The sequence below is a fragment of the Mercenaria mercenaria genome, unplaced genomic scaffold (genome assembly GCF_021730395.1).
Source record: "Mercenaria mercenaria strain notata unplaced genomic scaffold, MADL_Memer_1 contig_1727, whole genome shotgun sequence".
NCBI classification, from domain to species: domain Eukaryota; kingdom Metazoa; phylum Mollusca; class Bivalvia; order Venerida; family Veneridae; genus Mercenaria; species Mercenaria mercenaria.
The window spans coordinates 2,275-74,363 of NW_026459727.1; the positions used below are offsets into that span (position 1 = coordinate 2,275).

The 72,089-nt window shown below is 35.0% G+C and overlaps 1 protein-coding gene across 1 annotated transcript; it reads left to right on the forward strand.

Annotated features, from left to right (window-relative positions):
* The first annotated feature begins 15,498 nt into the window (after positions 1-15,498).
* Positions 15,499-58,668, forward strand: LOC128551810 (synaptogenesis protein syg-2-like). Its single transcript, XM_053532727.1, has 4 exons — positions 15,499-15,582; positions 46,662-47,000; positions 54,611-54,940; positions 58,366-58,668. The coding sequence occupies exons 1-4, from the start codon at positions 15,522-15,524 to the stop codon at positions 58,659-58,661; spliced, it is 1,026 nt and encodes a 341-aa protein (XP_053388702.1). The 5' UTR covers positions 15,499-15,521; the 3' UTR covers positions 58,662-58,668.
* The last annotated feature ends 13,421 nt before the right edge of the window (positions 58,669-72,089 follow it).

Sequence of the window (72,089 nt, forward strand, 5' to 3'; positions counted from 1 at the left end):
AGAGTTCAGTTTATATTTACTTTTTTTTTTTTTAAATGTCACGAGTTTGTTAAATTGTATGTATGTACGTTAATACATGTCACACAAAGTAATATTGTACCTCGTAGTATGTCCTAAATCCGATATATTTCACTATTTATTAATTAAAACATGATTTATTTTGATCAGCCAAAAACACTACTGACCGCCATATTGACCGGAAGTTTCATTCCAACATGCAATATACATTGTACATGTTTCATTATTCTACTTAGCCTTTTTACTAAGGTATGATCCTTTTGCCGATTTTCAAAATGATCTAACATGCAAAGTTATATAATTAAGATCTGCAAGTCTGACGTTAAATTCATTAGGGAGATATGCCGCTTCTTTCAGCTAAAAATACTGGTTTAGCTTTGGTATGTGAGCAGGTACTTCATTTATCACTTTTAAGAAAGAAATGAAATTTCAAGCACTTGTTTACTCTAACGATCCGACATGCAGTGCACAGGCTCCAAGAATCTCCTGCTAATTTAAAGAAATTGTGGCGCTATATTGACTTAGCAAGTTATGGTTAAGTTCATGTATGTAAGCAGGTATCTTATTTAGCATCAGAAGGGTGGAAACCTTACGTCTTACCAAAATTATTGGCCCTTTTGTACTTGTTTTCAGTTAGCTTTTTTAGTAACATAGCATTTGGATAGCTAGCTGATCTTCGTTGCCCGCTATTAAACTTGATATTTGCCCTTTTTATCGATATGTTTATAACCAGTCGTGAAATTAGAACTGAAGTCAGTTTACTTGTAAACAAACAAGTGAATTATTTCCTTTTAAAAGCCCTGTTTTGAAATGTATGATCGGGAGACAGGAAACAAAGTTTTTAATGGGGTCCAACTATTTACCTAACTGTCATGCATAATTAACAAAATTACGTATTCTTGCACTTACAGCCCATCTTACGTAGTATTAGGCCTGTGCGTTTAAATTTCCAACAAAGATTAATGGTGTCGACCATTGTTTTTCGTGGCCATTCCTCTCCCACTAGTAATTTAGACTGGAAAAGCTCACTGCTTCGCTTGAGAAAAGAAATTATAAAATGGGAAAATATCCAATAGGAAAAACCACGATGTAAGATCACAACCTCTTCAAACTGAACACTACAACAGTGTATGTACGGATGTGTACAGTTTAAAAATATTCTCAAAATATAAAGACATACTTTAATGTATCAATTTTGTAAAGTAGAAGAAAAACAAACATCTGGGCATCGTCTTGGTACTGTTATTAGCAAAACCATCACGGGGTAATAAATCTGTTAGTACATATAGAAAGGTGATAAGGTGTACCGGTAGTGTGTAAACACGTATTTCTGGCAGATCATGCAGCATGACTTCCACGAGGATGTTCATTTGGACAAGTGCTTACGCAAATATTACTTGTGAGGTATGCGTCAATGTGTAGCGAACTAAAGCAATCTTCAGCATACATTGATCTTTTGCTCAGTTTTAGCACATTTTTTTCATGGCAATATGCAATGATATGTGTATACCCATTTCAAAAATTATTGATTTCAAAATTGTTAACAGTAACATCAGTTCTATTAAATACACTAGCACAATAGCCTTCTTATTGGTCAGTATATGAGTTTAATTCTTTTAAGTATGCATCCCTATTTTGTAAGAATATATATTTAAAATAATCTAAAATAGATGATTGATGGCCATGTTTGGTTTGCCGGAAGACATATTTGAATATGTACCATTGTAAAGTATGAAAACATTACTTAGAAACAAACATTATTTCAAAATTAGCAGTTAAAAGTGTTAGTCCGAACCGCAAACATCCTAGGAGATTAAGTCATCCAAACCGGTGTACACTGACTTGTTATGCAAAGCGTTACATTCATGTTTTACTACACTATACGTTTCGTGTCCTTTTGAGTCTTAGGTACTTTGTACATATCACAGTTTATGCATACATATACTAGAGATTATCATGAAGTATATTTGCATCCATTTAGTCCAAATATTTTGATTTTACATATAACAAAAATGAAATTTTAGAACATCTGACGCAAAACTGAACAATTTCCATTAGTTTATAAGATAGTTTTAAGCTAAATATGATTTCGATTGCCATGCCAGTCCAGCAGTTACTTTTTTAGACATTACCACGGTTACTGAACAGAGTTTGGTAACGAAACGTAGCAAGGCGTATTAAATATCTTCAAGAACTTACATGAAGTTCCATTGCTTTTTGTTTTGAGCGGTCATGTTGGACAGATCCAAACACACGGCTACCGTTGTAGTTACCATACAGTGAATACGTCGACATACAACTCATGCTTTTGAATATTGATTTAATCTGATTCATTTCAGGCCGCTAGAAAATAGCAACCTGGTGTCTAGAATGATTATTTTCAAAATGCCATTTTCATAAAGTTTAACACTTTGATATAGCAGTAAGTCGCTAGGCTGCTGCATATTTCTCATAAGTTCAGACATTTTTTTAATCTGACTTCATTTCAGGTCGCCACTCCACTAGACATTTTCGAGCGGCCTAGAATAATAGAAAATATTACACATGATTTCAAATATTTTTATCTTCATTTTGGGATATATATAATTTCACAGACTTCTTCGTACCATCTCAAAAAAGTAGTTATGAAGATACAGAATACAAGAAATTCATTTAAAGGCGAACATTCAAATAACAAATAATATAAGCGCATTGTGAGTTTTTCTCCATACAAACGTTATTTATATCAGTAGTGTTTTCAAAATCATAACACGGGTCTGCCATGCTGCCAGGCCGCTGGATTGAATGTTATTAAAAGAAACATGTAAATATTGAAATGCACCAATGACTTATTAATGGTGTATTGATATCGTGTGGTTAGATTTTTCAACCATTTCCCAAAATAGCAATATTTGCAGTACCTAGAAACATCTGCATTATGCAAAGAGGTAATCAAGCGAAGACATCGGCTTGGCACAATTTTTTCATCAAACTTTCGTTCGTTTTATAGCTGCAGACTTTGACTTTGGAAGATTTATCAGCCTTTTGAAACAAGACTAGCATGAACATGTTGTTGTTACTTGATAAGCTGTAAATTTGACAGAATGCCATAATCTTTGTCTTCCGGGTCGTGGTGAGGAATTATCATAGTTTGTCAAATCTGCCTAGGTTTGTGAGAAAGTTGTGAAAAAGAAAAAAACTTCCTTATAAAACGATTGACATATGAAGTATCAGCTAAGCAGACAAATCTAGTAAGCTATTAAACAATGAATGAATTTAAATACGGTGACCATATAGTCCAAAATCCTTTTCCAAAACTGAATAATATTAGCAGCCATTTTCTGTCTATATGAATGGTGTGTTTAGCAATCGATCTAACTATGCGTTAATACATGTGATACCTCTTCATAATCTGACCTGATAACGGTATTATATCATGCAGCTTTATAATGACAGTAATTTTGAAATAATCTAAATGGCTATATATATATATATATATATATATATATATATATATATATATATATATATATATATATTCACTGGCTGTAGGTATGTAAAACATCGTATTACTACTACCTTTAAAAGGACTTCCACAATGTGAAACAAGCAAATATTTAGTTTGTCCCGTGAATAAAAAGAGAAGTTATCTAAAAGTAGGACACAAACTAGGAAGTAATGTCGGGATATTTTCAAATCAATTACATGGATCATGTATTACAGGTAAAATCTTATTTTTACTTTGTACAAGATACTAAGGCAATTCGAACGCAAAATTGGATCCAACTAAATACCAGTGATGTAGTACGTTCAAATTTATTCGTCAGTTATTAGTAACTATTACACTTTACATAAAGTACAATGTATCTGTCTGAATGCAGTTTCTCATTGGTTTTACTAGAAAATTATGTAATAAATGTAATATCTCATACGTAAACGTGCTGCTTGTGGTATGGTCTGTGGGCCAGTTTCTGTAACTCCTCTAGCTTTTCGATTTCGTAACCCTGAAATTATGCACAAGTTCATCCACTTCAGCCATTTAAGACCGGATGTCGCTTTCTACCTTATGTCAAATGAAAATTATACTCATTTTAGTAAACATTGTGTATGAAAAATGCGGAATTCTCTCTTTTTGAAAGTATTGTTTGCTACACACGAATTCTTAATAGATTATTTCAATACTGACTTTCATGACTTTCAGATATTAGTGTTTTGCTTGTGTAACTGTTCTAAATCAATTAAAGGCTCACTGTAACAATGTTTTCCAAATTTTGAAGATTTCTGCCAAAACTAAGGGGTTAAAATACCCCACCAACCCGAGCTACATTTTTTTGCCATTTCAAATAACTAGTAAAATTATCAAAATTACTGTATTTTTTTTTTAATAAGACATCATCAAATAATTGTGTTCAGATTCGCAATTTTATATATTTTCATGAGAAAAAATAAAATATTGCAATCAGTTTAGGTTATAGACAACGTGCATGCAAAGGTAATACATATAAACCACATGCTGTTTCTCAATAAATCAAGCCTGTTTGTGTTTTATTCAGAAAGGTTTTGGATACCAATAGTTTTCTTCTATCTTACATGTCAAAGTGAGCTTACATGTATAATGTTGACCTTTATTTGATAAAGATACTTTAAAGTGTAACATAAGTAACAGTCGCAACTGAAAAATTTTAATTTGAAGAATTAGCAACATTGAAAATACTCCAACAATTGCATTTGTACGTTTTTAATTGATATAAACTATGTTTACGCAACATGCACACATGACCGTTATAATTTTGTTGGACTTAACCCTATACTATTCTCAATAATAGGATGTCGACAAACTACAGTAAACAACGGTGCCTCTTTCAGCATCACTGTAAAGATAGCATAGATTTCATAGCAATTTTTATGGCGTCTGCTTCAAAAAAATAGCATATTGATAATCAACAGTAGACTTGGTTATAGTATGTACGGAGTCTGAATATTTTTGACTTTCATTCAAAATAAATACAAAACGTGAGGGTATCTAGGAATCAAATATACATTACCTAGGTTTTAGTTTATACTAATTTGTTTTAGCTCGATTGTAATGAAAGTTTCAAACTGTTTGAAACAACTCTTGAGTCCGCTTCCTGGAAAAACCAATACTGGTGCCATATGAGAGGTCATGGTCGTGACCCCAGTGGGGCTCGAATCCACAAGCCTTGGACTGAGCGGCCGGCACTTGAGCTACTATACCACCTCTTCTACCTAGGTGTTAAAGGTCACCTAATCAATTTTATATGTCGTATATTATTATTCCAGGCTGATACATAAATCATGCTTACTGGCATTGCAAAGCACTTAATATTCAGTCAGTTTTTACAGCATTACAAAGATGAAATGAATCATATATTATGAAACATACGTTACCAAGATTACTCAGTACATTAAGTAACATTAAAGTTAGGATAGTTTAGGCGTTTCGATGGACTTAGGTGGTTTCAAGACAGAGTATTATATATTTTTAATGCGTTGTTTTGATATTTATGGAAGGTAAGATTGTATTCATTACTGAAATTATCGATTTATATGCATTATGTGTTCAAAGTTGCTGATGTAATTCCTGATGTAATTAAAGACGACACATTTTGAACTTATGGAGCATCATACATATACAGTTCAACATGGGTACAAATGACACTTTTGGTAAACCATGCTTTTTAAAATAGTTCCGTTTCTTTGATCATGGTGATTTTCATTTTCTATTCTACTCGATACTTTGAACCTAGCTACATAGAAATACTTTTTAAAGTATGTCTTCTAGCTTATAAACTAAGTTAAGAATAAGATTCCTATTTGTCAAAACATTATTCTACATATCTGAAAATTGTATTTTTGATTTTTGGAAGTTGACAAAAAGGCTCTTCTTAATAAGTAGCCTTATTTTTTAATATACCGATTTGTCAAGAAAATATTCACTTAAACATTATATGTACAATAAACTGGTGAACATAGAAAGTAGTATTGATTAGGTCAAGAATGTATATTATTTGTTGTTGCCTGCTGACAACTGTAGATTTGTTCTTTAGTTTTCGAAACGCTATAACATACTGTAATCCAAAGACCGACACGCAGAGGTACATCCAAGATGGTATACATGTGTAGCTTTTGAATTCTGAACCTTTCTAAAACAGTTCTCACTTATATGCCAATCCTGCTGGAACAAATCATAACTCTCGTTTAATTTATCTATTAAGCCTCACAATTTAGCAACTGTACAAACAAACAAAACTTTAAAAAAAACCTAGCAAACAGTCATGGGAGGTGAGCAAAGTTAAAATTTTGGCAATCTGATTACTTGGAGAATGATCTTGGAGTTTAACTTTTGAGGTGTTGAATGTTTGGAGTTGAACTTTTCTGTTTGTTGTACCTGCAGTAAGTGCATTCTGATACTGTACGATGTGCATTGCCTATAGTCTTTTGATTTTACAATATTATTTTCATATCTTTCTAATTTACGCTTGATAGTTCTTTTGATTTACTAATTTATCACCACAACTTAGCAATTCTTGGAAATACAAATGTATGCTTCAACTGAAATTTTATAGAAAAAAAACTTGACACATAGCACACATAAATAATATTGGAGTTGGACTATTGGAGATCTGATTACTTAGAGAATAGCGTTTGATACCCTGGTGAGCAGTAGGACCACAATGACACGTTTGTTTGTTTTATCTTTCTTGAATGATGTACACAATGAGTTTGTAGTTTCTGTTGAATAAACATTGTTTGGAAACGCAAATATGGTATAGGTAGACGGCAGGAAATACAAACTTTACTTTAACTTCGATTAACTTTTTGAAGCATATAACGTAGCTTAAAACATTAGCAGGCATTCTTCTTACAAACAAGCATAAATAATGTTGATATTTGACATGAAAATAGGTTTTACTAGTTGGGAAAAATCTATTTATATGGACTAAATTCGAGTAGACCATGGTGGCATTTCCGGCGAACAACTACTTCTATGCCTTAAATACCGGCCCCTATGAATGTGAAGGTTACATACACACTTCTTACTAGTTCTATAAATAAACGTCGGATTTCAATATTTTACGATTTTGACATTTCGTATAGTCCGCTGTTTTATCGAAGTTTTTATAAATTTCCCGGTAGACCTTTCCGCAAAATATCGTGCGGAAGTTTTACAAGTTCACGGTGGAAGTGACTAAAATGTGATAGGTAAATACCAACAACGGACAAAGAAAACCTATTTTACACATCCATTGAACATACTGTCTTACTGAAATTAGCGAAGACCTGTCCTCACTTTGAAAGTGAAATTTACATGCATTCGCTTTTGCATCACAACACGAAACTGTCCAATTTTCTTTATTATTAAAAATGATTTTAGACGCAAAGTATTCTCATGGTCGGATTTTATATAAAAAAATGCGGCCCGTTTATAAGGTATTGTCTATGTTGTGTGCATATGATTATAATTGATGGGTGTAACCAGCACTTATTGGTTGTGTTAAATTAAAATTTATTTCATATTAAGTTATGAGTTCATATAAAAGCGGTTAAAAATCTAGTCTACATGCATTCGGCGGTATAAGTGCGTTAAATAAAGGTAACTAGTGCGTTGTATTATTCATGATATTTAATTATATTACGCTAAAAATAGACTGTGCTGTGTGTAGGGGAAGTAATTCCTGGTGCAGTTTAAGTTACAGTAAACCAATATATCACGTGTTTGAGAGTTTTCCTACATTACACTTCAATAAAATAAGGTTGAAATTTTTGCTATGTAAATGACTGTCATTCAGTTAAGCTTGACAAAGGGACATGTTGAACGTCCAAATATTAAAAGGCGCCCTGTGCAAATTTAATGTTATTGAATTAACTTCTTACTAGAACCACATGTTTTTCGAAAGATTTTAACCTTCCTGTGCTTTCAGCGCTTTGATTGCAATACTTTCAACATTTCTACTGCACTAGCAAAGAATACGTCTGTCAGTATGCAATTTGCCCAGAAATGAAACACAAACCATAGGTTTAGCCAACTGACATTAAAGTGCAAATGTGTCTGAATTTGTAGTTAATTATTCATTCATTTTCTTTTCTTTACTGTAAACATTAGGATTCTGTTCCTTTATAAAGGATCAAAAGTTCTAAAGATTTCCCGCATAAGTATATGTACTAATGTGGTGGGTGGGGCACATCAGCCCCTACTTTTTACATTGTACTCAGTGTATAATACAAATCTAGCATTCTTTGACAACCAAAGTAAATAATTGATTATTTCAGGCATTAAAAGGTAAAGGCTGTTATAAGAAATGTCGCATAAATGTCTCTTTTACCATCCAAATCAGCGATATTCCTATGCAATGCTAAATTATATTTATTAGACACTAACGTTTTAAAAATCGTCATTAAATTTTACTGACATGTCGCTTAGACCGACATCCACCCTTAAAGGTTTCCTTAATGATAGTATAACATCATGGTGTTAGAAACATAAATGTAGTTTCTAATATTTGTTGTATCTGACGCTATTTATTTGACGTCTGTTTGGCGTCTTCAGCCACGTGATAATTTGCGGCGTTCATTGACGTCAACGTCATACGAGGAGTGTTCAATTGCTTATTGTCATCTAGCTCGATATCCACGTGGGGCACGATAAGAACCAATACCTACACAACGGTGTATAAATGTACATGTTAGACTAAGTGTAAGACATAAAATTTGCCATTTGAATACAATCATTGACCACTGTAGTAAAAATGGTTGGTAGAAGCGTCGACAAGAAAGATGAAATACGGGCTTACATAAAAGCTCGCTCAAAACTTGGTTGTTCTTTGAAGCAGCTGATGACTGAACTTTCTACTGCTTATGGACCTTCTTGTGTGTCTTATGACACAGTTCGGCGGTGGAAAAAGAAATTTCAGTCTGGTGTAGAGTCCATCAAAAATGCACCGAAATCAGGTAGGCCAAAATCTGCATCTCGTAAAGAAATCGTTTCCAAAATAAAGGAAATCATTGAAGGAGATGCCAGATTTACAGTTCGTGATATTGCACGAAAGGTAGGCATATCACTATCAACGGTTCACCTTATTTTGAAGAAGCATTTGAAAGTCAGAAAGATTTCTGCTAGATGGGTGCCACATCTGTTGACTGATGAGCAAAAGAGTCAACGGGTTAAAGTGGCCAAAAAGCTGCTTCAAATGTTTCCAAAATATGACAAAAAGCAGTTTGCCAATGTCGTCACAGGTGATGAAACCTGGGTCCATTATTTTGAGCCCGTCAGAAAGGTTAGCAATAAGATCTGGGCCACTAAACACAGCAAACGCCCAATAATTGCCAAACGTTCTTTGAGTGCAAAGAAGGTTTTGTATGCAATCTTCTTCTCTGGTGAAGAAGTCGCAATAAAAGTGCCGGTGAAAAAGGGCAAAAGCATCACCGGAAAGTACTTCAAAGACGTAGTACTGAAGAAACTGAAAAAGTATTATCAGAAACGACGCCCTGCCACTGGTTTTAAACATGTCCGTCTTCTACATGACTATGCCACCGCTCATACCTCCGCAATAGTTTGCCTCACCCCCCGTATTCCCCAGACCTTGCCCCATGTGATTTCTTTTTGTTTCCGAAATTGAAATCATTCCTTGCTGGGCGGAAATACCAGTCCCGACAGGCACTTGGATCTGCCATTCATCAGTACCTTATTACTGTGCCCAAATCAGCGTACCGTGACGCCTTCAAGAAGTGGATACATCAGCTGAAACTTTGCATTTCTAGCCACGGGGAGTACTTCGAGGGCATGAAATGAGCCCTTTTGGGCTAACTTAATTTCTCCATGATTGGATAGTGCAAGCTTTGTTGATGTGAAATATGTTTAAAAGTACATATGTTGTTTTATATGAACAATTCTATAATTGGTGAGCGTTGAATGAATGTTGTTTGTATTTTTGTATTTGCAGAGAATCGCTATAACTAGAGAAATAAAAGAGTAAAGGCGCATCTCTCGTTTAGTCACTGAGTTGATCCAAGTCCCAGAACAATATGACTCTCTTGAGGCGGGTTAAACGAGATTTTCCTATGACTAGAGAACATGTTACATTGTCATAGGTATCAACAAATCGAAGGTAAGCACAGGCTCCATTGGCGGTTTCGGATCCATCACTAAATATATGCAGTTCCGTAGATTTAACACAGTCACTTGGTCGGAAACAGCGGTTTACAGACACATTCTCCAGACAAGGTAAGGTTGATAACCAGGTATGCCATTCATTGTTGATGCTCTGTGGTATCTGGTCATCCCAGTCGATCTTCAGTCTGCACAGGCTCTGTATTATAGCTTTAGCTTGAAGTGTTACGGGCGAGACGAGTCCCAGTGGGTCGTATATTGAACTTACAGCTGATAGAATGCCGCGTCTCGTGAGTGGCTTATCAGACAGTTTGACTTTAATCTGGATTCTGACGTCGTTAACATTCCATTGCACACCAAGTGCTCGATTACATGGTAAAGTTTCGTCTAGACTCGGATTGACGACAGATGGTGCGAGTTCAGATTCTGGGATAGCGTTCAGTACTTAACCACTTCGTAAGTCGGAATCCGCCTAACTTCATTAGTGTTTGCAGATCTGTAGCCAGCTTGATAGCTTTATCATCCGTTTCTACAGACTTCAGACAATCATCGGCATAAAATCTCGTTCTACTGTAGAAACCACTTCCTTTACAAATAAAAGGGCATTGTCGGTTGCAGTACGTTTTAAGGCATATGCTGCACAACTGGGTGATGATGTAGCTCCAAGCAAATGTACCTTCATACGATAGCATTTCGGCTGCTGTGTGATGTCACCACCAGGCCACCATAGAAATCTTAAAGCATCACAGTCTTCTTCCATAACACGCACCTGGTGAAACATTGCTTCAATATCTGCGGCTATAGCTACCTTCTCTTTCCTAAATCGTATGAGAACTCCTACTAGACTGTTCATTAAGTCCGGCCCTTGAAATAATTGGCTGTTCAGTGAAATGCCATGGCACAATCGAAAACTACACGTATTTTGCCTGGCTTGTTCACATTTGTTACTGGGTGGTGTGGTAAGTACCATGTACGACTAGAAATATTTTCAAGGCCGTCTTTCACCTCTTCTGCGTATCCTTTTTCAATATAATCATTTAAGGATGTTGTATACATTTTATGTAAATCCGGGTCACGTGACAGTTTACGTTTCAGTTGTTGTAGGCGTACTTGGGCAAGAGCTATGTTGTTCGGCAAGGATGCATTCTCCTTCCTCTATGGTAATCCAATTTTGTAGTGACCATCTTCATGGGTAAGAGATGATTCCATAATCTGCAGAGCATGTTTGTCTTCAACAGACATAGAGTCCTTTTCATTCAATGATCTATCATTAAATTCTGTATTCCACATTCTTTCCAGTTGCTGTTGTAGTAACACGTCTCTGGATTGTTCAAAGTGGACATTAACGGTATTAGGTGCACAAGTGTCTTGAACTGGACCACGTACTGCCCGCCCTAGCCGTGATCGCACGGCGTACGGTTGATCAATGTTTCCTGAACGCACTTCGAGTGGAATATGTGCAGCTGGAGAATCTGTACCGATCAGTAGCATAACATGTATAGCTCAACCTTTGCCTAATTTCTGGGTTACGACTTTCAAATTTTTTGACCTTGGCCCACGGACCAGTAACTGTGCAAGTCGTATGGCAAGTAACTTCATATCCCAATGGCAAAACTGTTAGTTTGATGGGTGTTTTTGCGCAAGTGATATTATTTTTTCACATCTGCCGTTTGGTGATATGATACATTCGCATCAAGACTGAAACGATCAGGCGTTTATTGATATTTGTTTGTATCTGAAGACAGACTAGATTATCAACAAATTTACCTGAATTTCGAGTCGAGGATGATTTATGTCGATCTTGAAACAAGTTGTATCACTTATATTAAAGACAATCGACACCTTATTCCTGATAGTATCCGTCACCTAACGGGTATGAGCTAAGAGAACCAGGTTTCGCGCTAAGTAATAGATCTGATGGAACAATTTATCACGTCTTTGATTAATATTGATTACATTTTAATGTGAAATGACATAAAAGAAAGCTTGACATCTTACCTAGACCTGACACTTGCTAATCTATAAACATAGGTTAACAAAACTCAACTAGATAAACACACAGTGTCAACTGTGTGCTTCTAACTCGTAACATCAAGCTCAAAGATAATTAATATATCCTTTAATTGATGAACGTTGTATGTTCGAACATTTAAGTAAGAATGTAGTGTTTTATTATTATATGATAAATAGACAAATTCAGAGGAGAAGGAGGAACAACACTCAAAATAACTTTCTTTTTTTAGAAGCATGTGTGATCTTATAACATACCTTGATACTAGAGCACAAGAACGAAAAGTCGAAGTAAGAAGTATACCTTTACTCTTTAGAAATGAATCATGAGCACGAAACTGGATTTGAAGTTTTGTTTTCCATTTGTTTATATAAATGGATTAACATCTAACATGTTTACCGTTTATGTAGTGAGAACATTTCATAAAAGCCATTCTGTAACACATAGCTCGCTGGTCAGTTTTCAGTTAATTAATCATTGTATATTTATTCTATCTGTTATTGATTTTGGTAGAAAATTCTGATAATGCTTACAAATAAGATTCAATTTGTTTACGTGTAGGTCACTGTTGGTATTTCCTACGAGTAGTAGCATATTTCGTAACATTGGAATGTGATATCCATTACGATTTGACCTAAATGACTTCGTTTACTATTATTACCGGTTTCTCAACATAAACTGATTTGGTCAGCCTTAATGATTTTGTGTTTGTTTGCGATGGAATTCTTATTAATTGGTCAGAAATGTTATTTTACTTTGTTTAACTGCTCAGCACATTGTTGTTTACAATTTTAGCAAAGTGAATCACAGTCGAATGTTTGACCCTAGTTATCTTATTTGTTTCGGTACTAGTCACTTATTTACGAAAATACCCAATGGTGATTGATTCTACATCTGTTGTTTACGGTTATATGAGTACATAATGAACGTTTTCATTGACATGTTTTTGAAATTGCTATGAATATTTTGAAATACTTGTAAAATTCTTGTAAACATGTTATTGCAATGCAGTTTGTAAAAAGGCATAAACACTCAGGGAAAATGCTAAGATATTATAGAATACTGAATAGGAAGAGAGACGGGAATCAGGATAGAATTAGAAATGGTTAACAGAAATGGAATCGGTTAATTGAACAATATGAGATCGGGTTAGACAGAGGGTTAAAGAATGTGGAAGATTTAGAAAGAGTTGTTAGGTTAATGTAACAAAACTTTTCGGCTTAGAAGTATAAATTATTTTAAAGTTTGGCGTGGGACAAAAACTGTTTAAGAAGCTGATGTATTTATACCTGGGTCAATTCATCTTGTAAATTAACTCGAGACTGTTAAAAACTGCTGACTTTCTTATCCTATGAAACCTATCTAGACGTGTGTGGTGTTACAGTACTTGAATTATTCTGTCTTTCAAATCAGTTCGGAACTTCGTACGATTGTCGCAAACTTAAGAAATTTTTAAAAAACTGCTGTTTTATCGTACGAAATGCATACGAAAAAAAACTTTTGCACGAAGTTATTTTCAGTACACTTGGAATATGTATATTGTGTTCAAATATCTCTAGCACTGAGCATAAAATTAATATTTCGTAAGATTTAGGAGTGTATCATAAAAGCACAAACATATTTGGTAAACAAACAACATTTTTACCAACAATCTACCTGTCCATTACTTGTTCTACCGTGCTACTCAGAACGACTGGATACGTGAACTATTCTAAAGAGTTGTCTCCCTTTAAAGATGAATGTCTTTTGTAAAAAAGGAAACAAAAGTAAAAAATGAAGAAAACAATGTTCAATGTTCAACCTAGTTATTTGAAATTTCAGTACTGGGACATTATGCAAAGGCATCAAAATGAAGATATGTAACTGTCTTTTTTTTTTAAATGGTGAGTTTTTAAAAGGCGTTTGTCATGAACCGTCCGAAAGTGTGGCTCCTTTACGCAGTCTATTTCCGGAATTCATGATGGGATCTGACCAGTTTTGTAAATGCCAATACAAGTATATTCCAGATAACGGACAACTAATTTGTAGAGTAAAATATAATGTACATGTTTATATGCTGTTCAATTGTCATGTGAAACAACCCTTTCTTTCTATAGTTTGTGTTGTTTGAAGTTTTTTCTCAAAATATGGGTCTAAGCATTAATGCATTTTTGGGTTGTTGCAGTTCTTTCAAATCATACAAGGGTTAATGGTGGTTGAGCAGGAACGTTGACATTTCCCTGCCACTTAAATTGTTTTGTTAGCTGGCAGTTGTTGTACAACAAAAGATTTATTCGTATTATTCTAGTTAAGAACAACGTCTCCTACAGGGTTTTTAAGGAGATGTGTTAGCAGAAGCTTAAGCTTATTCTAGCTCAAGCTACAACCATCTGAATGCCAGACCTAAAGTGTCTGTAAACTTTTAAGACAAAAAAAATACACCACATTTTCCTGTCATGCTTTCAAAGTTCATTGTTATTATGTTTATTTCATTTTGTATTATTTTTAGATTCAATAAAATGCATTTGTGCAGCAACATGCCTTCATTGTCCGATTTTGGTTTCAGTCCTTTCTCTCAAATTTTGCATTTAACAAATGAGTCATATACATTATTCATTCACGTGTTTTGTCTCAAATTCAAAGTTTCTAAGTGCATGATAATCACTCGGAATTAACCTCCATAGCATTAACATTTGTCATATCAGTTTTGATATGAATTTAACAATCTCATTATTTTTGTCCATTTACCTTAAACTTTCCTTAATCATGTTAATTGTGAAATATTTTGTATTTCTTTATATCTATTTATTTTCCTCCAAGTCTCTTTCTAACCAGTTAAATTATTACAATGAAATGACAAATCATTATGATAGGGTATACATTCCCTTTGTCAGTTATTTGGCATTTTTACTATAGACTATGATATAAAGGTAGAGATAGAACCTAAAATGTTTTAAGATGGAAAGCTATTAGAAATTGAAATTTCTTCAAATAACCAAAAATGATTTCACAAATTTGTTTATATGAATAACTGAAGTTTTAACAAATTTTAAGAAATAATCCCTTAGTATGTATCAGAGCGTTAAGGATACCTAGCAATATTTCAGCACATGAACATCGTTGTGTTAAATACAATTATATAATGCCGTCAGTGACTGTATGTTTTACAATATGTCAAATGGTATTTTGTATATTTTGTTCTATGTTTTTGAGTGATAAGCTTTTCCTATTTACTACATTTATACTTACAGAAATTGTACAATTTTTGCATCGCTCAGTGAACGGACCGGAGTCTTAAACTAGAGTTAGATTAATAAATGTACTAATGAAAGTACAAACTAAGTGATTCTGTTAAATGATTGTATAAATTTATTAGCAGTTGTTGAGGGGACTTTCTGCGACCGGATGTTGAACACAATGGTTCTTTTTACACTGTTCTACTTATATGTTGGAAGTAAGACAGAAGGTAATTTTGAATTTTATCATTAACTTCATTACGTCTCCCATATTAGATATTAGCTCACTGGCTGTAAAATGTCAATTTCAACAACAATCTTTACATTTAGTCAGGTAGTCTTAGCGACAAAAGTGCCCTAGAAATCATCTAATGAGAGCCGGCATGTTAATGCCCGGAAACAATATCTATGTTGAAGCTTGAATCTTCTCGGTTACTTTGATAGCTGTCTAAAAATATAACAATGTTTTATATAAGTTAGAGGGGTCAGTTGATAAAGCCTTTGTCAAAAGGTCTCTGTAATCTACTTGCTTAAGAGATTGTTCAATTATATGAAAAACATTTCAGCAGTCACAATCAATAGGTACAGCGATTAATAATTACTGTATTATTACATATTTAAATACACAACAAATGTTCGACCTCAGCTCATTAACACTTACATTATCATCAATATATATTATGTACAGTCAAGCAAACGATCTTTGACAACTATATATTCCCTTTGTCTGCATATTTTGTAAATAATTTAACACAGATACCTTATTATATATAAGCAATGTTATAGAGAAATGGGGTTCCTAATTTATTTCAGCATACTTTCACGGTATCATATGTACCAATATTTACATTTGTACGTTATTTGCTTGTATAATTGACAAAATGTACTACATAATATAAGAGTAATTCAATTTCTTTTCATAGTCAGTTCTTGTTACATTTAACTTTCACTTCACGTACTTTTGACGAAAAAAACACCCTCTCCAACAATTTACCAAACTTTGATTTCATAATTGAGTAGTTTGAACAAAGTTGAAATGAAAACAGTAACGTCCAATGTTTTTATTAATGAAATTATCCCATTTTATCTCATTCTGAAGTAAATTTGACAGTTTAGTTCCGATTTTAAAATTTTACTGCATTTGTGCCCTTAGAAAAATAAACATTTTAAAATTCGTAACTCTTCACATTCTTAGAATAGATCGTAAAATATACTTCTTACATACAGAAAAATAAGAATTGAAATTCAAAATAACGGGACTCTATTTGCAGGGTAAATGAAAACGATGCCGAAAACGTCACTCTGAGGTGATTTTTTTCCTAAGCAACGACGTCATGCAAAAGTCAAGAACATGATTTTGACCAATATGGTATAATTAAGTCGCTTTAATATTACAAACTAAAATTTTAAATACTCGCCGTTCAAATGATAAGTAGTCAAAAGATATACTACTGAGTAATGACTACCACTTAGTATATCATGTTTTGTTTAGTTAATCATTTAATATAACAACACATACGTTACAAAAACTTGAGCATAAAGTTTCAGTGCTTAGTTAACAAGCATTTCTAAAGTAAATGACTTTTGAATAATTATTTATAGAATTTTTTTTGAAACTGTTGCATCTTTTTGCCAGATGCAAGGCTGGTAGCGCCCAAATATAAAGGCTGGTAGCGCCCGAGTTCAAAATTATTTCAAAGTTAAATGAACTGTTAAATAAACTACTGACAATGTTCCTTTCAGCTTCAAACAACTTTTTATTTTGAGGAGCCTTAACAATAATTATTAATTAAGACACAAATAAAAAAGTCAGTTATGAACTATCGGCAAAAGTCGCGAAGCAGACGGACCGAAACTGAAACTCTAGAATTTACAGAGTTTTTCTAAGAGAAAAACAGCCAAATACAGCTAATAAATATAACTGTATAATTTACTAGTAATAAGTACCTTGATGTTTCAAAGTTAGAACAATTTTGTTACAAGTTTTGAAGTAAAATAATTAAAAGATCTGAGAGAGACCGAAATTACAGCCTGTATGTACAAGAGACGGAGGCAAAGTGATGATTCTTGCGTTCCAATAATTAACTATTTTGGTATGCATGGTATGCAAATGAGGATGCTGTACCAAATCTAAATAAGGCCAAGGTCGGAAATACCCGGAAAGATCCGTAACCGAGTTGAGGCTACGAACTTACTTCGGCCGACCATGACGTCATTCGGAATACGAACATTTCCATATATGCAAATACGGCGAAGCTTAACCTCTAAACAAAACAAAACAGCTAAAGTCGGACAAATTATAAAAATGAAACAACCTAGAACGTTGCGAATCATCACTACATGCCAAGCATTAAATATCAAATACTTGACAATAAAAAACTAATTATTTCTGCAGAAAATGAAGCGATTTCGGTCCGTCTAAACAGAGATTTAGTTACCCGGTGCATACTTACAAAAAAATCCAAGATGGCTGACAACTGTCAAAATTTCAACTGATATAAACTTTTATGAAGCTTTACAAAGTCAACAATGAAAACATCGATTTAATTTAATACAGCAGGTAATTGTTGATTGAACTGTTGAATAATTCAGGCTGACATTGCGTCAGGTCTCGGTCTAGGGAACGTATGAAACTCTGACGCCTGTCCGTCATGTCGAGGGTCAAGTGGTATATCTTTTACAATAGAATTACAAACTAAACTAACACCTGCTGCTGAGGGAACGTCTGGCGTCGTCGGCTGGTTCTCCTGGTATTTCTGGTCCGTCATATCCTTTTGGTCGTCGTCCTTCGGTGTTGTAGTAACGTCCTCATACCTAACCGGCCTGGACAGTCTTGGGTTAGGAAATGTCCAGTCCAGCTCCAGGTTAGGTAGAGTGTCATGTTGTTCCGTTGGTGTCGTCTTCAGTGGTGCCGGCGTCTCTGGTCGGTCCATCCCGGACAGGAATTCTTCAATGTCCTCTGGTATTGTCGCCTGGTCCTCCAAGGTGTCAAATTGGTCCGTGGGTCTGGTCCGGTCGGTCGTCTGTTGTTCTGGTAAAGTAACTGGCTGGTCCGAGTTGCCAGTAATGCTTGCTGTAGCTACCGAATGCTCTGTAGGTGGCACCCTGAAACCTGCCTGCTGCAAGTCTTCCAAGGGTGTTGGCATGTAAATGGTGGACCTACAGAGACATTCGGTATAGGCGTCTCGGCTTCCTCGAAGTATGGTTGGAAGACTTTCCGTACGGGACTCCCTGTTCATACTGATGTTTTGTCACGAGGTGCCTCCTCTGGACGTCGGTCCTCTTTTTGGGGATAACGAAGTTACACCCGGTAACCGTGCAAACCACTTGTGGCCCATGTCTGTCGTCCTTATGTCTAACAAGCTGGTCCATGGTGTCATAAGTAATTCGGCACTGTTTACAACGAAGGACCGATCCACATGCTGACCTTTTAGACATTCTGGAAATACAGGAAAAAATGGGCAAACCCATTAAGTGCATGCAATTTTAACTAAGCACATAAATTTTTTTATCAAATATCCTAAATATTGTATTTACTATATCGACTGGTTCGAGTTTCAGACATAATTATACTCCTCCATTATTTTATCATTAATTTTTTTTTAGGATTTTCTGTTTATTTATACAATTCTGCTGGTTAGTCTGCATTTTACAAAAATTCTACAGCTCAACCATTAATGTATACATCCATACCAAAATATAAATAAAGCTGTATTTGGCTGTGTAGGTACGACACGGTAAATCGGTATGGTATAGCACGGTAACTCAACGTGGTATGGTACGGTATATCTACATCAGTACGGTATGGTTATCCTTTAACTAAGCCGAATAATCAATAATATTGTGTAAATATTCAGTATAAGCGGTAGTTGTGGAATTTCCTTTTTTTTTCTTTCTTGGAGCCCTGTACAAAAAAATGGCACTTGTTATGTGTCCCCTCAAATGTGGTCATTTGTATAATGATGCAGTTTGGTCTACATCAGCTTGGTTTGTGGTTTATGCCTCTGGTAGCGAGACATTACTATGATAATACTGGTCTATCTAATACATTGTCTCTGGAAGCGAGACATTATTTTTTTTCGGCTTCCACGGTTTGTCATACTTGCTATAATAATAGAATCAGTGTAATTTTTATACAACAATGAAATATGATAAAAACACATAATAATAATAAGGCTTACAAAAGACCAGTAGGTCTCCAAATTGTATACAACATACAGTAATACAGACTTTGAAGACAACATGCAAAGGTGAAACCACCTAAAAAAGTCATTTTCTGTACTGTTTATTTATTTATTCATTACATCTTACTCATTGTAAGGTTTTAACCGGTTGTGATGAACATTTAATAGTTTGCCAGTCTTTACATTTCTTATTTGTATAACTAAGGTGGAAATGACTTTCATCACTTTGAAAGGACCTGTCCAACGAAAATTTAGTTTTGGGGAACGGCCTTTGTGTTTTGTAAATACTTTTGCCCAAACAATGTCATCTTGTTTGTATGGAATCAAATTCAGTCTAGTATCATATGTATTTTTCTGTTGTTTTGCTGCTAATAGCATGCTATGGCGAGCTTGGTCATGGCATTTTCTTAAGTACTCTTGGAGGTGTCTTATATATTCATCAGAGGAGTACTCATCACTCCCTTTTAAACCATGGCCATATAATATATCCATAGGTAACCTCGGATCATGTCCGAACATCATTTGGTAAGGTGTCTTACCAGTACTGGCATGAACTGATGATCTGTATGCTAAAAGTAATATTGGTATCCATTCATCCCAGTCTTTCTGGTTTATTGATATATATTTACTTAACATGTCTTCAATACTGCGGTTCATTCTCTCTATGAGACCATTGGTCTCTGGGTGTAAAGCTGAGGATCTAAGTTTAACGATATCTAATTGTTTACATAATTCTTGGAATAACTTTGATTTGAACTGGCGGCCTTAGTCAGTCACTATTTTAGTCATTAGACCATATCTTGAAATGAATTCGTTAACTAAAACTGTTGCAATAGTCCCAACAGTCATATCCGGCAATGGGTACATTTCTACCCATTTAGTAAAGTAGCACTGTACAGACAGTATGTATTTATTCCCTTTTCTGGAAATTGGCAAAGGGCCTATAATATCAATCCCGACCTTTTCTAAGGGCACACCAGTTATTGTTGATTTCAGTGGTACCTTGGCAGCTCTAGAAGGCATTTTCTGCCTTGGCACTGTACACATGATCTACAGTGATGAACTACATCATCTTTACAGTTTACCCAGTAAAAAATACGTTTTAATCTCCTGTAAGATCGTTTTTCGCCCATGTTGCCTGATGTTTTCTGATCATGTATGTATCTCAATACGGTTTCTCTGGCACAATATGGAACTATTATCTGTGACTGTTCCTCTCCTAATTTATTGGTGTGTGACCTATACACCACATTGTTGTGTAACTGTAAACTGGGCCACTGTGAGTAATATGTTATTAATTCACTACTTAAATGAGAAATTTCTTCACTAGTTGGTCTTTCTTGTTTAGCTAGAAATGATTTTAAAGGACATATGTTGGGATCTTCCTGTTGGATTGTCGACCAATCCACCTCTTGTGTATCCTCAAGCGGTCTTACAGTATTCCTCAGGGTTCAGAATTCTTATTGGAACCTTCAATTTGCATCTCGGTAACATTTATCAACAGATCACCTTCCAAGGCCCTTAGTTGGTCATCTGTAACTTCACACTGATTCTTTCCTGTTAAACCATTCCGTTCTCTCTCATGCAAACTCTGAATACATTCAAGGTAAGGTTGACTGGCAATCCCAGAAACACGAGATCCGATACATTGATTTGAATCTTGCTCTGTTTCTTTATCCAAGTGTTCCTGTTTTTCACAGTGTTTGCAAGTACCACATGGTCTCCTGGACAATGCATCTGCATTCCATGACGAATTCCACTTCTGTGTTCCACTTCAAAATCATAAAGACTAAGTGTGTTTATCCACCTACTCATCTGTCCCATAGGTGTTCTGAATTTCAAGGCCCATGACAGAGCCGAATGATCTGTACGTATCAAAAAATGTACACCGTACAAGTAATTCTGGAAATGGTTAACTGAGTCAACAATGGCTAAAAGTTCTCTGCGGGTCACGCAATATTGGCGCTCTGCGCGATTTAAGGTACTACTGTAATATGCAATGACGCGAATAGAATCGCCTTGCTTCTGTTGTAGTACACTACCTAAACAATATGAACTACAATCTGTATCTAGTATATATGGGTCATTGGAGTTTGGGTAACCTAGAACTGGTGCCTCTGTCAGTGCTCTCTTCAATTTGTCAAAAGCCTGCTGCCAGTCATCAGTCCAAATGAATTTTCTGTCTTTACCGGTTAACTGGTGTAAAGGCTGGGCAATATTTGCAAAACCCTTTATTAGTCTATGGTAGTAAGAAACAAGTCCTAAAAATGAGGAAACTTGTTTAGCACTCTTTGGTACAGGCCAATCTTGAACGGCCTTGACTTTTTCATCATTCGGAGATATTCCATTTTGATCCACTATATGGCCAAGAAAATGTAATTTTATCTGAAATAGGTGAACCTTCTTAGGCATTATTTTTAACTTGGCCTTTTCAAGTCTCCTGAATACTGTAAGTGTATTAATATTAGCGGAGTACTAATTTCCGCGCTATTAGCGGGATCGGACATGCGCTAATTTATGTCTAGCGGTAATATTTTACTGAAATCTTTCCTAATAAAAAAGTAACATTTATCGCATCGAAAGTACCGTCATTACAGTGCAACAGAACAAAGAGAAATACATATTTATTGTGTAAATATGACAATAACTGCATTCCTAACTAATATTCTGCAGGAAAGTTTTAATAGAATAATCAAACCTGTTTGAACATTAGTGCAAATGTCATATATTTTTTTTAATTACGTTGCATTTTTGTATCTTCGCCATTGTCCGTAAACATCGTATGTAACACCTTCGGAGTAGATCGCCAGTTTGTCTGGTCGCGCTAATTACGAGTGTCACCATAACATTTTACTGCTTTGAAAACCAACTGTGAATTTGAATTTGAAAACAAACAATTATCACCATTCTGCACTGTATATATGTACAAATTTACAGTTATAGATTAACACTGATTTAAACGAATGTATATTTTATGTCATGTTTATTTGTGTGCCTGGTCGATTTCATTACGAATACCAGTCAGCCGCCAGCCATTTATTCACACTCTGATGGGCAGTAATAAGCTAGTTTGTGTGAATAGGTTTCATTCTTGAAAGTTTTAAGTTAACTGCGACGTCTTTCACATCAATCCCGTTTTAAATGTGTCCCTCAACTTCATTTTCAAACCAGCACTGAAATCTTTTTTTGACAGACCGTTTGAATTCGTCGTTACCCGCAACATCTAGTGGTTATTTATATATTGCATTTTATTATACGTATGCAAACGTTATTAAGTAATATATTTTTAAAGACAAAACGTGTATATATAGTCCCGAGCAGAACTGCTTGATACAACGGTCATGTTTGGTCATGTTCGGGCCATTCCGTATTCCATCGGAAATTGGTGTTTCAGATACCGCCTATTGGCTATTTCAGCGCTTCTGATATTGCGCTAATACAAGTACGCGCTAATATAAGTACACTTACAGTACTTCCTCTAATTCAGTAATATGTGTCTCAAAGTCAGTTGTGAAAACCAAAATATCGTCAACATATATGAGTACAGTCTGATACTGAAGGCCTGACATTATGCATTCCATTAATCGCTGAAAAGTAGCTACAGCATTGGTAAGGCCGAAACTTAAAACTTTGAAACGGTATTGGCCTTTCTGGCACACGAAATTGGTTTTATCCATTTTTTATCCATTTAGCCATCTGTACTTGATGGAAACCGGAAGAGCAGTCTAAAGAACTATAATATTTTGCACCTTTAAGACAGTCTAAACAATCCTGTATTCTTGGCAGTGGGTAGCTGTTCTTAAGGGTCAGAGTTCAACCTCCTATAATCAATAGCCAGGCGAATTGAGTTATCTGCCTTGCGAACCGGTACAATGGGTGCTGCCCATGGGCCATTACTCTCTTCAATTAGCCCGGCTTCGAGTAATCTGTCTACTTCACTATTAACCTCCTCCTGTACCTTTTGTGGTAGTCGTCTTGGCTGCTGCTTTATTGGTGGTGCCAGACCCGTATTTATCTTGTGTTTAACTAGGTCTGTATTTCTAAATCTGATTTAGACTTGCTAAATATGTGTTGATATTTGACCAATAATTCCTCAACATGCTTTTGCTCCATAGGGTTAAGGTTTGATCTACATCTGTCCATTACAGGTTTTATATGCTCTGGTAAAATCATGTACTCTTAGGGAACAACACTGACTCTGTTTATTCTCCCCGTTTCTCCAGGGTGATTTACAGGTACTACAGGTGAACAAATAGCGATATTCATTGATTTCCATATAGTGACATTTCCACTCCCTGTAGGCTACCATAACACCTTCCTGGAGTAGTCTCTCTTCTTAATTGTCAGTTGACCCTGTTTGAAAATGTGGCAATTCTTTTCCGAAGGTACCCTGTATAACAGTTTCACTGTATGGCGGTAATTTCATGGTCTCAATGGCTCTAATTCTGTAAACCACTGGTAGATTTTGTTCTTCTATACATTCTATAACTTGGCCTTTACACTGGACTTCACCATTTCCCATATTCAAGGTCAAACTATGTTTGTGCATAAAGTCCCAACCAATAATACATGGGGCATTAACATCTGCAACCAAAAAATCATGTTCAAATTTTATACCATCAATACTAAGGTTTAATGTCACAAAGCCATAACTGGATATTTTTCCCCCATCAGCACCTCTGAAAACAGAAGTTGTAGTAAGGAGAGGTGGTCTCTTATCTGGTGGTATCAATTTCCAATTCTCAAGTCTTCATTATGCTCACTGAACTCCCAGTGTCTAAAAGTGCATATAATGATAAATCATTAATTTTCAAGGGCATGAAATATGTACCTAATTGTCTACTTTGAATTGGAGGGTTTAAGTTTATAGGATTTGCCTCCCTTAGTCCACTCATAGTATTTGTAGGGTTTAAGGTCGACGGAATTGTCTCCCTTGGTTTATCAATTGATCCTTATGAAAAATTAATATAGCTGAAGGCCGGATCTCTCCCTCAGCTAATAACCGTTTCCCTGATTCTGAGGCCTAGTATCTTGACTACTTTTGTTCTGGTATTGATTTCTATACTCTTTGGTACCTTTATATTGTGGATTGTGGAATTTGTTATAAGGAAGATTCCTGGGATCCTTTAGGCGTAAAAAAAAATTGTTTGTTTCCGGTATCCCGACCTACCCTAAATTTTTGGCCCGACCCTAAATGTTTTTATGGCCTTGGAGAATATTTTTTTCAACTTTTTAACAAAAAGATGCAAAACTGCACTTTTTATGCTTTAAACATGGCCAGTGATGTTAGAAATCAACTTACTGATGCTCTAAAGGCATAACCCCCTTATTTGTAATCATTTTTTGACAAAAAAATAATTTCCGAAAAGTCTCCCTTGATAAAAAAAAATTTCCAAAAAAAAAAGTTTTCCGACCTACCTACCCTAATTTTTTTGAGCATGTTACCGGAAACAAAGAAATTTTTTTTAGGCCTTAACCGAGAGCAATCGCTTCTGTAGTGACCTGGTAGTCCACAACCATAGCATACACCTGATCTGGGTTTCCGTGGTGGTATTCTGCTACCAGGTTTATCTGACCTGTTATTTCTGGTTTCATTCTTACCCTGTTCATTTTCAATTTGGGCTATTCTCTGATACATTTGAGTTTCTGAACGTCTCTCCAACTCATCTACTCTCCGCAATATGCCATCTAATGGTTCATTTTGGACCCTTCGGGAATAAGAACTTCGTCTTGTATAATTTAATTCAGATTCTACTGCTAATCTAAGGGCCTCGGACATTGTTTTTGGGCCTCCTACTATCAGGTCTCTGCGTAATTGGTGACATTTAGGGCCTCTGCAAAAGCTTCAAGGGCCATCTCTTCCCTACAGTTCATGTCTAGATCTGGGTATGCTAGTCTAACTAGTTTCTTTATGTCATTGGCGAGGTCATCTAAAAACTCATTGCGCTTTCGAATGCGTGCCCTTAATTTAGCTACACGTAACTTTCTCTGATTTTGTGGCTGGAACCGTTCTACTAGATGTGATACTATATGGTCATAGTCTCTCCTTCTGTGCAAGGGGATATCATTTAATATTTCAGTGGCATTGCCACGTAGACCCACAGCTGGAGGGCCTTCTTATCACAGGTCAAATTATTTAGGTCACTTGTCATTTCAAACTGTGTCAAATAAGAACTAAGGTCAGAAGTACCATCGTAAGTGGGTGGTTTAATGTTGCTTGATGGCTTAGTAGTCATACTTGTCATAATTGGGGTTTGTACTGGGTACTGTAAAGGTTCGGGTGGCATGTTTGAAGACAATGGCCTTCCAACATCCCTACTCCTAGGTAAAAAAGCATTGAAGTCTGCATCAACACGAGTATCACGGGGACCAAGGAGCCGTTCTGTACTGGCCCCTACAGTAACTCGACTCCTCACACCCTGATATCCCGTCAAAGGTTCATCCAGCAAGCCAGCCTCTGACTGCTCATCAGAGTGAAATTTTTCCCTTTGTTCCCATCCCCTACCAGTATATCCCCCAGGTACCTGACAGTGGTCTATAATACCATCGGCCAAGGTCCTGTCCGCGATTAAAGGAACTGATCCACGATAATTAGCATTAGTACAAAAATCCCTGTATTCCCCCCTTCCCCCCAATACCATATCAGTTCCACCTTGCAAGGCTTTGTTCCTGACCCTCGGGGCCCTGGCTTCTCCACTGGATATGATGCAGGACTTGCCAGGATGGATAAAACCCTGGTCTTCTGACACTCGTTCCTCCCCTGTGCGCCTGTGCCAGGTCACCTCACCGGAAGACGTGCCAAATACCACCGACTGTCTGCCGGCTGGTACCCAGTTGTCTTCATACATATCACCGCAGTCCATTGACCGTAATCTCGACCTTGACGTTGCCTCCGTCTCCCGGGCGTTCGATAGAGTACTGTCGGTGGTAGAAGTCTGGGTAGATAAGGTATATCTGGTTCGGTTTTGAACCTGGGTACTGGGTAGGTAATCATGGTATATGACATGCTGTGCTTCAGTGGATGGTATATCAGCTGGGTCCATGGTAAGTTCACTAGTGGTTTCCATCATGGACTGTAACTAAGTCTATTTTATTTAACAACACACATACACACACACACACACACACACAAAAATATGTTTACTAGAACAGTAAATATAGAATATTTACAGAATTTAAATATTGCAGGTTTTAGCACTTTATTATATCACAAATATATATGTACAAATGTATTTGTATAAGTCAAGTTTAACAATGTTCTTTAAAGCTAACTTGGTAGCAGTCAGCAATTTAACTGGCTCTAAGGACTGGTTTTCAACAGCTGTTTCACACTTAGGTTTGAATGGTACAGTTACTAGTATTAATGAAATAAATTTGTTACCTAAGCCTGGGAATGAATGGCTTTAGCGCTATACCCTGACCTGGTACCGGTCACAATACTAGCCTGGAGACGGCTACAATATATAATAGAATGGTTTTCTAGGTATTTAATAAACGGCTCTATGAAATGTACCAAGAACAAAGTACACCAAGCTCAACGCGCCAACAAAACACAAAAAAAAAATTCTTACCAAAGTCTGGTAACGACTTTACCAAAGGCAAGGTCTGGTAATGACCCTTACAAAGTCTGGAGGCGACTTTCACAACAAAACAAGTCACTGGTGGTTATACTAGCTTTGTACTAAATTTTTAACAAAGGCTAAACTACTCCTATATCTACTGACTTTCTTACTCACCCAGGCTTGGAAACAGCCATAAGTTGCTACCTATTACTTAAACCTGGACTGAAATCTAAATTTTATTTTAGATTAAACATATACAATATTTTATTTAAAAAAATAAGGCTGCAGTCTCCACAAATAAATCAGCACTGGCTTTTGTAAATAAAGTCCTAGACTCCTCAGTATACTATGGTGGTTTAACAATCAATACACTCTTCACTGTACTGTAGTAAATATCTAGGTCAAGTTTACAAATGTTTACAAATGTCACGCTCGCTTATCGATTGATACTGGTAGTAAATAAGGTCACTGGTTATGTTGATGTGTGGTTCTTTATCCTGCTAAGCTGCCACCAAATTCTGTAGTGCCCTCTGCGGCACTGTACTTTGGGTGGTGGTAAAATTGTAAATGAACAGACCAAGGGCAAAGGGCTACAGTCAGGGGACAAAGTCCTCCAATTCCTATACTATAATGGGTTACTTGTTTTATTTATTTGGGGTAATCAATAAGTTGAATAAACTAGGGTCTGGTCGCGACCCTTTAGGCTGGTAGTGCCTAAGGCAAGGCTGGTAGCGCCCAAATATAAAGGCTGGTAGCGCCCGAGTTCAAAATTATTTCAAAGTTAAATGAACTGTTAAATAAACTACTGACAATGTTCCTTTCGGCTTCAAGCAACTTTTTATTTTGAGGAGCCTTAACAATAATTATTAATTAAGACACAAATAAAAAAGTCAGTTATGAACTATCGGCAAAAGTCGCGAAGCAGACGGACCGAAACTGAAACTCTAGAATTTACAGAGTTTTTCTAAGAGAAAAACAGCCAAATACAGCTAATAAATATAACTGTATAATTTACTAGTAATAAGTACCTTGATGTTTCAAAGTTAGAACAATTTTGTTACAAGTTTTGAAGTAAAATAATTAAAAGATCTGAGAGAGACCGAAATTACAGCCTGTATTTACAAGAGACGGAGGCAAAGTGATGATTCTTGCGTTCCAATAATTAACTATTTTGGTATGCATGGTAAGCAAATGAGATGTAGTACCAAATCTAAATAAGGCCAAGGTCGAAAATACCCGGAAAGATCCGTAACCGAGTTGAGGCTACGAACTTACTTCGGCCGACCATGACGTCATTCGGAATTCGAACATTTTCATATATGCAAATAGGGCGGAGCTTAACCTCTAAACAAAACAAAACAGCTAAAGTCGGACAAATTATAAAAATGAAACAGCCTTGAACGCTGCGAATCATCACTACATGCAAAGTATTAAATATCAAATACTTGACAATAAAAAACTAATTATTTCTGCAGAAAATGAAGCAATTTCGGTCCGTCTAAACAGAGATTTAGTTACCCGGTGCATACTTACAAAAATCCAAGATGGCTGACAACTGTCAAAATTTCAACTGACATAAACTTTTATGAAGCTTTACAAAGTCAACAATGGACATTACATGAAAACATCGATTTAATTTAATACAGCAGGTAATTGTTGATTGAACTGTTGAATAATTCAGGCTGACATTGCGTACTTTTATAAAAAAAAATCCCTGCGAAAGCTACAGTTAAAATGTTTCACTACTGAAACAAACACGTGACTTAATATTTTGGAATGTAGTTTAGTAAACAATTTAATAATGCATCTGGTTATCTGTCAATGCCTAGAAAGGTTACGGAACAATAAACTGTGATTAAAGTGTAGTTGACAGATAGCCTAACAATTTTGCAATAAAAATAAAAAACAACAGATAGGCCGTAAAAGCAGTGCAAAACCACTGCATGAAACGAGTTCGTGAGGCATCATGCCTCACAATATAAATGAGTTAACAATACTCAATATTAATTGCATTGTAATCATGAGTTGATAGTACATGTACATGTTTTACCGACTTACACATACAACGGACATAAACTCTCATAAAAAACTTAAACGTAATACATAATATTTGCTTGCAATTTTTGTTGGCATATTCCTATTCCCAGTCGCCACTTAAAAACATGCGCTGCCATACAGATGTATTTGTAATGTTTATATTACCTAGTCGTAACTGCGAAAACACACATTTCATATACTTCTTTATTGTATGATAAACATTTGATAGCATCAAAAAGTTACTTGTTTTTCTGCAGATAAGTTTTTGACTTTCTTGGTATAAAAGTTACAGACAAAAAACAATTTGTAACTTTATAGCAATTCTATTTAGATGAAATTGCTTGTCCATGCAAATTGCGTCTGATGTATTTTTTTTTTTAAATAAATACACTAATACTTGAATGAGACTTAATGCAACAAACTTATTGGAAACTAGTGGATATATATTCTGATTTAGTGAAGTATCAGTAACATCTTTATATTTCTTAGTATGTTTCTGTAAAAGTGCCTCACTTCAATAAAACATTATTTTCTTCAACACATCTGGGGGTACTAGGTAAAATTTCATTGGCGACTTATCACATAATTATCAAACTGTTCTGAATCAAAACGATTCACTATTTCTGAAAAAGTTTGTCCGAAGAAAAAGATGGCATAGAAATGGGATCCGTCCGTCCTTCGAATTCCGTCCGGTCCATAACTCTGTCATCTCCGAAGGGATTTTGAAAATACGCGGCAAAAATGTTCCCCATAAGGAAACAACGTGTCGCATACAAGACCCAGGTCCTTGTCTCAAATTCAAGGTCACACTTAGAGTTGAACGTAATAAATAATTTTGGTCAGGTCAATAAATGTACATTGCAAGAATTGATATACAAGTGACTGGCACAAATAGCCACCATGGCAAACTGATTTGTCCCATGTAAGAGCTATAGCTTAAGGTCAAAGTCATACTTGGAGATAAACATCTTAGGTACGTTTTGTCTGGTCTGTAACTATTTATCCATTGATGCATTTTACATAGATTAGCATATATATTCACCATTACAAGACAATGTGACATGTGCAAAGTTTAAGGCCGCATGTGCCCAAATTTTGTTTCTTTTTTGTTGTTAAACATGTTAAAGGAAATAACTTCCCCTTTGTCATACAGGGTAATACAGTAACATTTGTTTTCACCAGTTTTCCTACTATTTTAAAAATTAAATTAAGTTAAAAGTAAGACGATTGGTATATGCTATTAACAATTGTAGACTTCCAGAATGTGAGCACAGGCACAAGTCTGTTTCATTAGTACAAAAAAAATGTCTTGCATTTCATTTATTTATTGATTACTTCATTTTATATGAAAAAATATTTCACTTTACATTAAAATTTTTCTTCTTATTTTCCTAACAATTGAAAAAGAAAATCACATTCATTTTTCAAAATGCAGATATTAACATTTGAAAGCATTTAACTATAATCATAGATATCCAGACATTTTCACTACAAACCTCTTCACGAATTATACGATATTTAATTATGATTTATAAACATTGTTCCCAACCTTTTTTCGAAAAACATGTTGTATTGACATGAAGTATGTTTTGTGAAAAAATGTCCCAAGGTGGAGAACATTGGTAACAATTCCTTGTTTAATGTTTAAAAGTCATCCATTTTGGTCATCCTAAGTGGCATTCGTTGTAAAAGTGTGAAGGGAACTGCATACAAAGACAAAGACAAAGATAGGAAATATTAATGAGAACTGCTGTGAACCTTGCACACTTTTCAATATATCTCCTTTTATTTAACTGCGTTGTCATTGCTATAACCCTAAATGTGCTGAAGGGAATCTATTGATACTGCATACAAAATTAGAAACAAAGAGATATTGTTGTGTACAAGAACCATAACTTAACATTGCTTTCTTCTTAATTACCTTCCTTTACTAATATACATGTTACAATTATTGTGCTAGAATAATTCCAAAAGACTAGACTAGTATGAAATGGGTTATGCTGAACTTCATACATGATGACAAGGTATGTTGAGAGAAAGTGTTGTGCACAAGGAGGCCACTATGCTTACGTTTTGAATTATCTCCCTTTATCAAATTTATTTGTTCTGAACATTACTCTACAAATGGGGAAGGAAGTTTATTTAAACTGCATACAAGGATAAACACAATTACTGGAAATTTCAACATAACTATATAACTCTAACGTTTGTCACTTTTCAAGTATCCCCAGTCACCTTATTGTTTTTATACATTTTAAAAGAGGTGTCAAGAAAAGGTTATAGGGCATACTTCATAAGAGGAAAATTAAAGGAATTGTACGCCAACAAACCTTTATTATATTGCATTATGCTTGTCTGGAAAACAACTGAAAAACCGTTTTAAAGTAACAAGTGGACGCTTTATTTCACACAATGGTAGAGAACATTGTGAGGAGATGCAATGTGCAGACAGCATAACTCTTTCGACTGTCTTAGACCTTGAGCTGACAATAACCCCCCATCACCCCTCTAGGGATATTTCTACGCTATGATTTTTTTTAAAGCATATAATATAAGCTATCATTCCAGAAATTCTGCCACCTGGCAGTCAGTTCTTTTTACGTTACAGTCTACTTTGTACGTTACCATTAATAATTTCTAGAAAATATTGACTGGCACTACAGTTAGCCATAAATGGTTTACTAGCTACACAATATATCAATATATTAGGGAGGTCAGACTATTTTTTTTAATTTGTTAAATACGCAAGTATTATACCTCATTGGAAAGGCATTGAAATAAGAAGCACAATGGTACATATTTCATTAAAATCTGACGAATGATAAAAAAGTTATGAACCTTTCAATTTCTTATAATTCTGTCCCTTTCTGACGAAATGAAAAGTGTCACTTGTATGAGCGGAAAAAGATAAATTTATAGCTTTATAGCATTTTTAATATACCATTAATGCTAACAACTATCAAAATAATATACAAATAAGAAAAAAAATAAAATTACCTTTTTATTTCAATAATTTATACAAGAATCACAAGGTCTGCTTGTTCAACATCATTCTGCAGTTGGTGATTGGTGTAAACAGCATCATCTTCATCGTATACAATAATGAACCAATCAGGGAAGTAAGGCACCTGTAAGATACAACGCAAAATTACTACCAAGCATAAATAAAATAATAAATAAAAAATAAAATAAATAACTCAACAATGAAAATCAAGGGTCATATGTTTACATCATACATTTCCTATCTTTAATTTTATTTTCAAAGGTGATGGAATATATTAAAACAAATAAATTGAATTTATAACTGTTAATGCCCTTCTGTAAGTTACATGTCAAACTTATCATAAAAGTCAGTACAAAAGTTGAAATAAATTCCTTTTATTTTTCCTTCCAAAACAATATACCTGTGATATTATTTTCCCTGTATACCACTGATATTCATCACCACACTTAAAACGGTGTTTTACACGCTTTCCTACTAATATGTGTTTCTGTTCATTTCTTTCCAAGTCCTTGACAACAGCTTGCCTTACTAGACATTTAAAATTTGTTTTTAATTCTTCAACGCCCAAACTTTTTCTAGACTTTTTCCCTTCTCTTGATTTTGATACGTTATAAACAGTTTTGTCATCTGCTATTTGGTGTAATACATCCTTCCTGAATTTTAACTGTGCTTTAATAGCTTCTATTTGCTTAGCCGTTGTTTCATATGAGTTTACCATATTATCTACTTCAACTTCAGATTGCCACAGCCCATGATGGAGAATATCTTTTGTATACTGCTCTTGTTTTTGTAAGTTTTCTTGCTGTAACGCTTCCCGTTTTTGTATTTTTTCCTGAAGAGCTAATCGCCTGTTTTCATGTATTTCGTTTAATCTTATTTGGTATTTCTTTCTGATTGTTTATACCTCTTTTGATGCTTTTTTTATTAGTTTATCTCTTGTACTGTCATCTTTGTTTTCGAGCCACACCAATGTTTTATTATTTAGAAACATTATACAAGCTTCAGCAGCCATAGTAGAGATGTTAGGTTTAGTTCTAAGTAAATGGTCTAACTGACCGAAAACACTTTCTGCAAAGCATGAAGTCTTTGGAGCATTTTTCACTTTGTTTTTCATGTCCTCACTTAAAGTTGAAAGATGTCCACCTGGTAGATGATCCTTAAACAGACGTTTACTAAGTTGGCATAATGCAGGAATCAAGAGTATCATCATAAGTATCTGAAGTCATCAGAGCATCATATATTGGTCCCTTTTCGATGACGGTATTCTGTCCAAACGGAAGAAGTTCTCCACTCATGAAATTTCTAATATTGTTGGATGCGTCTTCCAAAAATGTAACAAGCATCAGATATTCCTCATTCATGTCAATAATAGAAACCTCTTTGCTCTCCAATACTGTCCACAGAGAACATGTTAACAGTTTACTGATGATGCCTAATGCCTTTACACCAGCCACAAATTCTTTTGTTTTCAAGTCAAAGAGTATAGACTTCAAGAGTTTATTTTCTGCGCCATACGATTCTAAGTATTCTTTCATCTGTGAATGTAATAAAAACACAACTGCCGCATTCTGGAAAAGGATGTTGAATCTTGCTCCACGATATGATCTTAATGGAATTGATGTAAAACCATGCTGTCTTAGAAATTCTTGAGAGAAAACTTTAAATGTTCCTTGACAACCGCTCTTCTCATCTCCACCTGACCCCTCTCCAAAAGCCTCAGATGCTGTTCTTACTAATCTACAAGTACTAGGATCACTGTCCTTATAAGATTTATCACAAATTGGAATATCTTGTTCAAAAATGCCCTTCTCTACTTCTTTGATGCATGTTCTGCAGGTTTCAGCAAAGTTCACAAGCGCATGCAACCCACAAAAAAAATTACACATATTTTCAAGAGGCAGCCTCTCCTCATCTGTGAATGTATCATAATTTTGGTAGGTAAGTGGTAGGATTTCTTTACGGAAATCGGATAAAAGTTGGTTGAATTTTACCTCTGTGGCAGCTCTATCAGAAAGTGTTGCAACAATGTGACAAATGACATTTTTGGAAGTTTCATTATTTGCAACCATAGTTACATCATCCGAGTCCTGTAGAATTTCTTTAAAGACTTTCAAAGTATCTGATGATGATTTTGTCTCTATATCTCGAGTCCTAACACCCATAAATTTCCATCTGAATCAGATGCCTCGTAACCCATATATTTTGCACCAAACTTTGAGGTTTCATCTGTGAGTAGAACTGTGTTAGGGTCATTACAAAATATTTCACCTATGTGTACTTGCGCTAAATATAAACGTTGCAGGCTCATCTGTAACACTGAAGATTTGCATGGCAGTCTATTTGCTTTAATGTTAGCTAATTTCAAGACAGACTCTATAACATTTGAAACTTTTGAAGCACTGACTTGATACTGCAACAACTCATATACACATGTTTTCAAATCCGAACTGTATCTGTTAGTATCATTATCAAAAACATTTAGTTCAGTTTTATTGTCTTGTAATAAGTGTTCAAGATACTCAATACTGCTTTGCAACTCTCGTATTTCTTTGTCTTTTTCTTTTACTTGATTTTCTAAAAAAGTAATTCTAAACTGCGATTCATCTAAATTATTATTTACATCTACATTACAGTTTATGGTTTCTTCTAACTTTTGACATTTTTTATATGTATAACTTTCACGTGCTGCTGTGCGTTTAAGTACAGTATTAGTATTTTTCAGTTTTTGATTTAAATTGCTACCTTTTTTTTTTCATAATTCAGTTCTTGTTCAAGCTGAGATTTAGTTACATGTAGTTCACTGCACTTTTCTAGCAACTGAAGGTTTTTTTTCTTTTCACTTATAACAGCTGATCAAGAATCAATACTATCATTTGATGTAAATTTGGGAACACGTTTAGACTCACATGACTTAGGAAATACAAAGGTTTGGGCGAGAAAGCTCTCGCATTTCGACGAGTCTCTCGCAGACTTTTTCAAGCTTTTCACCTGTGTTTTCAGTTTTCTACACATTTTTCAAAAGATTTGGAACTAGCTGTTACTTCCTGACTGTCTTTTTCAATTAAAAATTCTACACACTTTTTTTTGCCACAACTGTCAAAAAAATCAATTACTTGTTTGTTTGTCAAAGCCATATCTTATTATGGTTTGAACAGAAGTAGCACTACGTTTTTTGCTATCAGTGTTAATAAATGTCTTAGTCAAAGAATTTTCTGTATAAAGTAAAATATCATCTGTAAAAAGAGGGAAGTCTGTTTGTGTGCAATCCTCTCTCAGTTCTATCTTAAAGCGCTTTCCGGTTACTCTATCAACCTGTTGGAATAAATAAACTACACTAGCAAGCAAGCATTCCTCTATTTTCATGCTAGATATCACTTCATATTCTATTTTTATATATTTCACATGCCATTTGAAGTACAAATGCAAAAGCCGAAGTAAAACTACTTCCAAAGACTTGAAATTTAATTAAATAAGTATAATATGAAGTGATATACAATATAAGGGTGTTCAGGATGAAATACAGTCAAAACTTGTATTTAATATTACCCACATTATGACATTACAAACATACAAAGGTAAAAAACACTAGAGTTTGACAAAAACTCTGCTATTTCAAATTTTTGTCCATTTTTTTAAATTTTTAGATTTGAAGTTAAAAGCATGTCATTAAAGAAAAATAAAATGTTTTAACAAGTTATATATTCTATAAGTTTTGACTGATTATTGATATTATTGTTTTTCAAAGATTGTTATAAAAGTACAAATGTTAATTGATACTATAAGTCAGTACTACACCACTACCTTTTGATATCAGACAGTTACACTGCAAGCAAACTATACAATTGCAGAGCCACACAAAATGTTACTTGGTCTTTTATATAAATAAGTATAACATAAAAAATATAAACATATAGATATATGAGCCGTGCCATGACAAAACAAACATAGTGGGTTTGCGATAAACATGGATCCAGACCAGCCTGCGCATCCACTCAGACTGGTCAGGATCCATACTGTTCGCTTTTAAAACCTGTTAGAATTGGAAAAACTGTTAGCAAACAGTATGGATCATGACCAGACTGCGCGGATTCGCAGGCTTGTCTCAATCCATGCTGGTCGCAAACCGACTATGTTGGTTTTCTCATGGCACGGCTCAATTATTATTATTCTTCATTTTCAATTGAAATATTATATTTAATTTACTTATTTTTATTTGCATGAAATAAAATATTTTGAAAAGATGAATTTTCATCCATTGTATGTAAATGAAGCCAAATAATATCATTTCATGTGGCATAGGGAAAGGATAATGGATATATTGTTTACAAAGAAACATGAACACAATACTTAAAGTTACTTGCATTATTTCTCCACAAACTTCTCTTAAGGGTAAATGTGGGACTGGACTGAAAAACAAGGTAATTCAAACTCCAAACATTATGCATTACACAATCACTTTCTATTAAGGCTTAAGAACATTTATTTTCTAATTATTATACTTTATTACATCTTTATGCAGGTTTCTCTCTTTTTTTTTTCAAACTGATATATAACTAAATCAAATGAGGCTTAGGGGCCTCTGTGGCCTAGTGGTGAAGGTCACTGACTTCAAATTAGTTGTCCCTCATGAGGTTGGTTCAAGCGTCCTTGATTTTTAATATTCTAGTGAGGAAACCATTGAACTGGCTAACGAGTTGATGGTTCTATCCAAGTGCCCGCCTGTATTGAAATAGTGCATGGAGTGGCACATGTGTGTGTATGGGGTCTTCTGCCACCTTAAAAATGCTGAAAGTCGCCATATAATTTATAACTGTGTCGAAGTGACGCTAAACCCAAGAAAACAAACAAAGGATTGCATATGTAAAATCTTTAACAGCCTTGTTCATATATTTTAGTGATGTTCATCTAATGTGATAGTATACACAATTGATGATAAAGTACCTTATGAAATTGTATAAAAATACGGCAACACAAACCTATACATAAGAATGTAATACACTAAGTGACTTACTGGTAATGTGGATGAATCACTGTCTGTGTCAGTGGAATGCTCCTTATGTTCCTCGTCAGAAAAGAGATCTGGAGAAAAACACCGCTCCAATTCAGGGAGAGGACTTGGCTGAATTTACAAAATACAGTCATGAGTTAATATGTTTTATAATAAGCGTAAATCAAATGTATCACTTTCTTCTTTAATAATGTAATAATGTAAAGAAATTGGTAAAAAAATGTGAAATCAACCTGCATTTTCTTTTAAATTTACTTTACGTATATATGCGTAACATAACTTTTTTAATTAAATATTTACAGAAATATACATATCAATCCAGGGCAGACGTGAAAATATATAATGCAAAAAAATAAAACATATTAATCTTACTGTAAATGGTGTAACATTTACTGGAGTCAGTGGTGTGAGTTGCAAGCTCTCAGACACAGCCTCAGACACAGTCAATGACGGTGTGAAAATTAAGCCCTCTGTCTCTGATTCACAAAGAGTAACAGTAGTGTCACTACTATCAGGCAATGTTAAAAGCGTCAACGGTAAACTCTGGGAGCCTGACACCGCTGGTGTATGCTTAGACATCTATACTGGAAACAGAAATCAACTTTGTCTTTTAATTTTGTGCTAAGATTAAAACATTGTAAAATAAAAACACAGGAGGTGTTGGAAATAATGGAAACAATAAATGTCAAAGTAGCCACATCAATATGCAAAACACAAATAGTCACGTTAAAAGTACATCCTTAGTAAAATTTACTATTTATATTTTTGTAAAAGTTTAAATGAAAGCTTAGATCTATCAAATTTAACAACTTTCTGCGTTTTGTTTACATCGCGAAAACAGATTACGATTTCGTAAAAATTCACTTCCGGTTTTCGTAGGAAATGCATGCCTACATTTGAATTTCTTGCGCCAGCTTGCGCTTCACCCAAATCGGACAAAACAAGCATTTTTATTGACTTAAGGTGTTAAATCATTACATATTTCTTTTCTATACTTTTCTATTCACTATTTCCTTGCTTTTGAAGCTTACCAAAATAAGATATTTTTGACCACGTGCGATGGGTTTTTTCCGTTGTCTATTTTTATAAAAAAAAAACTTCTGACAGAGGTCGCTTCTTTCCCTAACAAGTGCGCGTGATCAGATTCAGAATCCAATCAAAACTAAGAATTTGACAGCGTTTCCAAGAAACCCACCGTCACAGTAACTTCCGAAATGACGGCGCATAATAATGGAGTATTTACCAATAAGTCAATATATAAACGATAATACATACATTAAAATGTATTGATTTAAATCAGCTTTTGGTACTTACTGTTAATTTGATATCTTATTTGTAAACCTAAACATCACTTTCTTTAATAGTAACTTTTTATAACACTTTTACCGGCATTCGAAAACACCTATTAATTACATGCAGTCAGATAGTAAATAAATCAATGCGTCATACGCTGACCTCTCTAAATATATAAAGACAGAATATACAGATTTATATTTTGCAGGTAAAATTGACACTTATAGGCATGTGCTTTACATAATCAAATGTACGTTACCAAAAATTGTAATGAAAATAGAAAATATAACTATGTGCTTTTATGTTTTATTTGATGTGTCTATGTTAAAAGTGTTATAAAAAGGGGTTGTAACAGATAAGACCTTGATATTATTATATTGGTTGTAAAATATTTCTAATTATTGACAAAAAATAAGCATTAATGTATAGGAAAGAAGATAAAATAATATAATGTTGACAATGAGTTTCAAATTTATAATAATTATTTTTTAAAACATTCGAAAAATATTTGGGATTTGGTAAAATATTTTGTTCAAACAGATATGTAACATGTACAAATTTCATAAATATGTATTATAATTACATTTTAAAACATAAATATATCACAAATTATAAATATATGTAACGAAAATTACTAATTAGATAAATTATATATAATTTTCTTCAAACTGAATTTACCATAAAGATTAACAAGAAATCATTTTTTCATGTGAAATGAAACTGATTTTCATTGAGTTGAAAAAGAAATGAAATGAAATTAAAAATAAAAGCAAATGTCAGAACTGATTTGCAGAGAGTGAGTGCTCAGACTTGCTTAATATATATGGCACCTTCGAATTATTTAATCAATGATAATGCTACAGTCTAGCACATGTTTAAAACGTCAGTTGATGCAAGTAATGAAATTGGTCAGAAATATACTATAGTGACATGTGACTCGGCTGTTGCTAAGAATGCATATTCTTTGGTTCTGCAGTCTAGAGATGGATTTGGTAACAAAATTGTTAGAATGGGTATGTTTCACATAATCTGCTCTATATTTGGGCCTGTAGGAAAATTAATGAAGGGCAATGGTCTTGCAGAACTTGTAATAGAATCAGGAATTTGTTCTAGTTGTTCATTTAATAAAGTATATCAGGTAAACGCTACAACCATATCCTAAAAGAACACAGGACTGTAATGGAAGCTCTTGAGTGTTTGCTTATATGCAAGTTTGAAGAACCCCGCAAGGAAAGCATTTCAGAAGACACTAATATAACAGAAAAAGACTGAAAGTCCATGCAAAGAAAAGATGTTTGAAATAATAACTCTCCTGACTTTGAAGAGTATTTCAACAGACATGAGCAGTTCAAATCAGAAATCAGAAAGGGTGAAAGTGGCCAAACTGCTCAGTTTTGGTCAATGAATTTAGACCTAATTCACATGATGTTGTTGCTCATCAAAGCAACACAGATTAATGCTCTTGATTTACACATAGCATCTCTGTACAAACTGTGCCTTGACTTCTTTGCATCTGACCACAACAATCGCTCCCTCCTCATTTACCTTTTGACATTGATGAATACTGATCCAGGTGCAGAAGAGCTACTCCAACGTAATGATTTTAGTGTATCTAGGTTTTCTGTACCGGCATTGAGAAATGCTGTAGATATTACTAGCAGAAAATTAACAGACATTTCAAGTCTGAGGTTGGCATACTTAGTTTCAGTTGAAACTCTGCTGCATATTTCCACAGGTGCATGACTCGTCATTACAAAGCAAGGTATGTTGAAGCAACACTTCAGAATGCAGACATATATAGAGAAGACATGTCCAACCACAAAGAAGTATAACCTGCTCAGATAGGCATGAGTGAAGAGGAAGTTAACAGGGTTATGATGGCATAGAATCCTTCACAAACCCATTCCAGGCTGAAAAAAATCAAAACAAAGATGAAATCTGGTATTCCTGCGAAAGCAGAAGTCGCTCATGACCGTACCGACTGAAATAGATGGAAAGACAGGGGATGGATTATCAAAAGAAGATTGATTGAAAAATCAGTTCCCTTCCAAGACCCCGTGAAGTGAAAAAACTTAAAATATTTTTCACAGCTGAAGGTAAAAGGAAAGTAACTAATTCTCAAAACAAAATACTAGAGATATGCAGAACGTAACGTATATGAACAGTTGGTACTTCTAGCTGTTCAGCACAACATAGACTTAGAATTGACACTTTCTTTTTTCTATAGGAGCTGTCATCTGGCCGTTATAGCTACTGCGACTGGAATGCCAATCAGAACAGACAAGTCTAAACTACTTCACCATGTACAGGCTGCAGTCGTCCAAAAAGATGACATTGTTTTGTTGATTGACAGTAACGTCCTGCTGCAAAGCTTAGTAACCATCCCTGCAACATTCCAAGACGTAGCCGAAGCTGTGTTCGTTAACTATCTTAGACAGCTAGAGTCGATTTTGTAACTGACACTTACTGTCCTCGTGACTGAAAAGCATTCATGTCAAATAGTTAAAATAAAACACAGTGATCAATCTAATTTTCGAACAATGAAAATGTCATTCCTATGCACCAAAGATGAAGAGAAGACAACTGTATTTTGTCAATGGTGAAAAGTGTTATTTACTCACAAGTGAAGATGGGAACAAAGTTCAAGCTCAATCAAAATTAGACCCCCAGATATAGACGCGTTTATGTTATTGGTGATATCTTCAAAAACACAAAATACTGTTTTATTTTACATTAAAACAGGCAGTAAGAGACGCCATTTAAATGCTCACAACATCTTTATACATCTTTATAAGCAAAGGAGGAAGAATCTGCTCAATTTTGCCTGCAATACACCATCTGACTCGTTGACATAACCGGTGCTTTTGTTCGCACAGGGAAAGTAACACCGCTCAAATTAATCAGTAGAGAAAACCCAGGTGTAGGTTGCAACATCAGCAGAAGTAGTTCATACACAGCACTGATCTGATGACCTCTTTAACAGCATCAGAAATATTGTCTGTGTAATCTATGGATTGAAGAATACATTAACATCAACAAACTTATACATGACATGTTTCTCGCGAAGTATTAAGTACGTGCTGGCAATGTCCCGAATACATATAATGGTATGGACATGAGCCTATTTCCACTGTGCCAGTTGTCATTTCTACTAAAAGTAGATGAAAGTGGATAGAAATCTGGATCAGAAAACTTGTTGGAATAAGACTGGTGTCCCGATAATATAGTACTTCAAGAACTAGCTGAAATCATTTGTGACACATCAGCAGCATGCGGCTCTGATGACTCCGATGATGACTATGAAGAAGTAGAGATGACCAATATAATTGATACCATATACGAAACAAACAAGACAGTGATTATGATTACTTAGGTGACTTAACCCCGCAACTTAATTGTTTCTCAAATTTGATATTTGTGAATTTATTCGGTTAAAACAGATAAGCGGTCATAAGTGTGTATTATATAGTTACTAAAATACACATTCAGTAAAGTATCATAACGTAGATTGCAATGTCAGTGCTGGGCTGTATGCATTTTTATATTAAACTAGTTCAAACTTGATAAGATACTCGCATTATCTAAGTTTGAACATCATTATAAGGATTACATAAACAATCTACTGACCGAGAAATGAAAATAATATATCGTGAATTTTAGTAACGTATATAATAATGGTGATGTACTTGTTCTTAAAACTGTTGAACGATAAATTCTTAAATACTAATGTAATGAATTGATCTATTTAGAGAATAAAACTAAACCGGAACATTGATAACAGCATATTCTGCATATTACTAAACCCACTTGCTGAGAATTTTGGTTGTTTCTACCATATAAATTACCACATTCCAATTTTATCATTTATTAAGTAATTGTTAAGGTAACGTAAATAACAAGCTGTATCTCATAGAGAACCCGCTTGCCAGATGGCAGAATTCAGAAATTCAATGTACATACAAGGGTCTTCAAAAATAATGGGGGGGGGGGGGGGGGGGTGCGGGTGATTCACCTTCCAGCTCTAGACCTATCTGTATCCTTTTTTTACCCTTTTTTGTAATTTTAGTCCAACAAAGGTCTTGTTGATAATGAACTTTTTGGAACTTGCCACTTTTACACAATATCTGCCGTTAAATGCAGTAGGCGATTAGACAACAATTGAACATCTAAACTATTTCTATTCGGCGTTGTCCTCTGAGTAATAGTGGCTTGCAAAACTGAACAAGCCTATATCCTGAATATTTTAAAGAATATGTGTATATTTGTATTAAAGGCTAATTTCGGATACACAATAATTTTTTAACTTAGAATGGAATAATATATCATATCAGTCTCAATGCTTGAGTGGTTTATCAGTAACAGAAAGCTTGCATCTTTTCAGTAGGCAATAATAGTTTATACCATTTACTGGGACATTTGATTTATATTTGTGACATTTAACCTGAAAAGCATCTGCATGATAAAACTGATTAGTGAAATGAAGGAAATTATCTTACCGAGAAATCAGAAATATTTGCTTAACTATTCTCATCCCAAATAGAAATAAAGCATTGAAAAGAAACATTTTAATCTTTACGACATGTCCTCTCAGACGGTGAACTTCAACAGTATTTCTAAATAATACTCACATGTATGCAAATATTACATTTAGATTTCATGAGACGTATTTACTCAATAACATAAAAGCTGTGCTAAAATTGTGTATAATACCAAGACAATATTATAACCAACATATACCTAACAAATCAGCTAACCCGCTATTTATAATTATTTGCCAATATTTTCCAAATATTACATAAAATATTTCTTTGACAATCAATATCGTATTGATGAAATGCCGCACTTTCAACAAAATCAAATCACATCTTCAGATAAATTCATTCTTTTACGATTTCAATCCTTTTTACACAATTAAAAAAAAAAAAAACAAAATTAAAATATTAAAAACGAAACCGTATTATGGAAGAAAAATGAAATAACTTCGTTCTGCCTTTTCTAAAAGGAACATTAATTATTAGTATGTTATTTAACCATTCTTTAGAAAATTATTAGAGGAACACCCCGTATTCTTACAAATGGTATTCAAAAACAAATTTTTATGTGTATTTTTGTGGCATTTTACAAATAGGGTGAGGTAGTAAATTGAATAAAGCTATATATTTATATCATTTAATACTTTTTAAATTTTATTATGTTATTAATAACACTTTGGTTAAAAGGTATGCTAATATTTAAAAAAAAAACATATTTACAGTAATTGCAAAGGTATTGGAAAATTGGCACATGGCGGTTAGCTATTTTGTTCAGTATTCAGTTTTGAATAATCTCCCTTTAATGAGTGTTCTTGTCCGGGACATAACTCTTAAAGAGAAAGGCAATGTTGTTCTTAAGTTAATTCCGCCTGCTAGGATATCTTAAATCGTTTAAAGAAGTGGAAGAATTTTCATAATCAGTTTAAAAAAAGAGAAAGTTATTAGCAATTAAAGATTTGATCAACATGTCAGCCATTTTGTTTCCATGGTTTCAACGCATTTCTGACATGTAATGGCGGGCAATTAACCCAACCAGTGTTAGGCTGGTCATTTTAACATTTGGGGTTGAACTAATTCCAACATATTCTCTTGGTGTGGAATAGATAGTGTGTAAGGAAATGAAACATGGAAAATAAGAGTCCCCAAAAATATCAAAGCACATTTTGAGATGTTGCATCTGGGATTCTGAAGTAACATCTACATCTACTACTTATTAGGGCCGTTACTGTGAACCATATGCTGTATTGTTCTTTTATTGGTAAACTACAGCACAAATGAGTTCTTTGAATATCAGTAAAAAAGATATTTTAAGATTTAGTATTTTACCATCTTTGTCATAAAGGTTTGGGTGTCAAAATTCAGAACATCGGTGTCAAAATTCAAAATAATATTTCTAACCAAATTAATACATACATATTTCTAAAACAGACTCTTCGGCGTTGGAGTTAAAACGTTTAAACACCAATCATGTGTGTCTCAAAGACAGAAACAAGAAAGAAACATTCAAAGGAGATTCGTTAAACAAAAATGTAATCGAAATATTATTGCAGATGGGTGGGGTGCTTCATAATATCAATATTATTAATATCAACAATTATTTATGCTTCCTGAACTGCTTTATTATGCAATGCATGCATGTGAATAAAGAAATGTTTAAGCAGGGTAAAATATATAACAATCTCCTATGACATTCAAGTTTTTAACGATTTCATATGATTGCAAGGCCTAACTGTGCAAAATGTGGGAGCAAAATAACTCCAAAATACCTGCATTTTATATATACACTTTATACACAAAAGTGTTTGTGTTTTTAAGTTGAAATGACACTCACTAATCATAAACAAATACATTGGGACAATTCGTTTCACTCAGTCCGGGACATGTCGGTCATGTGAGCAGCAAGAAAATAATTGTCGCCGGTTTAATAATAAACGAACGCTCCGGCGTACGCCGGCCACGTGAGCTGTAAATAAAAAATATGATTTATGATTTTCTATCGATCCCTTTTCAAAAAAGTTAGCAAAATATTTCTTGTAGTATTTTTCTACCTTTACTGCTATTGACCCAAATTTTCAGATGTTGAAAGACCCGGAAAGTGCCGGGAAACCAAACTAACGCCTAGCCGGTTGCCCGAGGCGAAACGGCGTACGCCGCAAAAGTGAAACAAATTGGCCCATAGTATACAGGTAAGGTGCAGGGTACAGTGGCGTATAGGTAATACTGGTACGCTTTGCTCCTGTATTTGGTCTTATATATAACTAAGGTCCCAAAAATAGGTCTGCACTGTGAAACGATGGCATGTAGAGACAAATGAGAACTTCAAGCATCGTGGGCGAGCAAAACCAAGATGTAAGAGGTTTAGCAACGACTTTTATTAATCATTCATCACATCACAGCAATTGAAAACAGATATAAAGTGGAGTCTCCGCATTACATAATCCTGAACTTGGCAATAGCGTAAACATATGACGTCATCTAATGATTCAATTGAGGTCAACCTTCTGCGTCAGTTCATGAAACAGAATAATGACTTAGAAAGCATACCCAACGATGTTGGAATGTCATTTTATGATCAGTTATTATTAACGCATCATATTTAAACAGTATTCTACAAAAAGTGGCATTATTTGTTTGTTAAAAGATGGTTTAGACCAAGATGAAAGTTATTAAACACTCAATCCTTGACCGAGATATTTATTGACTTCTTGCTGCATCCGGCCGAGAGATTGCAAATATCCATGAAACATAGAAGTGTAGACCCATAATTAAGGCTACTTCGCAGAAGACTATATCAAGGCTTCCTTTAAGACTGTAAAGGGCTCGTGGCCTTCCTTAAACCAATATCAACCATGGTTGGTGGTTGACAGCTGAAAAGAACGGAGAATTTAGCCTTGTCCGCTCTTTTAAGTCGAACAGTTTTCATCCGATTTTCACCAAACTTGCTGACAATGTTTGTGGGCATAATATCTCAGCAAAGTATTATTACCACCCAAATCGCCAAATGGCTGTTGTAGCGAGGTTGCACCATATACTTTTTTAATGATGATACGCAGAAAAAACAACATTCAATGATTTACGTTTATTACGTATGAAGTGAAATAAATATAGAATAAAAAGGTTATTTAAGGTCTCACATTGTTCTGTATGATATATATTTGCACTCATACCAAGCTGGGAAAAACTAGAAAAGGCAGGAATACAATATTCAGTGAAACATTTTTAATTTAAACTATTATTATAGTAAGATAAAATAGATATAGAATAAAAAGGTTATTTAACATTGTACTGTTACATACGAGATATATTTGGACTCGTACCCAGCTGAGAAAACCATATTTAACTCGCCTAGCGGCTCGTCCAATATGGTTTTCTCAGCTGGGTACGAGTCCAAATATATCTCCGTATTGTGCAGAACAATGTTAAATAACCTAATAGTATCAAATACTTGATGATTGTTCATATCGCGTTTTATATGAAGAATTGAACGATGGAAATATATTCAAATAATCAAAACAATCCATTGTTTTCGTTTTGATTACAGTTCCGTGAATTATGTTGAAATTATGCGTGTCTTCAAACAAAAGCAATTGTAGGAGGAGGATATGAAAATTGCTGGAATATAACATGCTACAAAATATTCCATATTATTATTAACACTTTTATAACCTTTTGTATTTATTTTAATAAAGGTGTGTATGCCAGCACAGTACATCTGTCACCTACAATTGTGAATATGGTGGAGAATACTAGTGTTACACTTACATGTTCGAAGACGACTGGACAACTTTTGGAGTCCCGGTGGACAAACTCACAGATTTCAGACCAAGATGCAAACTTATATTATATTAATGGCCAGTGCGTGACTACAAGGTTTTTGCAAAACAACGATTTATTTGATGGTGTTTGCAATAGAAATGGGACCTTTTCCGTCATTCTAAACAGAATCGACAGATTACAACACGGAGCTGTGTGGCAATGTCGAGAAAGCCTAGTATCTTCTAGTAACAAAGTTACCATTAATGTTGAAGGTAAGGTACTTCCTGTTTTCAAAGATGATTGAAAATATTTTTCTTTGGTTTTTGATCTCTAAATTTGAAGACAATGTAAATATTGTAATTACCAATTAAAAGTTAAACAACAAGATGTCTTGCGTATATTTGTTTCATTAAATAAAAATTGCTACATTATCTCCTCTTCAAAATCGTAAGCTTTGTGGATTTGCGAATGAAATTTAAACTAGACACTATATAACATAATTTTTCGGCGACGCCGTCTAAATTCGTTTTCGTTACCTATGCCACGTGACTTCATCAAACTACTTGATAACGCATTATAGATAATTTATCAAAATGGAAGATTTATGCAACACTCTGCCTGATTGGACGAGAGTGTCAATTTCTTTCACTCTGTTGATTATGCTACGCTGAGTGAAATGTAGACAAAGCGTTTATCCTAAACGACGCTGTTCACAGTTTTAAAGCTAACTTTGGCTCAGTATATTTAGCAAGAGTATTGATATATCTCAAAATGATAAGTAAGTTTAATAAATATGATAAAAACCTGTTCAAATACCAACATATATCACATTAAAGAAAAAGCTGAATACGGTCTGCGTATCACATAAATAAGGGTGTGATAAGAGTCTTTTATGTAGAGATGCTTTTTAAAAGATTTTCCTTGTTACAATTGTCGTCTGTATATGAAAAGGTTTCTTGCCTATGTGACTTATTCAGATTGCATATTAAAATGAGTACTTGTTTGCTTTGATATATTTGTTATAAATTATTTAACTGATTTATTATATCTGAATATTTTTCTTTAGTATGGTATGCAAATACTGAACTCAGTTGAAATCTGTTTTATTATATATATGCTATATAATGACTGAATCTCATTACTCTGAAATGAAGGTACGCTGCATACAGTTTATCTATGTGATATGACTACGGTCAAACTTTGCTTATGAAACAGAAATATTGAAATAATTACACTTGTATGTTTTGCTTGACCTTCACTTTTTTTTATAGGTGTGACGTCATTGTCCAAAGATTCATGAATAGCGTATATGCATTTGTTAAAGCGGGATCAGTTAGCCTATTTTAGAAATAAATAAAAATAATAAATAAAAAAATCCTTTGATTTTTTTCTCATGTATTCTAATCAGACTTGATTTGTAGCATCTTTATTAGGCCCTCAGCCAACTTTGTTCAGCTGGGACATTTAACCCCTTTTAGGGGCGGATAGAGCTAAAACTAGAAATGCCTTTATACAGCGTCTCATGAACAGCTTGGTGGATCTTTGTCATACTTGGTCTGGAGAATCATTATAAGGTCCTCTTCCAAATTTATTTATATAGGCACTTGGGCCCTATTAGGGACCACTATAGCTAAAAGTAGATATGCCTTTCTTCGCATTAACCACTAAAATGTAATGGATTTTTATCAAACTCGATGTGTAACAATATCGTAAGGTCTCATGCCATTTTGTTACAAATGGGGATAGGGACCAATTTAGCTAAAAATATAAACATGTTTAATGACCTCTTCTCATGAACCGCTTCATGAATCTTCAACAAACTACTGCTGTAATTATTCGTCTAAGGATAAACGAAATAAAATTGCAACCCTACGAAACCTTTGCGAAAAATTAAAAGAGAACCATTTTAATTGTTAAAGTGCGGTATTTAGTTTTGCAATTTGAAAAATGTTAGATATAAGATGAATGTTAGATGAAAAATTCATAAACTTCTTTCCTTATTACAATTCGCCGACCATCATTTTTTAAAGATATTTCTTGTTATTGATATACACATATGTTTGCATGAATATTTAATTGATGTATTAAAAACAACATTATTTAATTTCTAACAAAACTGTCGAATAGTCAAAATAGAATGAACATGCTGCAAAATGCTCTATGTTAGTGCATTTTATCATGCCACTACAATAGCAACTGCCTGAAAAAGCCTGTCTGAGAAATGCAGGCTTTCTCAGGTCAGTGACTTGAGAACACTTTGCACTGTTTAAACCTATGATTAAATCCAAGGACATCAAATTGTGTCCATTTTGCATTTAAAAATTATTACGCCCTCATACGACACTGAAAAAGGTCTTTAAAATCCCAAAATATAAAAAAGCGGAAAAAACAACAAATGCTAACCTTTTGTTTTGTAACCACATCTCTGTTTTGCTGAACACGAAGGCATAATTTCAATTTGTTCCCAAGTGAAATTTTATCCGAAATTCAGTTGCCAGACGGACACCCATTCTCACCAAGCAAACGTTTGAAGTGAAGAATCACACGCCATAACGCCGCTTGGCAGACAAAATAGGCAGTACCGTTTCATCTACCGTTGATTTTATTCCATGAAAGTTCATTCCAGATGCAATATTCCATGTTGTAAATGCAGAGTTCTAAAATCCTGAACAAACGCTGTGCATGAGTCATTTTCCGTTTCTACGAGCGTTTCCATTATAAAAACATTTTTGTGGTAATTGCAAATATGGTAGGCATACGCTATACATTATTGACATGGTTTCACGTACCTATTAAGAGCGCGTTTATAAAAATATTGGCGTAAATGTCTTTTAGCAGTTATTCTAAAAACAAGATGGCGTCATTTTTAAGAAAAAAAAAGAATAAAAAAAGAAATCCGGCAAAACAGCAAAATTTGGTCCACCCCTATTTTTGCACTTTATTTCTCATAATGGTAGGATAAAAGTTGTTAATAAATTATGGCATAGTAAATAGAATAACAGGTTACTGTCTTTTGAGAAAGGGATTTCTCAGACTCGGCTAGATATGGTCCGGAAGGAGCTCGGCAAGCCTCGCTCCTCCCAGGACCATATCTAGCCTCGTCTGAGAAACCCGTTCTCAAAAGACAGTAACCTGTTATTCTCTATAATAAATGCAACGATTTATTAAACCGATGAGATGTCCGATGACTGTTCTGTATAATTATCTGATGTATCAGAGAACTATGTACAAATCAAAACTTTAAAGGTTGTCCTTTGATAGAGACTGAATTGTCCGCCGTAATAATTGCTAATGATGAATTCAGTATCAGGCTTACCGTGAAAAAGGTAATAATTGTATTCTTTTGTATAATTTCCATTATGATAATTATACATGGTACAAATTGACAGTAACATATATTAGGCCAAACAATGTGTATAATGTCAAGATATTTCATAAAATGAAGGTAGCAGCATGATCAGTTCTTAAGGTATAAATTGAGTTTAGATCACACTTTCTTTCTACAGGGTAAGATATTAATTCATAGATCTATGTTTTCAAACCGATACTGAAAAGAGATAGACTGAATAAGTTTGAGGATTAATTTGTGAAAACACATTTATTCAGGGAGGTCTTAAATTTTTCACCTTATTATATAGCTGTATCTTAACAGGATTATTAGAACGATTTTCACGAAGTTTATATGGTAGGAAAAATTAGGTCACTAGGTTGTGGTGGGTTTGTTTATTTCTGCCCATTGTTTTCTCGTTTGGGGCAAACCCTTTACTTAATCTGGGGACCAAACGCCGCTCTTCATGGAACTACACGCCTCAACACGTGCATCATTGAAGGTTCCATGTTCACTGCCGTTTGAATACATCTGCGGATGTCTCTAAATTGTTTTTTTCTACTTTTAGCATGTGTAAATGTTGAGTTCTGCTTAACCCGGGGCTAGAGGGCGTGGACGGTAGCATGCATTTCCACTACCGTCCATGAACAGGCTCAATCAAACCCAGCCTGTAACATTTTCATTTTTGTCGTGTTGAGCGACCTGTGAAGTTTTCACTTTTCTCTATTTTAAGATTTAGTGGTCGTCGGAACTTCTCACCTGGAATGAACAGAACAGTTTTTTCAGTCGAGCCAGTGGGTGTCATATTTATCTCCACAGGATCTTGTTTGGGCCGATAATCTAGAAACAACAACAAGTGTTTGGAAAATCATCCATCTTTGAAATCTAGTTGGTTGCGTTTAATTTATAAGTTAAAACTCATTGCAATTTAATTATCAATAGCTGTCTGATGAGACCTCGCTATGCTTCTGAAATATTTTTAAATGGCTACAAAGGGGCGCGGTCTTTTGTATAAAGTGGAAGATTTTAAAATCTCCTTTTCAGAAAACGCTGGCCTGATTTTTAAATAATGCTACACAAATATGTTTGAGTGACCCTTGCGAAGATTATACATGTAATTCCTCTTCGTTAAAAACCTGGCCGGTTAGTGGTCACTTTTCCATATTTATATGTTACAGTAGCGAAAACTTTAAAAATATTTCTTGTTTGATATTTTCTATTAATACCCTATGTCATTATACCCCCAATCGCTTATCCCACCAACCTCCATCCAGACACACACACACTCATAACACACATTATTCGCCATTCTTTATTTAGTAGAAACTTTTTAAACATTATCGTCAGAAAACACTTGCACTATTTCAAGATAATTTCCAGACATGTTCGTGCATATCCACTGACCAAAACTGTTCAAGCAAGCGTTGTTACTAAGGTGAGCGATCTAGAGCCATCTAAGATTATAATTATTTAGCAAGTCTTTAGACTAAGCTTGTTCGCACGTTACCAATTCTTATTGCACAGGAAGCAATCATGATAATCGAATGCGTTGCTCTTTTGTGTTGTTTTCAAGCAAAAAATCCTGTTAAATACAAATCTTTTTAGGAAACTTGTGGATTCGCCTGATAACTCAGTCTGTTGTGTTATGTGCCAGATAGAAAGGATTTATCAAAAGATAAATGTAACTGATTTAACAAGTAGAGTTTTCTAGATGTTTATTTCTTTCAAAATGTGTATACATTAGCGATCAGTGTCAAGTTCGATCACACGTTTGGCGTTTATGAAACTTAGCGCTTCCTGTTAGATTTTTAACTTAATTGTTTATTATGCAGCCATATACATAGTTTAGCTAAGTACATGTATTAGGCTGTAGCACATTATACACACTAAAATAAGTGTCCATCTACACGTGGATCTTTGATTAGAAGCTGTGTCCAGTAATTCCACGAAGAATTTTTGCAATAATTCTGAAACAATTTTGACACAGCCAGGATTATTTGTTACATGTATTTGGGGGATTTATGTACTTTCTACCTCAAAATTGAACACAAACAAAATGGTTTTAACACCTATATCGAATATGTTCTTTGAAAATCAAACAAAAATGCGTGTTGTTAAATGGAATATTGTATGTTTGTGATATTTGGGAGGTAGGAACCTAGCCATAAATAGAAAGCTGTTGACACAGACGTTTTTTTGTTTAATGTGGTTGTCGAATATAGTTTCTATCTGCAGGCATCCAACTTTAACTTGTTAACTTTGAAGATTGTCCTGTGTAGTGCAATGTCAGATATCAATAAATATTCCACTTAGAAAATATCAAAACTGATAACACCACATTTATATGCAAATAAAAGATTCTGTTTGCTCTATTACGGTACTAACCGTTGACATAAGGTCAATCTGATAAAAGTAAAACTAATCAGTTTTTACGAAAACGTATGCCGTTATGATTTAAGTAGCAGAATCAGTTAAGATAAGACAACGTTTTAGATATCGTTATCCTAATTTTAGGTAAACTGGTTGTGATCAGCTGATAAAATGATATTATACTGCTGACTGTTAATGCATTTATTTCTTTTTATCACACTGTATCTATCTCGAGGTATATGGAAATGTTTGAGTATAAGCTCAGCTCGAAACCTCTCCTCGGATGTAAAATTCTTCATGTGAGGAAGCTATCCAGGAGGCTTGTGGAAGATCGTTGGTCCTACCCAGCTAGCCATCCATGCCTGAAACAGTATCTGAAAGGATATCTGGGGTTTCCCACACCATCAAAAGCTGGAAAAGACGTCATATGACCTAAATTGTGTAGGTTGGGCTAAACTAATAAACGCAATAATATTATAATACTGACAACTTGTGAATCCCTAACGTGTTGATTAATTGTATATTCTTTCCCTGCAGATGTGTGATCCACACACTATTGGTAAATAACAAAACATTTATATACTTAACATGCAGACTATGCAGCACAGGATTGATACTATTAAAAAGACAATCTCTTGTACGAGGAGTGTTCGATATGAATTGCTTATTGTCCTCTAGCTCCATATCCACGTGGGGCACGATAAAAACCAATACCTACCTGTATAGGGTTATTCAATACCTACACAACGGTGTATAAATGTACATGTTAGACTAAGTGTAAGACATAAAATTTGCCATTTGAATACACGCAATCATTGACCACTGTAGTAAAAATGGTTGGTAGAAGCGTCGACAAGAAAGATGAAATACGGGCTTACATCAAAGCTCGCTCAAAACTTGGTTGTTCTTTGAAGCAGCTGATGACTGAACTTTCTACTGCTTATGGACCTTCTTGTGTGTCTTATGACACAGTTCGGCGGTGGAAAAAGAAATTTGATTCTGGTGTAGAGTTCATCAAAAATGCACCGAAATCAGGTAGGCCAAAATCTGCATCTCGTAAAGAAATCGTTTCCAAAATAAAGGAAATCATTGAAGGAGATGCCAGATTTACAGTTAATGATATTGCACGAAAGGTAGGCATATCACTATCAACGGTTCATCAACGGTTCACCTTATTTTGAAGAAGCATTTGAAAGTCAGAAAGATTTCTGCTAGATGGATGCCACATCTGTTGACTGATGAGCAAAAGAGGCAACGGGTTAAAGTGGCCAAAAAGCTGCTTCAAATGTTTCCAAAATATGACAAAAAGCAGTTTGCCAATGTCGTCACAGGTGATGAAACCTGGGTCCATTATCTTTGAGTGCAAAGAAGGTTTTGTATGCAATATTCTTCTCTGGTGAAGGAGTCGCAATAAAAGTGCCGGTGAAAAAGGGCAAAAGCATCACCGGAAAGTACTACAAAGACGTAGTACTGAAGAAACTGAAAAAGTATTATCAGAAACGACGCCCTGCCACTGGTTTTAAACATGTCCGTCTTCTACATGACAATGCCCCCGCTCATACCTCCGCAATAGTTACGGCGTTTTTGAAGAAAGAAAAAGTAACTGTTTTGCCTCACCCCTCGTATTCCCCAGACCTTGCCCCATGTGATTTCTTTTTGTTTCCGAAATTTAAATCATTCCTTGCTGGGCGGAAATACCAGTCCCGACAGGCACTTGGATCTGCTATTCATCAGTACCTTATTACTGTGCCCAAATCAGCGTACCGTGACGCCTTCAAGAAGTGGATACATCGGCTGAAACTTTGCATTTCTAGCCACGGGGAGTACTTCGAGGGCATGAAATGAGCCCTTTTGGGCTAACTTGAAATTTGAAGTCTCCAGATAGAAATAAGCAATTCATTTCGAACATTCCTCGTACGCCTAATGCAAATATTTCTAATTTATATGAGCGGGGTTTTAATGTTAACTGATTTATATATTGTATTTATTTTATTTTTAGAAGAATGCTGTACTTTAACAGTAATATAAATTATTCGTAAACGTTTGATAATGTGACAGAATTCATTTTCATTGCCGTCTGATCTACACATTTATGCGAATATCTTTATTAATCTTTGACCTTGTATAGTCAATGTGCTATATTGTGATCAAAGTACATTAAAACTTGACATTTTTTCTTTTCAGTTCCTCTTACAAATGTGGACATCTATCTACCAAAGAACATTTATTTGAATGAAAATCACCAATACATAATCAAATGCAATACGTCAAGCTGTCGGCCACAGCCAACGATCGCTTGGTATCTTCAAAATCCTAAGACTCACATTAAATACAACTTAACAGAGAACTCGACGCAATCCATTACAGAAAAGAAGGATGGACTCATCGCTGCAGAAAGTTTACTGCGTTTAGTTCCAAACAGAACTGTCAATGACTGGATGCTATATTGTGAAGCGTGGACTGACAACACTAATTCTGCACTTGCAAGCAAGCAAATAGCACTAAACGTATCTTGTAAGTTTTATTTCTAAATGTCTTATAAATGCTTTTTAAAAAAAAAATTGCTAAACTTCTATGAATCTATAATAAACACGAGCTGTATCTATATTTCTGAGAAAACCTGATGTTAAATAGTTGTTCTTGTTAGCTTTGGTAAGGAATATCATAGACTAAATTCGAAATCAGCAAACACCGTTTCACAAATACGAATGACGACCTGCTTGTATAGGTATTATCTGCCATACTGAAATAGAAAGGAAAAATTACCCTGTAGCTTGACCAAACTTAAAACGAAAATATTAATGCAGTGGAGGTCAGAGCGAGGTCTATTGGATCCGCTGGAGTTTTCGCCTTTCGGTAACATGTTTGATGTTGAAGAATAGAAAGGAAAAAAATGAAAACTTGAAAATGTACAAAATGTATGTATCATTTGATCAAGTAAGCTCTAAGACAGCAAGAAATATTTCATATTGATTAATATGGAACTTAGATGTGTACTTTTAAGGTTTCCATTTAAGAAGAATGTTAATGATATAAAAGGTGCCATTTAGAAAGTAATAAGTAACAAGGGGAATAATCGCCTAAGGCACCCGACTACCTATAACATGCAAATGCTTGAGTCATCATCATACGAACGAGCGTCGGGTATAACAGTCCCGAAAGGAGCAAACATCCTTTATATCACATGCACTATTCCAATGTAACCAAATGGCAATAACATTGTTGATCTAAAAATCGACCTTAAGAAAATGTTTGCAGTTTTCGCATTGTTGTGTGACCCGAGTATTATCAAATGATTGTTACACTTATTATACAGTATATATTTTCACTTTGCTATTATTATGATTTTTAAATACAAAAAGAGAAGTAAAACTTTGAAATAGACTAAAGTTAACGATAAAGTTTTGTTATTTTTTGTCTTAAAAGTACGACAAAAAGTGTCAAACGAATATAAATATAAATATACCTTGAAACTATCAAGTATTAAGTGTAACTAGAGGTGTACTGGTCAGGAACCCAGGCAATCCTTGCGTGTATCAGTGCTATACACTGGGCACGTTAAAGAACCAGGCTGTCTACTCGAAACGAGCTAGGCTAAGTTAGCCGGACAAGCCTGTATCTGATTTCTGATCTCTCTGTCGTGGGGGCTTTGTCTCACTCTGTCCCTCTGGTCAGATCGCTCTGTGTCTGTACTAGTAGAGGATGAATTATGCGCCCTGCATATGTGGCTGCATTGGAACTATGTAAAGCGCATTTGAACAACGTGAAATTGATCATGAAAAGGGCGCTATATAAATCTGGTATAATAATAAATAATAATAATAATAAGTCTGGTTTACTACTGTACCATGGTTAACGGTTTTTTTTTTGTGTTTTTTTTTTTTTGTTGTTTTTTTTTGTTTTTGTCAATACCGGTATTAGTGCTTGTATTGCGAGGAGTACAAGACGGAGAACCGCAAGAGGATCACGCCCAAAATTGAATTGCAAATATATTATTGATGTGCCAGAAAGCATAACTCTTTTGGCCGATTGTAAGATAAATCTATTCATTGACTGAAGCACGTGCCACCTTTAATAACACTATATGTTATTTGTACTTGTAATATGTAACTGTATTGTTCTTGCGGGTTCCTGTATGATAATGATCGTTGGACTAGAAAATCTTTTCTAATTCTAAAAGTCGTCAACGTACAAGCTAATTGCTATAACTTTGAGCATGATTTGAAAGGATATACGTATATGAGCATGAAAAATGGTAAAGTTTTGTTCATGCGTTGTATGTTTTCACATTTTTGTATAAACTATTTTTTTTTCTTTTCGTGGTCAATTTATCTTTAATGTCAATGATTTAATTTCTACTTGTTTTCAGATATAAAATTTACCTATAAATGATATAAGACCTTATGGATATAGTAAGGCAAGGATACATATCAAACAGGGAAATTCATGTTAAGAAAATGCAGTCTCCGCAACACTTAGTCGTGCACACGACTAACACACTCGGTCACACGCACAAACAGACACATGCACATACACATACGCTCGCGCACACGCACACAAACACACACACCCGCAACTCACAGCACAGCACACACGCACACACGCACGCACACAGATTAGGCAAACACACAAGAAAAGCAAGGGAAGTTTGGCAAATATCCCCGTTTTGATGATGTTATTGAGGATTTGTTTTATATCTTGATGTATCGTTTAATTAAACAGCATTTTTCTACAACTTTTTCTAAAACAACTTGTTGAACAAGGTAGGAAAGCTACATGCTTTCATATTCGTTTATTTGATGCAATGGTAGCCCATATTTTTTTATATGGGAGGTCGGTGGTATAGAGGGTTATACTGTTCATTACACTTGTAAACTTATTCTTAAACTGAAGGAAAAGCACTACAAGTTGTATGATTAATAATGAACTTGGAATTACCCAATTTTTGCTGCAGATTAAGTGTAGAATTTTTTCATATTGGAGCAGATTATTGAAGGTAAAGGGTTAGCAAATTTGTAAGTATTTTTATATAATTCTGCCTTTGATCTAAGTAAAAGGTAATGAGAGTAATATGTTGAATACATTTATAAAACATTATACAATTATTGACTCTTGAGCCATTGGATATGATGTGATATTCACCGGAATATGGCAATATTGACCGAGGCGATAGCCGATGTCAAAATTGCTCTCTTCCGGTGAATATCACATCATATCCAATGGCTCAAGAGTCAATAACTGTTAACTTTTATTATATGGGTTCAGGTTTATGATTAGTAACAAGTATTTGCTGCAACATATCTAACAATAACTGTGTGAAAACGTAATAACGATTAATTAAATGAAGACTCTTGTAGCCAGTTTTCATTTGGCTGGAGTAACAGCTGTTACTAACCAGTAAACATGAAATATATTTTGAAAGATGATAAGCGGTTTCGGCCAAATGAAATTCAGGTTATTTTTAGAACATATAATAATTATAATTGCGAAGTATCGGTTTATTTAGTTATTGGTTGAATAAGTCCGAATACTGAAAGAGAAATTTTATAGAATGGTACAGAAAACGGCAAAATATTTTAAAATACTTAAATTATGATCGAATATAATATTTTTTTTGTTTTAAAAATGTTTTTTTTTTTCAAGTCTTTACGTGTATTTACATGTGTGACTTCTTTGTAACTCTAATCTTTTAGGAGATGATTATCATTATCATTTTCCATGTTAGTTTATCAAAAACAAATGTTATTACATCTGTGTTAACTTTATTGATTAATAACTGTTTACTTTTGATGACCTTAAAGAAAACATGCTCACGTGGCTACCTGTCCTAAGCAGCCAATCTGGTCTTTTGCTTTTACTTGCTGCTTAACACGGGTTTGACTGTAATTCTATTTTTCAATTTCAGCTGTTTCATTTTGAAAAAATATCATGTCTTTCAGATCCTCCAGACAGCGGCCCAGTAATAGATGGCTTTGAAAGCAGTAAAACATATCGATTTATTGAACGGGATCAGGCCGAATTCTCTTGTTCTGTTACTGGAGGTAATCCATTGGCAACTCTGAGCTGGAACTGTTTCAACATTATTTTAACATCCATGACGATTGTCAACAAAACTGTTGTAAGCAATGTTACTTGGAAAGCGGTGCGCCATCAAAACGTCTGCTCGTGCGAGTCACACCATACATTCAATGCTAAACAAGCTACAAATGTCACCCTTGATGTTCTATGTAAGTAAATTTTAACCGGTCAAAATATTGCATACCTTTACACATTGAAATAATATTAGGTTATTTAACATTGTTCTGCACAATACGGAGATATATTTGGACGAGTACCCAGCTGAGAAAACCATATTGGACGAGCCGCTAGGCGAGTTCAATATGATTTTCTCAGCTGGGTACGAGTACCTATTTTATCATACTATATTAATAGTTTAAATTAAAAAGTTTCACTGAATATTGTGTTTCTGCCTTTTCTAGTGTTTCCCAGCTTGGTATGAGTGCAAATATATACTAGTATTATACAGAACAATGTTTGACCTTAAATAACCTTTTTATTCTATATTTATTTCACTTCATACGTAATATACGTAATTCATTGAATGTGTTTTTTTCTACGTATCATCATTAAAAAAAGTATATGGTGCAACCTCCCTACAACAGCCATTTGTCGATTTGGGTGGTAATAATACTTGGCTGAGATATTATGCCCACCGACATTGTCAGCAAGTTTGGTGAAGATCGGATGAAAACTGTTCGACTTTAAAGAGCGGACAAGGCTAAGTTCCCCGTTTTTCGAGTAATTCAAGGACCATTATAATCAAAGAGTGCCTGGTACAATTTGGCTAGTTATCGAAATTGGCCGGGATGTAATGCCCACAAACATTGTCAGCAAGTCTGGTGAAGATCAGGCGAAAACTGAGTTATAGAGCAGACATGTTTTGGATGCTGACCGCCCGTCGGTTGCCATTCATAATCTTCTCCATTTTGTTTCTTAACCCTTAAATATAAACTGTTGAGGTAGCTATTCAGACAGTCATGGCTGATAACAATTTCTACGTTTCGTCCGGAACGGCTTCTTTTAGCGACTTTTCAAATATTCTAACATCTGATGATCCTTTTTACTGTATTTTTAAGTTTTTGATTATTAACAAACGTTTTAATATCTTAATCAGATAGCATTGTTATCCCTTGAATTGTTTTTGTGTGTTGTAAACAAAAAGAAAGAAAAACAACCCTCAAATTAAATCAAGATTTCAAAGCGCATAATCAAAATCTGTACATTTTCACGCGTTTCGGGCTTTATCGTATGTTTAACATGGGACTGTTGAACCATCCAAATACAGAAAATACCGGATTTTTTGTACGCACGTGCATCCAAATACTGTAATATATTGTACGGTCACGTGTTGCAAATGAACGTTCGCGATTGAATAGATAAAATAGGTATAGAATAACAGTATCTATTTTGTGCTTTAATGGTAACAGCTCGGTACCGGTAATGTGCCAAGTTTATAACACGAAATGGTCTTGGATTGTACGAGAACGAGAGAGGGAGATAATCATCTACGGAGAAATTTGAAATACATTTTGTAGTGTCAGAATTAAAGGAGTTCCAGTTTGAATAAAAAATCGTACTTCAATATTTAATCATTTCTTAATATGATATAGAAACATATAAACACTGAAGTCATGTTATTTTGCTCAATAATAAATTTCAGTTTTCTCTGCAAGCGAATTCGAAATGAAGCATAATTAGAGGTACTTTCCGCTAATAAATATCGTAGACTGAATATAAAAAAATATTATAAGTAATTTGACTTACGCTGATGAAATCTTTCTTGTTGAAGCACACATTCTTATGACTGCCGCCTTGGATGCGGAATATAATACTTACAGCGTTCGTCCATTCGTTCATTTCCTCCAAATTCGTGTCGGGTTTGTAATTTTGTCATCCAGCAATGGATTCAAATATTGCTTGGCACAAATGTTCTAATTATTTACATGTAGCACAAATAATGCGACGATGTGGCGCATAGCCTGTACCGCTAGTTCAAAGGGCAAGATCAAACTCAGAGTTCAAAGGCCTACATGGTTCCTGTAAATTTGTCATCTACTAAAGGAGTTTGATATTGACAAAAATGTTCCCCATAATGAGGTGATTTGTCAAGCACCGTAGTTTAAAGGTCAAGGTCAAACTTTGGACTCAGAATATGCAGCAGGGACCACCAGGTCAGAGCTCAATAGCGGGTTTCCTGTCCGGTCTTTAACACACATCCTCGGAGGAATTTTGATATCATTAGGCAAAAATGTGTCCAATCTTACCAATCAAACTCCTTGCTCAAAGGTCAAGCTCACACTCTGAGGTTAAAAAAATAACGCTATTTTCCTGCCCCGTCCATAATTCTATCATCATTGAAGCTACTTTATTATTATTTGGCATAAATGTGTCCCATAACAAGACGACATATCAGGTGCAAAACCCACACCCCTAGCTCAAGGACAAGATCACACTAGGAGGTAAGACGTCAGTAGTGTTTTATTTCTGTCCGATCCATAACTCTGTCATCCTTGAAGGGATTTCTTACATTGCATCCAATAATGTGATGAGTGCCTTGTGTGACACCCAGACTCCTAGATCAAAGGTCAAGGTCATACTAAGAGGTCAGAGGCAATATCTGTTTTCAAATCCCGTCCATAATCCATCAAAGGATTTTAACATTACAATGTTCTCCATACTGATTCAAATTGTGTGCAACACCCTGATCCCTAACTCATAGATGAAGGTTACACTTGGAAAGTAAAGTTTCGATTGTTTTTCCCTTTGAAACTAAAAAACGTTACTAGATCTACAGAAAAAATAAAGATCACTTTTAAGTTTAGCATAATTAGAAAATTGAATTTAATGAATCGAATAGTAGGATTATAATTTTTATTTTGTGTTATTTGTTATAAATGGCACAAGTTCGCTAAAACTAATATTTTAAGCAAAAACTCAACATTTAGAGGGCGCCGACACGACAAATTTATCTGTCGATGTTTCGTTTTGGCGGGTATAAATATGTCGTGTTGGCGCTTTTTATTTGTCGTGTTTTCGTCCCGCTGACACGAATACAGGACAAATATATCATTTGTCGAGTTTTCGTTTTGTCGTGTTCTCGTCCGGCCTTCACGAAAACTCAGCGAATTAGTATTTGTCGAATTTTCGTGTTGTTTTATTTTTGCCCCGCAGACACGACAACACGAAAACACGACAAATACGTTTTCAAACATCTCTTATAAAACGTAGAGTTATTCTGAAACCAGTGGCAAAGGGTTTTAGAAGCAGGCAATCTTTGCGTGTATCAGTGCTATACACTGGGCACGTTAAAGAACCAGGCTGTCTATTCGCAACGTGATAGGCTAAGTTAGCCGGATAATCCTGTATCTGATTTCTGATCTCTCTTTGTGGGGGCTTTGTCTCACTCTGTCTCTCTGGTCAGGTCGCTCTGTGTCTGTACTAGTAGAGGATGAATTATGTGCCCTGCATATGTGGCTGCATTTGAATTATGTAAAGCGCATTTGAACGTGAAATTGGTCATGAAAAGGGCGCTATATAAATCTGGAATAATAATAATAATAATTTCTTTCTATTCGAACGAACCGTCAATTCAAAATTTATTTATATTCACTAAAGCTACATTAGGAGATCTGAGATTATAAAACAATACTATAATATGTCAGATGTCAATTATCGTTTTAAGAATACAAATATATATGTATAACAGACCCGGTTCCAGAAATATTTCATTGGGGTGCGGTGAGCGGCAACAGTTAAAGAATGAAGGCGGCATCGGCGAGCCGAGTGGGGTTAGGTACAAAAGTGGGTAAACCCTCATGTTAGGTAGGTCAGGGCGTGTCCGCCTGGAAATGTTTAAAAATATATGAATAAAATGGTGGTCCCTGCTGCATATTTTGAGTCCAAATTTTGAGGTAAGGGAGTTAACCCCCTCTTGACAGTGGAATCACAGGGTCTCTCCCTTGTCATTTTTGAAATATAGTTTATGAAATTGTGGTCCCTGCTGCATGTTTGTCCTCTCCTGTTTAATTAGGGGTTCAGATGGTATTCCCACGGATATTTTTAAAATATAGGAATGCAATGGTGGCCTCTGTTGCAATTTTGGGTCTTATTGGGAGAACATATCATTTTGATATTCGACCTTCGTCTTTCGATATCCTTTTATGTAACAAAATGGTATTCGGTCGAAATATACATAGAACATAAATCAATTCTTATTCTTAATCTTATATTTTTCTAGCATGCAGTTATGTTGTCTTCATTTCAGTTATTGTTGTGCGCATGTTTGACGGAAGATGCCAAAGCGAAAACACGAAAACACGACAAAAAAGATATTTGTCGTATTTTCGAGATTTCCTGTTTTCGTGCCGGTGGGGCGAAAACACGAAAACTCAACAAATAATGTGTTTGTCGTGTTTTTGTGTTGGCGGGGCGAAAAGACGAAAACATGAAAACTCGACAAATAAGGCATTTGTCGTGTTTTCATGTTGGCGGGGCGAAAACACGACAAAACGAAAACTCGACAAACACATAATTTGTCGAGTTTTCGTGTCGGCGGGGCGAAAACACGAAAACACGAAAACACGACAGCACGACAAATAAAGGGTGCCAATACGACATATTCATACCCGCAACACGAAAACAAATCAACAAATAAATGTATCGTGTCGGCGCCCTGGTGTTGTCGTGTTCTTGTGTTTACGTGTTGTCATGGTTTCGCCTCGCCAACACGAAAACGCGAAATGGCAGAAACCAGCCTCCATAACTATTCAAGCGTTATAATGGGAGATTACCTCATAATTGTTTTAAAATAAATTAGTAATGTTACACTCCTAAGACATGCCTATTACTGAAAAATAGCTTCAGTTCAAACTTACTGTTCTTTTATGACTCTGAAGACTGAACTCGGGAAGGATATCGAATAGTTCACAATGTAAATAATTATTAGACTTTTACAGCCATCGCACTGTAATTGCATTACAGTTTTAGTCACATATCTTTTTCTAACATTTCTACTATCATGGTTACCGTAAAATTATTGCAGTTTTAGTTTCGCATTAGTAAACTAGTGAGCATACCATGTATATGAAGCTATTCGACAACACACCATTTCACTTGTTTGGCGTTGAGCAATGTGCATTCCAAATTCACAGAAACAATGATAATTTGAATTTGTCTGGAAGCTTTAATGCGGATACCATTTTCTGTAACACTGTGAATGAAATTCATTGCAAATAGCCTCTCTTAATTACCTGGAGGTAATTCAACTATCGCACACATGAGTTGAGCCTTATACTACGTAGGATATTCAGAGGTTGACTGATAACTTCGGTTAGAAAGACTTCTATTGTTCTATTATGATTTGGAGATACTTACAAGAAAGTAACCATGAACAAGATGATTATCCCTCAGTGTAAAGAAATGTCCTGCAAATTGAAATATGGACTGCAAAGTGAAATATGGACTAGCGTTTCATACATTTTCATACAAGAGAAAAAAGACTGTCATGCGGAGAGTTGATTTGTATGTGTTTTTAATGAGGAACGTAACATTTTATATGTTTTGTGTTTCTTTTTAGGTCACCTAAGCTCGAAGTGCTCAAGGTTAGGTATTGTGGCCGATCATTGTCCGGCGTCCGTCGACGTCCGTCGTGCGTCGTCCGTCAACATTTGCCTTGTGTATACTCTAGAGGCCACAGTTGTAATCCAATATTTTTGACACTTAGTCAGAATGTTTGTCTTGATAATATTTAGATCAATGTCGAAACTGGGTTATTTCGGTTCAAAAACTAGGTCAGTAGGCCAGATCAAAGGAAAAGCTTGTGAACACTCTAGAGACCACAGTTGTGACTTAATCTTTATGAAACTTAATCAGAATGTTTGCCTTGATGATCTCTAGGTTAATTTTGAAACTGGAGCATGTGGGTCAAAAACTAGGCCAGGCGGTCAGATCAAAAGGAAATCTTGTTAACACTCCAGAGACCACAATTTAAGATTGAAACTTATGAGATTTGGTCAGAATGATTGTCTTGATGACTACTACGGCAAGTTCGAATCGGGATTATGTGGGGTCAAAAACTAGGTCGCCTGGTAAAATCAAAGGAAAAGCTTGTGAACATTCTCAAGGTCATAGTTGTGACTCAATCATTACAAAACTTGGTCAGAATTTTTGTCTTGAAGATCTCTAGGTCAAATTTGAAATAGTGTCTTGTACGGTCAAAAATGAGGTCGCTAGGCGAGATCAAAGGACAATTTCGTTAACACTCCAGAGTCCACAGTTTAAGTTTGAAACTCATGAGAATTAGTCAGAATTATGTCTTGATGACCTCTAGAATAACTTTGAATCTGAGTCATGTTGGGTCAAAAACTAGGTCATCCAGTCAAATCAAAGAGAAAGGTTGGTAACACTCTAGAGGCCATGTTTATGACCATATCGTCATACAATTCGGTTACAATGTTTATTTTGATGATCTTTAGCCCAGTTTTGAATCTGGATCATCTGGGGTTAAACCCTATGTTACCTGTTAAAGTAAAAGAAAAGCCTTGTGTATGCAATTGGGGCTGCATTTTTCATTTAAAGTGCATGAAACTTCAGAATGTCAGAATGTTTGTCTGACAATTTTTATTTAAGTCACTTGATTACCAGGTCGAATTAAAGAATAAGCTTGTTTACACAGTAAACAGTTTACTCAGTTTGCAAATCAGACTACTCGATAACGCATTATAGATAATTTATCAAAATGAACGATTTATGCAACACTCTGCCTGATTGGACGAGAGTGTCTATTTGTTCCACTCTGCTGATTGTGCTACGCTGGGTAAAATATAGACAAAGCATTTATGCTTAATGACGCTGTTCACAGTTTTAAAGCTAAGTTTCGCTCAGTATATTTAACAAGAATATAGATATATCTAAAAAATGATAAGTAAGTTTAATAGATATGATAAAACCTGTTCAAATACCAGCATATATCAATTTATAGAAAGAGCTGAATACGGCCTGCGTAAGGGTGTGATTAGAGTCTTCTATGTAGAGAAATGCATTCCAGACCGCTGCTGTAATTATTTGTCGTAGAATAAACGAAACAAAACTGCACATCTAGGAAACCTTTGTGGACATTTTAAAGAGAACCATTTGTATTGTTGTTAAGTGTGGTGTATGGTTTTGCTATTTGCAAAATGTTAGATAGATGATAGAATGACACAATTTGTACACCTCATGTACTTCTTGTCTTACTACAATTAGCCGACAATCTTTTTTAAAGATTGTTCTTGTTTTTCACTCTCCTGATTGTGCAACGCTAAGTGAAATTCAGACAAGGAATGTTTAATGACGCTGTTAACAGTTTAAAGCTACGCTTCGCTCGATATATTTAACAAGAATTATATTGATATATCTAAAATGATAGTAAGTTTAATAAATATAATAGAAACCTGTTCAAATACCAATATGTATCAATTTACAGGGAGAGCTGAATACGGTCTGCATATCACATAAATGAGGGTGTGATTAGCAGATCGATTAATGTCTTCTAGGTACAGACGTGACCTCAAGACCACTGCTGTAATTATTCGACATAGAAAAAAAACGAAACAATATTGCACCGTTACGAAAACTTTGTAAAAAATTAAAAGAGAACCATTTAAATTGTTTAAGTGTTGTGTTTAGTTTTGCTATTTTCAAAATTGTTAGATAGATGATAGAATAACACAAAACACAAAATATTTTAAATGCAGTTTTTGTTTTCAAAACATGATGGGATCTGGCCAGTTATATGAAAACCTCATAAACTTCTTGTCTTAATACAATTCGCTGACCATCTTTTTTTAAAGATATTTCTTGTTTATTCCATCTTCATCAAACTTCGTCAGAATATTTTTATCATAAGGTCTTGGATCTGTGTCCGGTGGGGCAAAAAAAACTAGGTCACTAGGTAAAATAAAAGGAAAAGCCTATATACACTCTAAAGGTCACTTTTACGCTCCAGTCTTCCCGAAACTTTGCCAGACTTTTGTTTTTATGGAATCATGGACAAGCTCGAATCTCGGTCATGTGGTAGGTCACTATGCCAGATCAAAGAAAATACTTGTTTACACTCAAGCTTTGGTCAAATCTTAATAAAAGTGGTCAGAATATTTGTTTCCATGAAAAATATGTTTACAATGTTATGATGTTTCTCGGGTGAGCGACCTACGGAAATCTTGGCGCGTTTGTTTTATACTTCCCAATTATCGATCATACATGAATGACTTTTGGATTCTAGTCGTAAGTCTTAAGGTAAACAAGTGTCGAACCCTTTTTAAGATAGTTCTCTTTATCAATCACAGTGCCGAACTTCTTTTTTTTTCAGATAAAATTATCTCCCTTGAAATATATTCCTTAATTAACTCCTCTTGTTGCCTTTATAATTGCTGGTATCTTTTTATAATCCTAACATTCAAGCCTTACAGGAGACATATACAGCTAGACAATCCTATATAGGACAAGCTAGCTATAATAAAATTTGCAAAAGAAATAATGCTCTAGAAATGTTACCTTCAAAGTTGGTTGCTTGGGCTGGCCTTGTCGTTATGTAGCTATATAGATTAATAATATCTGTCATGTGTTTACGAATCGGATAGAAATATTCGTCCCAAGGGCACCTGCGCATTGGGCGGTAATGAGGCTTGCCGAATTACCGCCCATGCGCAGGTGGCCGAGGGACGGATATTTCCATCCGATTCGTAAACACATGACTGATATTTTTTCTTGCATATCGTATACATGTTAGCATTTTATTCTGGCAGACGTTTTTCTTGTATACCGTATTTTACAAAAGGTAGAAATAGTTTCTTTTTAGCACTCTTTCTTATAGTGGAGAATAAATACAAAGCGCGGGAAAGTAAGCAGAAGTGACGTCATGATGTTTTGCGTTACGCACAATAACAAAGATCCACTTTAGTTTTGTCGTTTGTAGCGTAACGTTATGTTTTTATGGTAAACTAACGTATTTTGAATCGAGAGATATACTATAAGGAATGGAGAGAAACTATCAAGGTACCTGCTTTTTTTCGTATTTTACATAAACAATATATTATTAGTGTATGAACCAGTAGTTGTCATTAACGGCACGAGAGTCATCTGGCATGGGGGGTGCCAGATGGGTTTTGCCGACATGGGTAAAATAACCGGAAACGCCAGTCCGATATGCAAGAAACTTCTTTCCTCCACTTTTCATCGGTTCCTCACTATCGTATTGTAGATTTTACTGGCGACAGCACATTTAGTTGGTTGTTGTCTTAGTTTATTATCACAAGACATCAACTCAACCTTACCTAATATGCCAGCATTTTCGTCGAAATTCTTCCCCACCCAGCCAGTTGTGTTCCAAATTCCATCCTTTTGTGAGGCTATTCGTTAAACTATACAGCCCCTAGACCAATATTTCCATTAAATCCATGATTATATTTAATTCTGCAGTTTGATTTTCCAAGGACTTTCGGATATTCCCCAGTTGTTTACGTTTTTCAGGTTGTTTTTTAATCTGACCTTCTGCGTTTGTAAACAAAGCAAGCTTCCGGTTATTTAACGAACTGACGGCATTGACCGAAGTTTTAAATATGCTTACGTAACTACAGTAAATGTCTGTTGGCCATGGATTGTGCATTTTTTTAACAAAATATTTTAAATGCAGTTTTTGTTTTCAAAAACAAAATGGCGTCGTGTTGATTTCACGGACCTAATCACCAATATTCGATATCAATGTGTCCATGGTAATTTAGCGGATGCATCATATGTAACACGGTAGCCTAAAGAAATCCTAATACCATCATAAAGTATTGGTCTTATTTGAACATATAAGCATGTAATAAACAGAAAATTCGTTGATCTGCACCAATTAGCATAAAATAAAAAGAAAATTTGTTTGTTTGCAGTGTGATATCGAAATATATCTTCACCGATAAGGGAGACAATTCTGATATTTTCACTCACGCTCCGCCTTCGTGAAAATATTCAATTGTCTCCCTTATCGGTGAAGATATATTTCGATATCACATTGCAAACAAACAAATACCCCTTATATCATACACTTGACGTTTCAAATTCAAGTTAATCAGGAGTCAAAGGCAAAAATAATCTTGTAGTATCCGCAAGTCAATGGTCATGTTACCAACTTTGAAAAGTTTTGTTACTGTTTTGTTTTGTTGTTGTTGTTTTGTTGTTTTTTTGTCAACAGAATAAAGGTCAGCGTCATCTGAGAGGAATTTTGACATTCCTCTTCCTTTTCAAGAGTATTTAACCAATTATTATTTCATATAAGGAATGCGATATCCTTAACGCAATTTGTATTGCCACATTCGAAATTGAGACATATTTTGTTTGTCCGCCTTAAAACATGATTCCACATTTTGTCTCCATACATGCATATATTCAAAACATGGAGCTAGATTTAGAAACAGGTGTTAAAGAGAATGTACAAAACGAGTTGTCAGGTGCGTTATGGCCCTTGTATTTATTCACATTTTCACGTTCTTCACATTTTATCGTGACGTTTCTTTATGTCTTCCTGGCACACACGCCAACACACCATAACAAAATTTTGAAAGTTTTGTGTGTTGTTTTGGTACGCGCAACGAAACTGATAAAGAAAGGACGCGGCAGAAGGATACATTTATTTTCGTACTTAACAGAGAGCTCGAGTAACATAAAAACTTTCATACATTTGATAGATTCTAAAATTTTCACTGGAAGATAACAATGCTCAGCTGTTGGAGAGAAAATGTTTTCATTTCAGTCGAGAGAGAACGTCATCAGGTTACTATGCCCCAACGATAACTTGATATTTACAAACATGACTATAAATAGATTATAATGGAACATAGGGAATTCAACATTTTCCTAACATGTTACAATCTAAATATTTCCAGGTTTGTACCAGTTATGAATTAGCTCAGTGGTAAAGCATACAGTCCATGTTCACCAGATCTTTTGCCGTGTGGGTTCGAAACTCAGCATCGACATTTAATTTTTTTTTAATTTTTTATTTCACTTTTGCATCAAAATCAAGATTCCTTCATGAGCTCTGTGACAACACGACAGAGAGGTATCTAAAGGCGATATGGCAGATCAGAATAGTTTATTACATAACAAAGATGATATTGATTAAATGCATGCACTTAGCCATGCAAATAATGAACATATATACAAATACAAGTATGCCCACGGGCAGAATGTCGAATTATTAATGCGAAATATAAACAAGATTGGTCCATGGATGTCAAAGTTATGGTCCGGATAAAATCGGACGGACGCACGCACGCACATACACCGAAAGTGGCGACTATATCGAGCTCACCGCAAGCGTTCTCGACAACAAACTATCAAAGAAAGAAACAAAAATACGTACGGAATTAAAAATGAAAACGAATAGGAAAAACAAAAAATATCTAAAAAAGAACAAAATTCGTGAGGATTCGAACCCACAAAACGAACTGCTTACACCCAATTATTGTCTGCATTTTACACAGCTGAGCTATGTTGCCATATACAGTGGTGGACGGATAGCTCAGTGGTTTGCACACTGGCCTTCCAATCCTGAGGTCGGGGGTTCGATCCCCGGCAGCTACTCGGGAATTTTCAGAAACGCTTTTCAGTGTTTCCCACCCAGCTAGAGGTGTACTGGTCAGGAACCCAGGCAATCCTTGCGTATATCAGTGCTATACACTGGGCACGTTAAAGAACCAGGCTGTCTATTCGCAACGAGCTAGGCTAAATTAGCCGGACAAGCCTGTATCTGATTTCTGATCTCTCTGTGGGGGCTTTGTCTCACTCTGTCCCTCTGGTCAGATCGCTCTGTGTCTGTACTAGTAGAGGATGATTTCGCGCCCTGTGTGGCTGCAGTTGCTGTAAAGCGCCTTTGAACGTGTTTATCATGAAAAGGGCGCTATATAAATCTGGTATAATAATAATATACTCAATGGATATTTGAAATGAAAGAAATAATTGCGTGTCAAGTAATGTGCAAGCATTATGAATGGTTATTTCATCAGTTATCATGAATTAGACTCGTCCTCGCGTTTCGGCGGGAATCACCTTATCATTGGGGATTAGTACTCAAACTTACTTATCAACTTTAAGTCCATAAAAAGAGTTTTCAAGCTAGAAAAAAAATGACTTCTTTTGAAAAATGTTTGAAGAAAATATCTAGAAAGAAATTGGAAAATCATGCCAGTAATATTCTTAAGCAAACGCGACGAATGGCAAATGACATCACGGTGTAATCGGCTCTCCAGAGGCATATCTAACGAATTACTACCTTCGTACCTGTAAGAAATGTCAAAGGATTAATAATTGTATAAGCCGATGATCGGCAGTTTTGCAGTTTGATAGAACGGGTATTGTCTTACTTTTCTTATTTCTATTACTTTTCAAGGGACAGCTGTAAGTACCCGAAAAGCCGTCAATTCCTGTAATAATTCCCTGGTGCGAGGAACACCTTGCCTACTATCTGGAAAAAAATCTCAATTTTGCATTAAACGTAAAAATGGAAGACCATGTTTTTCTTAAAATGTTGTCCAGCGCGTTGATAGTTAGAAACCCAATACATATAGGATTTGCCCGCACGCTTAGCTCAGTAGGTAGAGCGTCGGTCTGCGGATCACGGGATCGTGAGTTCGATCCTCGGGCGCAGCGTATGTTCTCCGTGACTATTTGATAAACGACATTGTGCCTGAAATCATTAGTCTCCACCTCTGATTCATGTGGAGAAGTTGGCAGTTACTTGCGGAGAACAGGTGTGTACTGGTACAAAATCCAGAAACACTGGTTAGGTTAACTGCCCGCCGTTACATGACTGAAATACTGTTGAAAAACGGCGTTAAAGCCAAAACAAACAAACAAACATATAGGATTTGATTCAGTTAAGCGTATCATCGATACGATACTGCGATTTGGTGATATATACAGTTGTGCATTCAAACCCCCTGTAAAGTAAAGAGATGTTAAGTAAAGGCATGCAGCCGATAGTTATTCGTAGTGAATTACTGTGCCATTGGTATATATTCAAAATTTGTTTAACTGTTTTTACTGTGCATTAGTGCTTGTAAGTTTGTGATAAAATCCACGGCTGCCTCAAAGGTTGTGATAGAGTAGGCCAAATTTTCCGGCATGTAAGATAATGACGTCAGAGGTGGTAAATTATTCCGAATTGAACTACATTGTTCAGCGGATAGATACGAAATAGTTGTGAGACAGTCTATTTCTTATTAAATTCTGCGCGGTTACATAGCATCTTCCATAGTATCTTCTTGTCAGCATTTCCAGCCTTTCACTTCTTGCAAGATAATTCTTGTCTTGAAGGTTTGTCTATAGACATAGATATAAATAATTATAGGTTATTAGCTTTGTATCAATAATATGCACGAGTTCTTTAGTGGAAATATTGCGCGACTTTAGGAGCGCAATATTCTTCCGCTGAAGAACGAGTGCATGTTTCCCGATACAAAGATAATATTAACCTTTTTATTACATACACATCAATACGTATAAAAATAATGTAAATATCACAAATTTGTTCATTAGCCTGAATAGGATTGACAATACTGAACTAAATAGAAAAAATAGTGCA

Coding starts and splice junctions, on each gene's coding strand:
- LOC128551810 (XM_053532727.1), top strand. CDS start 15,522: ATGTTGAACACAATGGTTCTTTTTACACTGTTCTACTTATATGTTGGA. Junction 47,001..54,610: donor AGTTACCATTAATGTTGAAG/GTAAGGTACTTC, acceptor TTTTCTTTTCAG/TTCCTCTTACAAATGTGGAC. Junction 54,941..58,365: donor AATAGCACTAAACGTATCTT/GTAAGTTTTATT, acceptor CATGTCTTTCAG/ATCCTCCAGACAGCGGCCCA.